We start from the raw sequence: 55,763 nt of genomic DNA on the forward strand, positions 1-55,763 counted from the left end.
AGTCAGACATGTGTAGTAGTTAGATTTTAGATTTACCGTTTTATCTATGGTTTTTGTGCACTATATTTGACTAAAAAGCCTATATACAAGGGACATAGGTTAGTCAAAGACTGGTAACTAAAGTAGTATGTCTGAAGACTTTTATTGGTGGAGAGTTGTCGACTATGATAGAGGTTAAGGGGAGGTTTTTAGAGGTCACTTTCCGGATGTATGACATCATCAATGTTACCACAATAATACGAAATATTCGAGTTTAAACATATTTAAGTCTGCAATTCTAATTTGTATTCAATATTGTGTAGAGAGAGAATATTCTGAGCAAAAATGAAATGTGCAACTGATTAAACTCCACCTAAACCAATGAACTATTGCTATATATATACTCCCAGTCCCATCCTTGTTTCTTGTCTCTTTGCTCCTTTTAAAAGTGGCCGGAGTTTAACCTTTTGGTATATATAGGGCATCGTCCTGATCGGTCAATCAAAAAAGCCACCTCAAAAACTGATTTATACCCTTCTTTTAATGCAATTGCAGAAAAGGGCTCACCTCTCCATCCCAAAAAGCCATCTTCAAAGGTGGTATAGCTTTCTAAGACAAGGGACTAGTCAAAAAAACATGGCTACCCTTTGCTTTCATGCATATATATTTGTATACAGCTCATTTTTAGTCATATATACTATATAGCTCTTCTTCCCATGCATTTTCATGCCCCCCAGTACACTAATTACTGTTTCTGCAAGTTAAAACAACAATGATTCTTGTTATTTATGTCAACTTATAATGAATAGTCTCATTCCATCATATTGCATCTCGTGTACGTTGTAAACCCATATTTTATACTTTATTCTGTTGCAATTAATGCTGGTTTTGGATGTTTCTTGGGGTGTATACATATATTAATACTTTTTTGTGTGTGTTGGGTTAAGAATTTGTCAATATCTGATGGTTGTTTCTTTGGTGCATTTAATGCTGGTTTCAGTGAATTTTCTATTCTAGCTTTAAAGCAACCATTTTATTTAACATGCCTGGAGTTAAATGGCGGGGAGTTTATCTGAAGCAGTTGGAGTTCATGGAAGCAACATCACACAAACGCTACAACAGGTACGTTTGAATCTGATTTCATCTTTATTTCTTCTTGTATTCTTCTGTTTAATTAGTCTTACTTATACTGGCAAATCGTAATAAAAGTTACTTCCTTTGAGATGAAATATTTGCAGCCTGTAACATACAGTTTTTCCCATCGACAGTGATCTATTACAGAAAAAGGTCAAGAAGAACAAGTTAAACACAATCTTTGAAGCTTTTAATCGCCATGTAAGAGTTTCCGTTGTCGTCGTCGTCGTCGTCGTCGTTCTTTTTAAGTGTTACTAGCTTCTAGTCTTTATCTCCTAGTTTGATTGTATGATTTTGTTACACAGAAGGAAATGGGAGAAATAAAGGGTCATGCTGAAGCTAAGACCGAAACTTCGAATTTTGAAGTTCGAAACTCGTTGAAGCAGGAGGTACAAATTCTCGATTTTTACATCTTTGTATGTATACGTGTATATATTCAAAGTTTTGGTTTTCCATTTTCATATTTCTGCAGATTCTACAGCTTGAAGAAAGATTGCAGGACCAGTTTGTGGTTCGGAGTACATTGGAGAAGGAATTAAGTAGGCCTTTTACATATGACGTAGCAGTTGAAAACTTAATCCCCAAAGTAAATTTCATTAGTTTTGTTACTGTCTTTTTTTTATAGTAACTTTTTCCATTAGTTAATTACATTTTACTGGGGTAAAACTCCATTGATTTTTACTTGATTCATGAAATTCCAGGATGCAAAGGAACTTATCAAGGATATTGCAGTTTTAGAACTTGAAGTTGCCCACTTGGAGAAGTATCTTCTCTCACTGTACCGAAATTTTTTTGATAATACATTCTTGTCTTTGAACACCATAGATGAAAATCTGAAAGCAACTTCGATGGCACATAAAGAAATGTTTCAAGAGGTTCAGATGCATGACATCATGTCCGAGAAAGAAAATATTGTGTCCTCTCGAAGTTCAATCGGAAATCCTCCGAAGGAATGCGACAATGTTTGGGGTACTGCGAAACTGTTAGATTCTAGCATTTATCAGAGCCATTCTTCTCTGTCTCAGCGATCGGCATATTCGGTTGATTCTCCTCAACGAACCGTAGCTAAAGCTGTAGAACAATACCATTCTCTGCCATTGTCCATGTTGGAGGTGAACTGAATCAATGCCAACTCCATTTCAAATGCCTTTAGACATCAATGCTTATGATATTTAGAGTTCTGATTTTATTTTCCCTTTCATTTTCCAGCAAACTCGGATGGATACTTCAAGTGGATTCAACTTGGCAGAGCATTTTGGAACTGGCATTAACGATCACGTGACCGAGACACCAAACTGGCTTTCCGAGGAGATGATCAAGAGCATTTCAGCCATATATTGTGAACTTTCAGATCCACCTTTGATTAACCATGATTACTTGTCTTCTCCTCTTTCACATTCATCATATGTTGGTGTTGTTTCGTCAAGAGGCCAAGGCGATACGAATACGTGGAGCCCAAAGTGTGGGAAATTTTCATCCTTCAACTCACATTTTGACAACCCTTTTAGCATCGGGGAACCTAAGGAATACAGTGGACCTTACTGCACAATGGTGAAGGTTCAATGGATCTGCAGAGATAGTAAGAAGTTGCAGGATATTGAACATAAGCTCCAATATTATAGGTGAGCTTCATTTACCAAACCTACATATATTTGATTTCTTGTGTCGACTGGAATAACTAATCTAAATCGATCGTTTTATAGGTCACTTGTCTATCAGCTCGAAGAAGTTGATGTTAGAAGGATGAAACATGAAGAGAAGCTAGCTTTCTGGATTAATGTACACAATTCTCTGGTGATGCATGTAATGTTTCTCCCAAAATAATATTCTTTACATTAAATCTTTGTTATATCTTTTCCCTATAAGTTCCTTGAGCAACTGCAACATGATTTGTTCTTGCAGGCGTTTCTGGTTTATGGCATTCCGAAAAACAATCTGAAAAGATTGTCCTTGTTACTCAAGGTAAGCAAAGCTTTTCTGGTTAATTTAACTAAAGATCATGGAATGGATGTTTACCATTGCATTTACAAATCTATGTATGATCCAGGCTGCCTATGATGTGGGGGGCAGACCATAAGCATAGACACAATACAGAGCTCTATTCTGGGATGTCGGTTGCCTCGTCCCGGACAGGTACTTTACCTTTCCCAGACAGGTACTCGTTTATCACGACACCAAAAGAACTGACAACTTACATCTGCTTGCAGTGGCTACGGATTTTGTTTCCTTCAAAGACGAAATTTAAGGTCGGGGATCCTCGAAGAGCTTATGCAATCAAATCTCCAGAACCTTTTCTGCATTTTGCACTTTGTTCGGGAAGCTATTCGGACCCTGCGGTATGCTGCTGTTTGCCTTGAATTAGTTCATATTACATCCTTCTGTCTGAGATCATATTTAATGCATTGACTTGGATCGACTCTACAGGTCCGTATATACACACCAAAGAAAGTGTTCCAGGAGCTGGAAGTTGCAAAAGAGGAGTACATCAAGGCAAATTGGAGTATCAACAAAGAACAGAAAATCATGTTACCGAAACTCATGGAGTATTTTGCAAAAGATTCAAATGTTTGCTCAGCTGGTTTGCTGCAGATGGTTGAGCAATTTACGCCTGCTTCACTGAGGAAGAATCTTCAGCCATCTTGCAAGAGGAAAACTGGGAAAACCATTGAGTGGATCTCGCACAACTTTGCATTTCGATATCTATTTTCGAAAGAATTAGCTCAGTGATGCCTGAAATGCAAGAGGTGGTGCTCTACAAGGTCGGATTTTCGAATGACAGATGAATCATAACTGCAACTTTCTGAAAACCCTTTGGCTTCAACCTTCAGTTTTTGGTAGATTTATGCACCCAAAGGATCAAATGAGCTGAAGAAACAAGTTTGAGAAGGTTGTGATTTGGCTGTCATTCCTAATCGTGTGTGAAGTTCTTGTATGCATCTAAATGCAAGAATTTATTGTGTATAATATTATATTGTAACTGAAACATCTTGATAAGTTTTATGATTAAAATTGCAGCCTTTCAACATTCCTAATAAGAACAAGGTGGACAAGATCATATATGAGGAACATAAACTAGAACACAATTGACTCATAAAAAAACTGTCTTTAGGTCGGATAATGTAAAACCAATCTACAAATACCATTTACAGAACCATGCAGCAATATCTGATTCAAAGTAAGAGAGAAAATGACTAGTTGTATGATTTCATACAGTGGCAGCATAGGAACCATAGGTGGCAGAGAGAAAGAGCCCACATAATCTTGTTTTCTAAAGCATTGGTTAGAGTTTGTTCTTCCAAATTGCTGTTGGGGCTTTGGGTTTATCAACCCAATTCTTGGCCTTGTGCTCCTGAAAAAGAAAAGAAAAGAAAGGACTTTGTTCACTTTACAAACAAATCCTACTTTCCTCTCCATCTTCTCTTTCGCTTCTTTGTCGTTTAAACAAGAAACCAGGGGGAGTGAAGGATGGAAAGAGATGGAAGAAGAGGGAGTAGGGTTAGCATTATCAAGAGCTACTGAGCTGAGATTGAAAATCAGCAACTGCATCGTAAAAGCCGTCGCCGCCAAGCCTGTTTGCTAACAAAACCATGAAAATGGTAGCATGAATGCAGACAAAGGCCTTAATTCTCATGAAGAAGAAGAAGAAGATGAAGAAACAACCGAGAGGCTTTTGGATAATCGAGAAGCCCTTGAATCCCAACTCCTTGCTTTACAGGTTTGTTACTCTCCCCATTTTGTTAAATATTAGTTTTTTATGTTATAAACCCTAAGCCCATGAAGAAAACCCAGATTTTATTCCCATGTATGGATATGCATGCATGAGCATCTGTGAAACTAAAGAAAATTACCCATGGGATGCAATTTCAAGTCCTGATTTTTATGATATGGAACTTAAGAACAGATCTCTGGGATGAAGCCAAACTTTATATTCTTTCACAAGTCAGAAATGGCTAATGATGATTGTTTGAAATGCATAGAAATTGGTCCAGTATTTAGTCTATTGATGTTGAAAATTCAATATTAACCTAAATAAGTTCACACCTAAATTAATTTGATGTCATTGCTTACATCAATTTAGTTTTGATGTCATTGCTTACATCAATTTAATTAGGTGAAAATTAAGTATTTTTCTCATGTTTTAATTTCAATGGTTTAGATTATTTAGTGCTTATTTTAATGAGTGGTTTAGATTGTTTCTTGTAACCTATAAATACCCTACTTGTATTTGAGTTTTATCATCCAACAATCAAAGCTTAATTATAAGCATTTGAAAGCTTTCTTAAGAGTTCTTCCCTTTTGAAATTTTGTGAGATTATTCTAAAGAGTTTTTCTTCTTCTCAATCAATTAGAGTTTTTACTCTATTTTGATTCTACAATTAGTATCCGAGCCACATTTTTAAGGTCTCTTAAAATTCTGAGTATGCTCTGTGGCTGCAGTTTTTAACTGATATTCCACATCAGAAAATATATATCTTGAGTTATTGTCGGGGTTATTACAAACCTTGTGGAGCTTCTTTGTGTTTAGAGTAATTTAGTACTCTGCACGTTTGTTACTCAAGCCTGTTCGGTGTAGTCAAAGCCTTGCCGTTAAGATAGGTGATCTTCAAGTAGTTGGAGGAATCAAGAAGCTCAACAATAAAAACTACAACACGTGGACAACATGTATGGAGTCATACTTACAAGGTCAAGATCTTTGGGAGGTTGTCGATGGTGGTGAAGTTACACAACCGGCGACAGAAGATGCCAATGGAATCTTGCGAAAGTGGAAAATTAAAGCAGGCAAAACAATGTTTGCTTTAAAGACCACAATTGAAGAATAAATGTTAGAGCACATTCGGGATGCTAAAACACCAAAGGAAGCATGAGACACTTTTGTTACACTCTTTTCGAAGAGGAACGATACAAAATTGCAACTTCTCGATAATGAACTTCTATCAATGACACAACGCGACATGGCGGTTGCCCAATACTTTCACAAGGTGAAGTCAATATGTCGCGAAATTTCAGAATTACATCCGACAGATGCTATTGGGGAAGTCAGGATAAAAAGAATAATTGTCCATGGTTTGAGACTCGAATATCGAGGGTTTGTTGCCGCTGTACAGGGATGGCCGACACAGCCATCGCTTGTTGAGTTCGAAAATTTGCTTGCAGGTCAAGAAGCCATGGCCAAGCAAATGAGAGGAGTCTCGCTGAAGGGTGAAGAGGAAGTGCTCTACACCAGTAAAAGTAGAGGCACTTTTCAGCGGTATATGGCAGTGGATCTAAAAAGGATGGTGACAAGGTGAAAAATTACCAAGAAAGGGAGGCCCTCATTCAGGGGGAGCATCCAAGAATCGCGGTAATAGTAGAAAGTTCGATGGCAAGTGTTATAACTGCGGGAAGATGGGTCATATGGCAAAAGACTGTTGGACCAAGAAAAAACATGTTGAAAGTAATACTGCTACTTCTTGTTCGAAGGAGAATAGTGAATATGGTTGGGATGCTGAAGCGTTATTTGCTATGGAGGAAGAAGAATTAGCTCTCACGGTAACAACACCAGAACGGATTGACTACAAGAATGATTGGATTGTAGATTCTGGCTGCTCAAATCATATGATGGGTGACAAACAGAAGTTGCAAAACCTGTCTGAGTACAATGGAGGTCGTATGGTGGTGACAGCTGACAACTCAAGGTTATAACTCACATCGGTAAGACAATAGTTACGCCTCGATATAATACTAACCAGGTGCAACTTCAAGATGTTTACCATATCTCAGGAATGAAGAAAAATTTGCTATCTGTGGCTCAACTAACATCATCATGCCATTATGTCTTATTTGGTCCCCAAGACGTGAAGGTTTATCGTGACGTCAAAATCTCAGAAACACCAACAATAGAGGGACGACGTTTGGAATCAATTTACGTGATGTCAACAGAGTTTGCATATGTAGACAGGATAAGGAAAAATGAGACATCAGATCTATGGCACATGCGGTTAGATCACGTTAGCTATTCCAAGCTAAGTGTGATGGTGAAAAAGTCGATGCTTAAGGGGCTTCCTCAAATAGACGTGATAACAAACACAGTCTGTGCGGGATGCCAGTATGGTAAAGCACACCAATTACCATATGACGAGTCAAAGTTTAAAGCAAAAGAACAGTTGGAGTTGGTTCACTCTGATGTGTTCGGACCGGTTAAGCAACAATCAATTAGCGGTATGCGGTACATGGTAACATTCATTGATGACTTCTCCAGGTATGTGTGGTTTTCTTTATGAAAGAAAAATCTGATACTTTCTCAAAGTTTAAAGAGTTCAGAGACTCAGCTGAATGAGAAGTGGGAAAGAAGATATATTGCTTGCGTACAGACAACGGAGGAGAATATAGATCAAACGAGTTCTCTCAATACCTAAGGGAATGCCGAATACGCCATCAGTACACTTGTGCCAACACGCCACAACAGAATGGTGTAGCGGAAAGAAAAAGCCGGCATCTTGTAGAAATTTGTCGAAGTATGCTACATGCAAAGAATGTACCTGGAAGGTTTTGGGCTGAAGCAATGAGGACTGCAGCCTTTGTGATCAACAGACTTCCTCAACCAAGCCAGAGAAAGGGGTGGAAATGTTGTGATCCAATTAGTGGAAGATGCTACACGTCACGAAATGTGGTATTTGATGAAGCATCTTCTTGGCGGTCCTCAGAGAAGGAGGTGTTGTCAGATTCGAGAGAATTTGGAGACAAGCTACAACAAAAGATGGGGGAGCATGTTGTTCAACTCCAAACAAGTTCAGATGAATCAGAAGATCCAAATGGCGATGATGTCGAACAAAGAGTGACTCGGAATCCTTGGCAAACTGGCGTGTATCAACAACCAAACGAAGAAGGTGGGCCTCCACAATCTCAACTCCGAAGGTCAACAAGAATACGAAGGCCAAATCCCAAATATGCCAATGCAGCCATAATTGAATAAGCAATGGAGCCTGAGACGTTCGAAGAAGCATCGAAGAGTTCTGAGTGGATGACAGCTATGAAATAAGAGATCGATGCACTTCAGCAAAATCAAACTTGGGATATTGTACCAAAGATAAAAGATTTGAAACCCATATCTTGCAAATAAGGTTTACAAGATAAAGCGTCGTCCATATGGGTCAATCGAGAGGTACAAAGCTCGATTGGTAGCTCGTGGTTTCTCTCAACAGTATGGACTAGACTATGATGAAACATTTAATCCAGTGGCGAAACTTACAACCGTACGAGTCTTACTTGCACTTGCAGCCAACAAAGACTGGAACTTGTGGCAGATGGATGTGAAGAATGCTTTTCTTAATGGAGAACTAGATCGAGAGATCTACATGACCCAACCAATGGGTTTTCAGAGTCAATATCATCCTGAATATGTGTGTAAGCTGCGAAAAGCACTCTACGGATTGAAACAAGTACCTAGGGCGTGGTATGGTAAGATTGCTGAATTTCTAACGAAAAGTGGTTATTCAGTAACACCTGCAGATTCTAGCTTGTTTGTCAAAGCCAATGAAGGTAAGCTAGCTATCGTGCTAGTGTACGTGGATGACTTAATCATAACCGGTGATGATGAGGCAGAAATTCTTCAGACGAAGGAGAATTTATCAGTTCGTTTCCAGATGAAGGAACTTGGACAACTTAAGCACTTCCTTGATCTAGAGGTTGATCGCATACACGAAGGAATATTTCTATGTCAACAGAAATATGCTAAAGATTTGTTAAAGAGGTTTGGAATGCTCGAATGCAAGTCAACTTCAACGCCAATGGAACCAAATATCAAAATGTGTGCACATTAAGGAAAAGATTTGGAAGATGCAACAATGTATCGACAATTGGTAGGTAGTCTAATCTACTTAACCTTGACCCGACCTGACATTTCTTATGCAGTTGGTGTGATGAGTCGGTATATGCAAAGAAGCCTCATTTGGAAGCAGTTCGACGAATACTGAGATATGTGAAGAATACAATTGACTATGGTCTTTTGTACAAGAAATGTGAAGACTTCAAGTTAGTTGGTTATTGTGATGTTGATTATACAGAAGATCATGACACCAGGAGATCAACAACTGGATATGTGTTTAAGCTTGGCTCCGGAACAATTTCTTGGTGTAGCAAAAGACAACCAACGATATCATTGTCAACTACTGAAGTTGAGTATCGAGCAGCAACAATGGCAGCTCAAGAGAGTACATGGTTGATACAGTTGATGAATAATCTACATCAACCAGTAGATTATGCAATTTCGTTGTATTGTGACAAACAATCGGCAATTCGGCTGGCGGAGAATCCTGTCTTTCATGCAAGAACTAAACATGTGGAAATACATTACCACTTTGTTAGGGAAAAAGTTTTGCAAGAAGAGATTGAGATGAGGCAAATCAAGACATATGAGCAAATTGCTGACTTGTTTACAAAAAGCTTGAGTGTTGGAAAGTTTGAACATTTCCGTCGTCAGCATGGCGTGATTCAAAGAATGGAGGCTAACATTGAGGGGGTGTTGAAAATTCAATATTAGCCTAAATAAGTTCACACCTAAATTAATTTGATGTCATTGCTTACATCAATTTAGTTTTGATGTCATTGCTTACATCAATTTAGTTAGGTGAAAATTAAGTATTTTTCTCATGTTTTAATTTCAATGGTTTAGATTATTTAGTGCTTATTTTAATGAGTGATTTAGATTATTTCTTGTAACCTATAAATACCCTACTTGTATTTGAGTTTTATCATCCAACAATCAAAGGTTAATTATAAGCATTTGAAAACTTTCTTAAGAGTTCTTCCCTTTTGCAATTTTGTGAGATTATTCTAAAGAGTTTTTCTTCTTCTCAATCAATTATAGTTTTTACACTATTTTGATTCTACAATTGATTTCACCTTGATTCTTTGTTTAAGTAATACAGAAAAGAAAGAAGTTAGCTGGCTTTTCCTAATCATTCCAATTTCTGAAATTAGCATTTCCCATTTTCAAACATCATCAGCATCATAGCCATAGACATTGACTACTGTGTATCTTCAAGGAAACCCTAAAACTCAGCATTGCAAAAGTGGTTGTTACTGGGTTTCAGCCTTTCTTTAGTAAGTCACTCGGCACTTGACATTTATCGACTATGATTTTGTGACTGGTTGACCTTTTAGGATTCAGGAAATAACATTAAGAAACCAATTGCAATGTGAATAGTAGTATGGAAATCTCAGTGATGATCAAAGGCATTCTGTTTTATCATGGCTGCACCGCACCCACTGATTTGTAAGTGGAGCACTAGGTCATTGTTGAACTCAAGATATGCATAGACATTTCTGTTTGAAGTTACTTGAGGATGAATGAATTCAAAGCATTAGTTGTTAGTCTTTTCGTTTATTGGTCATACATATTGGATATTCCGATTTACCGAACCATGCTCTATATATACCTTTGCATGCATAGAAGGGTATCCCTTGAAATAGAGAGACGTTTGTGTTGATAACTTGTTTTTCTTACAAAAAAAAACGGTTTAGTAGTTTAGTTTTCTTGACTTAACAGAATCTGCAACATCAGCAAAGTTATGAAAAGGAAGTTGCCCTTGCTAAGATCTATTATAGCCGGAGAGTTGTCATGGAGAAGCTCGAAGATTATAAAGGGAAGGACATGGAAGTGATTCTCGAGGCTTCTGCTTTCTTTAGTGAAACGGTGGAGAATAATCGTGACCTCCTCCTTCCCCCATATCTGAGTCGCCCCCCACGATCCTTGGTTCTGGATAACAACTTGTCACACTTACAGTTAACATACAAGTCTTTGCCAAATGGGATTTCCACCGGCGACCCTATGAATGAAGCAAAGAACCCGAAACAACACGGCAAGCAAGACGGGTCCAAAAGCTCGGGGAAAGTATTCGGCCGCTTCATAAGTTCAGCAGTGAAGACCGTGCTTCCCCTTGTTGGTGTAATGTACATATTAAGCCTGTCCAATTTCGTGCAGACCATCGGGAAATGTAATCATGTCAAGATTTTTGGCATGAATCATCAACGTGGAACTGAAAAGAAGAATTCAAATGGTCTGTGTCCACCTGGGAAAGTCCTGGTAATGGAGGACGGAGAAGCTCGATGCTTGGTGAAAGAGAGGATTGAAGTACCATTTGAGTCGATTGTTGCCAAGCCGGATGTAAATTATGGTTGCGGATAATTTGATATACTTCCAAATGTTGTGTATAAAACTACTTGTATTGTCAATTAGTTGCGATGAAGTTTTATTAGTGGTCTTTCATTATCGGGTATTTAAATTGCAGTTGTGTCTACTTTTTTCATTACGTTTATCACACGATATTCCCCTCCGGTTTCACCCCATCCCGCCTTCTCCGCCGTCCAATCAATCCGACCCAATCTCCGCCGTCACTTCCATTCTCACCCATCATCGCTCCAAGTCTCGCTGGTCCACTGTCCTCACTCTATTCCCCTCCGGTTTCACCCCATCCCAGTTCTCCCAAATCACCCTCCAACTCAAAAATAATGCCCCTTTCCCTCCGCTTTTTCCTCTTCACCAAACAAAAATCCCTCTGTCACCACAACCTCCTCTCCTATTCCACCATAATTCACATCCTCTCTCGTACTCGATTCAAAACCCGCGTCCGGGAACTCATCCGACTCGCGATTCGGACCCCAGGTATTGAAAAGAAGCCTACTCATTTTATAATATTTGAATCGTTGTTTAAAACTTATAATGAGTGCGGTTCTGCCCCGTTTGTTTTCGATTTGTTGGTAAAATCTTGTTTGCAAATGAAAAGGCTTGATGGGTCTATTGAGACCGTTAGAATGTTAATGTCTAGAGGGATTAGCCCCCAAGTTAGTACCTGTAATGCTTTGATTTCCGAGTTTTCGAAATTTCATGGAGCAAATAAGGGCTATGAGGTTTATAAAGAGGTTTTTGGAGTCGGTAGTGCTGACAGTGACTGTAATAAGAAAAGGGTTTTTAAGGTCCGGCCAAATGTGCATACTTTTAACGCGTTGATGCTCTGTTTTTTTCACGAAGGGTTGTCGGACAAAGCGAGAGAGGTTTGGTGTGAAATGGAGAGCTTAGGATGTGCCCCAAATAGTTATAGTTATAGCATTTTAATGGAAGCTTTTTGTGAGGAAGGGAAGGTGAGAGAAGCAGAGGGTTTATGGGAGGAAATTTAAGTGAAGGGTGTGGCATACAATACAATGATCGGTGGATTATGTAAAAGTGGAGAGATTACGAGAGCTGAAGAGTTGTTCAGAGAAATGGGATTGAATGGAATAAAGGCAACTTGTGTTACCTACGAGAATCTTATTAATGGATATTGTAAAATTGCAGATATTTATTCAGCTATGTTGATATACAGGGATATGCGTAGGAAAGATTTTAGGCCGCACAGTTTAACTGTCAAACTGTTGATTAGAGGGCTTTGTGGTAAAGGTATGGTACTTAAAGCTTTTGAGATAATGAAGGCGGTGAGAGAATTTGGTGTTTGCCTGACAGGGACAAGTTACGAGCTTTTAGTAAAAGGTTTGCGAGCGGAGGGAAAGATGGAGGAAGTGATAAAGCTTCACGCAGAGATGGCGGGGAAAGGGTTCAAGCCGATTCTGGAGATATATGATGCTTTTATAGATGGTTATTTGAGACAGGGAAATGAGGAAATGGCAGCAATGTTGAGAAAGGAAGCTTTAGAGACTCAAAAAGAGGAAGTAATTAGATGTCTATCATCTTACAAGTGGAAGCAGACCTGTTTGAAAACTTATGGTAAGTTGTTCTTGAGATATGCGCTTCCTTTGTTAGATAATGATTGTCTTAGCTTTGTTGAGATTCATTTTGGATAATTCGGGTCATTTGTCGAGAGAAATTTTGGTTTCATGTAAAAGCGGATATCTTCCTACTTTGATGCTGGCCCTCTGTTATATTCAGTAATACGACAAACTGATGCAACTTGTATGTTAAATTCTTAGCAATGTGGCAATGAAGATGGAAGCAGGTCTGTGCTGCTATCGCGATTGAAGTAATAAGCAGGTATTCGCAGCTTCATGATAGATACATGGTTGTGAGAGCGTGAGGCGTTGGTTTGCATCTCTATTAGTTCTCTGGAAAGTAACATTGATGCTGAGCTTTGTTTTTTACAACAAGAACATAGAAATTTAAGCTCTTGTTTTGTTTCTGAAATTTGAAAAGATTAACTTGGAAGGGTATACAGTCCTATTCTGCCGGAGTTCCAAAGAACCAAGTATGTTCAATGGTTCATTTCCTGACATGGATCCGTAAACCGATTAAATATTCAAGCAGCTCTTTGTGCCTGGTGAAGAGAAAAGGATAGCAAGTTTCTATCTCCAGTAAAGCACTGTAGGTACCATCATTTCTTTTCTCAGTTAAGTTGGATTGAGAATTGGTTAAATATACCATATCTTTACCTGATGTATCGGCTTTTGTGATCCTCAGGGCATCTAAGCTGTAAATGCAGGCAAATCAGAGCATCCCTTCCCTGTTCGTGATGGAAAAGACCAAGCCCTTAAGCACTTCATTTTACGGTCCTAATCCGGCTCGAGTGTTTTTAGTTTTCCATCACAGCTCCACAATCAACTCCATCAAAGGATCAGCATGGTAATCTGCTCTCAAAGCATAGGATATGGTACCAGACAGAATTCTAGATTTCAATATCTTCAATGTCCAAATTGTTCACTTTAGTTTGTGATTGTGTGATTCATTGTACAATAGTGGCTCCAAAAAGCCTCTTAGTAATCTATATTTACCTTGAGATGCTACAATTATAGTGGAAAACAAACAAATTCCCAGACCTAGAGAATTACAAGGAGGGTAGTAACCAAAGATTGAGAAGAGCTGAAGCCAAAGACAGAAACCAAGTGAGAAAAGCCATGACAGCCGAGAGTTGATATCTACTGCAACACTTGGGAGCGCAAAAGGACCAGCCGGAGTTGAAAAGGAGATCCACGACACTAGCCGTGGAACATGCCGCTGCTAGAGTCAGAACCGACAAAACCTGCCATCAAAACGTATTATCAGTTTTCACTCGGTCTAATAGCTTCCAGCAAACATAAGCTTACCCAATCTCCTGCAGCTATTATGACCAATACTCCAGGCTGACGAACAGGACATCTAACCAGAACAGAGTACCCATCCACCAATGCCAATGTAAAACTCCATGGAATAACCAGCCCCATGATTGTTACCAAATAGCTGAAAATGTTAGCAGCAACAACCACCGGAACAAAAGTCCGATCATTGCTCGATCTAAAGCAACAATTACAGCAGAACAGAGTGAAATAAAAAGCAGAGACCTACCAGAAAGCAGTGTAGCTATAGAACTCGACTCCCAAAGACATGAAGAGAAGAGAAGCACAAGAAAAAAGGGTCTGTCCGAATCTCAAAGAACAGCCAACTCTAGTGCCCAAAGATCCAGGTACCCCCTCCATCGCCATTTTGCATCCAATCTGGAAATTCTGTCTCATCTTGGATGTATGGTCATTGTGTGTGTCACAGCATTCTTCCCTTTTCTTAGTTTAAATCGACCAAACCACGAATGTTCCTTCCCTTATAAAGAGAGAACAAGGAAGGTTTTTTTTTAAAGTAACCACCTTGAAGTTTGGATTTACCATACCCTGAGACTGGTACATTGTTTTAGACAAGCATGTATTGTTTGTTTCCACTACCGTTCTTATTCTACGGTCGGCAGGAAAATGGAAGCATCATGAGATGGGGCCTAAAAGCGACCACTTTCCCAACGCCAATAATATTAGGATATCCCAAAGATGGGAAAATTTCCTAATCAAAATAATGTCCATAGGACTGAAGGGACAAGGGTAAGCCAATGCTTTTAAAAGGTCGAGCTGTGGACTTTCCACCTGTAATTGCTTTATAGACTTCCTTACTAGTGGGAACTATGATGCCCATTTGCACACAAAATCAGTGTTAAGGTTAACGTTTAACATCCCCTTCTCTTACCGTTCGATCTAGTTATGTCGTGAGAACCGTTGATGAGAATACATGGATCACAGAAGTTATAGATGATTTTAACGAAAATCGTAATCAATGATAAAAACATTTGTACTAACGTCGAATATAAAGTTATTACAATTATCTGAGATTCTTAATTCATCTTCAAGTTCCCAGTAAAAGAGAAAACTCAATAAAATTTTCTGAACGAGTAAGTGCAGGAAGCATCCAATTTTCATTTGTTAGCATTATCGGTCGCTATGCCTCTATCACTGCAAAACTGACCTAGGTGCTATCACTTCCAATTATAAAACACCAATGGGTAAACTCCACCAAACCCCTTCATTTCTCCCTCTGATTACACTTGAAGCTCAGTCATTTTGGATCCCTCATACACATTCATTCCATCCTGGATTTTTTTCCTCACAGTTTCAAGATGAAAGAAACATAAGATGGTGGCACTTATAATTTATAAATGTGTTTGAATCATTGAGGAGTAGTTTGTAGAAATCGGAAAATTATTGGAGTGGAATGTGATTAAGAATAAAAGAAAGGAGGTGTATGCAATTGACAGACAATAGTAACAGATAAATGAGGGATGAGGACGTAATAGATAGATAGAGTAAGAGCAGATGAGATGGAGCAGGTGCATATGATGTGTTTCAAGTAGCTCACCTGTCATTGTATCTTCTTATTTCGTTTTACTGACGTTATTCACCACTTTTACACTACGCATTTAAAAATGGGCACACTCTTTTTTTCTTCCCTTATTGTTTTTTGAGAGTTGGAAATTGTTTGTGGGTTACAGTTTGTGAAATTCAATTTGGGCATTTAGATTCACAAAAATATGTGAAGGTAGTTATTTTAACTCTTTCGTAGATCACATTAGGTATGTTTTTTGATTTTTTTTTAAAAATGTTCGGAGTTACATATATTCCGATCAATTACGATTTTATGATGGATCACCGACATGTCCACGTAATCAACTCTTAAATATAATCACTATGATCTTAGATTTGATAACATCACCAAAAGATCCATGTATAAACAACAACGCATGGCAAAAAAAAATATGAAATACTTCTTCTTCATTAATCTGTCCTCTGCCCCTAACAAAAGTTTCAAACACCAATCGATTATTAGTTCAGCGATTATAATTCGCCACTTAAATTAAAAAAGATAAACTATCAAGTATGGATATAATACAATTATACACATCAGCATCATGTATTGAGTGAGAATGCATAATAATAAGAGCACTAGCTCAAGTTGTACAATGCCAGAAGAGTCGACATTATTAATCTTTTGTATTTACTACTATAACAATGACACAATAAGTAAATAGAAAGAAAGACGGGTGAGAGTGTGATGCCCAAAATTTAATGTCTGTGAATAAATTCACACAAGCAGATAGAAAATGAGAAGCAAAATGAATTCCCTATTACGATGTTGTCGGTGGGGAGTGCCCAAAACCCAACCCAATGCACTATAAGAACCCTTTGGTTCGGTCTGCATTTAATGGCCACTCCTTTTACCTTCTTTTTCTTCTTCTCCTCAGCCTCCTCCTTCTTCTTCTTCGATCCTCAAGCTCAGAAATTCGTGTCTCGTCAATTTCCTCATTAATTGTCCCCTCCCCACCTTTCATTAATGCCCCCCCCCCAAATTTTCCACTCTCTCCTCCTCTCCATCCAGCCGTCCACGTGTTCTCTGGGTTCTTTTCTTTTTTCTTTTTTATCTTCTGTTGAACCTCTCCGGTGACAGCAGCGCTTCTGGGTCGCCGCAGCGGAGCCGGCTCGACGAGAAAGCCGCCACGCTTGAAGCGGCTGATCTTAAAAACATGGGACTAGCCATTGATTTACTTCTTCTCGACGAGCCCCCGCCGCCGCCGGAGAACCTGACACTGGATTCCGACATTGGAAAGAAGCCTCTCCGACGAAAAAAGGGTGAAGCTTTCATTCCTCTGTAATATCTAAAAGAGAAGACCCTGGGTTTCATCATTAACGAACCAAACGGAGATGCCCTTTTGCTCCAAAGCCCTCTCCTGTACCTCCAAGGCGAAGCTGTGTTGGGCTCCGTTATCATCATCCTCTCCGCCGCTAAACTCCTCTCGAAACCGAATGAATACGACCTTTTCAACACAAAATTAAACCTTTCCTCGCGATTACTGTTCCCGACGTTCGTTCTTCTCGGCGAAGGCTCTTCCGTTATTTCCGTCACGGTGTTGTTCGGAAAAGATTGGAGAGGAGTTTCCGTCAGGGAATCGAGAGTGTTGGTGACGAAAACGGCGTCGTCGAGGCTCGGGCGGATTCTGGCCGCCATTAACGGAGTGAAAGCAGATTCCGTAGCGAAGATTCCAGCTCTACAGAGTGGGCAATTAGCGTGTGATTTCAACCAAACGTCAATGCAATCTACGTGGAAGGCATGCGAGCAAACGGGGAGTGTTCGGACATATTCGTTGTCTTCCAACTCCAACAGACACACGGCGCAGTCTTTGGGGCTATTGTTTGGTCTGGTTTTCAAGGTGTAGAGTGCAAGCGGCAGCGTTTTGATGGCAGAGTCGTCGAGGCCGTAAGGGTAAAGAGGGAGGTCGAACGGATCAGACGGTGGAAGAGAGTCGAGGTCGGTTGTCGTGGATGGTAAGTAACGTCGCCGACGACGACGACGACGACTGAAGAAGTTGAGTAGACGGATAATTAGAGGTACGAGCCGTTTTGAGATCAGACGCGAATACGTAACGATCAGAAATGCTGCGGCGACAACCACCACCATGGCGATCAACGGTGGACTGAAGTCAATCGGAAGCTTTGAAGGAGACGACGGAGAAGGAGATGGGACCCAGGCGGTGAACCCCATAATCAACGGCGGTGGTGGGTGGATTGCTTTTTACTCTCAGAGCAGGCGTTTAAGCTTATGGGGGAAGTGTTTAAAAAAAGGTTTAATCTTGAGGGTTGACTGTTTTATCTGGTCGGGAGATGGCGGGTAGACGAAAACAATTGATGAATTTAAGGCTGTCAGAGAAGTTTTTATTCTCTGCATAAAGACACATCTTGCAACCCAAAAACCATGTGTTATCTAGTCGACACGTAATAATATCTTCGAAACACAGTCAACGGCCATCAATTTAGTGGTTTATGATTATTGGATACTCGGAGATTAGATTGGGGATTTGTAGATTGGAGTATAATTTTAAAACACGACATTTTTATGTTTAATTAACAATCGGATAATCTACGATTATTGGTGGACGAGTACTATTAGCACTAATATGAATATTATTAATTTAATTTATAAAGTTTTAAAAGATTTAATATGTAATTATGAATTAATTAAAAATTTAAAGGTAGTTAAAATAAAATATTAATTATATTATTTTTTTATAATCTTTTTTTGGGTAAATTATAACAGTGACCACTTAACTATTGTTATTTTCATTTTGACCACTATTTTTAAAATTTTATCGATCATATAACTAAGCTATTTAAATGTAATTAATCAAGCCACTTGTCGTTAACAATTAACAGTCGTCATTAATAATTAACGGAAGTGATGATATGAAAAATAATAAAATTTATATAATTACACATTTAATCCTTGTTACTTACACAATCTATCAAATTGGCCTAGAATGAAATGTGGTAATTAGCCTGCAGGAAAAATAAGTTGTGAGACGTCTTGCTTGCATGTATTTATGTCCAAATTATGGCATCTTGTGTAGAGTATTTGGGTAGTAATGTTAGAATTCTCATTTAATTTAGCTTCTTAATATTGTCGGTGAAAATAAAATATTAATAGATTGAATCATTTATTAAATGCATGAAATGATTTTCGGTTAATAGGTACGAGTTCGTCTCATTAACGATGGTACTATTAATTTAATTTATAAAATTTAAAATTTAAAATACTCAGAGTATAATTAAAAGTTAGTTAAATTTTAAAAATAAATTAGTTGAAATAAAATATTAATTATATTATTTTTATAATTTTTTGGATAAATTATAACAAGGACCACCTAACTATGGCCCTTTTTCATTTTGACTACCTTTTTTGAAATTTTGTCAATAAAGTCACTAAACTATTTAAATGCATTTAATCAAGTCAGTTGACGTTAACAATTAAAGGAAGTGTTGATGTGACAGTTAATAAAATTTGTATAACTATACACTTAGTCCTTATTACTTACACAATCTATCAAATTGGTCATATTTTGAAATTAATTCAATAAAACGAATGTAGCCTTTGACATCCATCGTTTAAGGTCATTGAAGTTTATAAGCATATTATTAAGTTAATGTTGGCGATTGAAAACCGTGTTTGTTCATATATATTGTTTAATTATAAAGATTTTACAAGAATGTCAAATGTAAATAAAAAAACATACATACATAGAAACATTTTTAAATTTGTAAATATTTTGTACTTTTAAAATCATATTATTAATTTCATGCTCAAATATATGAACACAAGTAACTTTTATTAAAAATATTATCAGTGTTTGGTTGGAGGAAAATAGATTGATCAATGTAAAACATTTTCCTAATCAACAGAATTTCCTTTGCATTTTCTAGAAAATAACTTACGGTTTAATTTTCCGTAAGTCATTTTCCAAAATTTTCACTTCAAAGCATAAATACTCAAAATAATAGTATTTTATAAATTTAATATTAATATGATATTTTAGTATCATTTTTATAAAAATTACAACATAAAAATATAATATTTAATAATATAATATAATATATATTTATTATTTTAATATACTCAATTTATATAAGAATATAATACTATTATATTTTAATAATATATAATAAATTATTAATAAAGTTATATTATTAATTTCTTAAAAAATATATTATCGAATTATTAATAGTGAATACTTTTATTTATGTATTTAATATTAATATAGTCTAATAATATTATAAAAAAATTCTTAAAATATATTTATTAATAATTTTAAAATATAATATAATATTTTTTTATTTTTATAGATATTCAATATAATTTATCATATTTTTTATTTTAATAGAATATACCAGAGTTAATATTTTTATTTATAAAATTATAGAAATAATATTTTAATAATAATATTGGCATAAATAGTATTTAATAAAATTATTCTAAAATTTTTAAAATACTAATATTAAATTTTTATAATAAATAATATTATTTATTATATTTTATATTTGCAATAAATAATTTCTAAAAAATTTATCAACTAGTGAAAAATGGTTCACGCAACATTTTTCAAACACCATAAAACATTTTCCAGAAAATATAATTCATTTTACGGAAAACATTTTCTGAAAAAATGTAGTATATTTATTGTGTAGTTTATTTTTAATGGTGAAATGATCCGATAGATAAGTGGATTAAATTTTTTAACATATTAGGTTATCTTCAAAGTTATTTTGGAATTTACTATAAATGTTATAATGTAAGGAAACTCGTCACGTCGATATAACAAGTTATAAAAAAATATAATTTTTTATTAGAATTTATTATATCAAAATAAAAAGTTTAAATAAAAAATATTTTTTATTCAAACTTGTACCGTCGACGTGACAAATTTTTCCTGTACTATAACATTTGTCGTAGATCCCTAAATAACTTGTTTGATATTATATTAAGATAAATAATTAGTTTGCCTACGATATTAGGTTAATTTTACCCATTCTTAATAGCTTGGTTCCCAGATATAACACTTCATAGTGTAGTATAAGATTCCAAGTGCATTTTCTTTTTTGGTAGAAAAATATTAAATTTGTTTGGTTGCATAGAAAATATGGACTTTTCTATGCTCCAATTTTTAAATGATATCAAATGTTAATACTAATAAAAAAAATATGTCAAGTGAATTGTCAACACACATTTTTCGTCCTACTAGGATTCAAACTCCTAAAATAGGATAGAATTTTAGGATTCAAACTCCTAAGATATGATAGAATTTTGCTAGGATTCAAAAAATAGGATAGAATTTTATGATTTAAACTCCTAAAGATAGGATCCACAAGCACTATAAATAGCCATTGTAACTCACGATTGACAGACACGATTTACACACAAAACACAGAGGAAAGCACGGAAAATACAAAGGCAAAGTTGTTGTAAACGATTCGAAAAGGAAATAAAATGTAGCATTTTTTTACATTTTTCGTTCATTTCTCGCATGTGCACGTTATTTTCTTGAGATTTGGTTCGAATAACCCAAACGTGGGTTGCGCCGATGACTAAAAAAGGGTGGGATTTCGAAGTTTCGAACCTAGATCCACCCCCGAGGCGTGTTCATTTTTTAAAATATTAATTCTCCCCCTAAATCATTTTTTTCCTACTTTATTATTCTTGTATATATGCATATTACTTTCTATTAATTTTATTATATGTATATAGTTTTTTTATTAGTGTTATTATATATATATATATAATATATATTAATATATTCCTATTTTGCATGTATATATACGTATTTACTTTTGATTTTCTTTTTTTTTATTATTATTTTCTTATATAATATGCTTTTACTTTTTTATTTGTAAATCCGTCAAAGGTAAGTAATTTTGGATCATTATTTTCTTTTAATTTAACTTGTTTTTCTTAATTAAGACAACTGAAAATTACGTATACCGAAAGGGCGGTTCAAGGGTGCTAATCCTTCCTTGACCGTAACCGACTCCCGAGCCCGACATTTCTGGTAAGACGCAGATCAGGTAAGAAATAGGGTATCCGATCAACCCATTTATCTTTAAATAAATGATCGGTGGCGACTCCAATCCATATATTTCAAGTCGAAGCCCAATTCCGGGGCCCAACCGAAAGACGGTTGCGACAGCTTGGCGACTCCGCTGGGGACACAGGTAAGTGAGTCAGTCTAAGGTAATTTCCAATTGTCTTTTTAACGAAAAGGGTAAGTTTAAATTTAAGGTAACATTTCGATCCTTATTGCTTACTTTTGATTATTTTCGAAATAAATAGTTGTACTGACCGTTTTTAATGATTTCAGCCCTTAAAGATTTTTCATCTAAAGGCTCTATACCCGAGCTCCGAACCCTATTTAAGTGGGGGTGAAAGCGACGCCTTCGTGTGAATTTATTCTCCGTATGGGCCTAGCAAGTAACCTTCGGGATTCATATACCTTATGCCTTCGTGTGAATTTATTCTCCGTATGGGCATAAGGGAATGTTTCCTCTCGAGTTTAACTTAGTCCACACAAGCCTGTGATGGGTTTAGGACTAAGGGTCTGGCAAGCCCAAGGGGGCACCAGCAAGGAGAACTCAGGTACCATTTTTTAGCACCTAAACCGGGAGACCGTGGAGAATTAGAGCCCACCCCAAAATCTCATTCCAAACCCTAGGCTGCTTTGTTTCCTGCTTTAGTTTCTGTTCAAAGCATGTGAACTAGACAAATATGCGGTTAGGATTTGTTTGAAAGTAGCATGCGGGATAGAGATCATGTCCGGGTAGGATAATAAGCATGTGGGTAGATATCATGTGGGGTAGGACTTTCATTTTTATGATCTTTTTTATTATTTTTTTCACCTCACTAACTCTTTCATCTTCTTTTATTTTATTTTATTTTATTTTCATCACTTGCATCATAAAAGAGGTCATTGATCCACTAAAACGTGTTTGTTAAAACTCGAATAATCTGAATCCATGGACAAAGGTGTTGTAATACAAGAGATTAAAAACCCCGAGGTACGACTATGGTCCGAGAAGACTCAGAAGGAAAATGGAGATAGTCTTGAAGGAAGCTATGTGTCAGAGCTAGTTAGATACGCCTCTATCAGTTTAAAACAAAATAATGTGCAAGAACTTCGAGAAATATGAGATAGTTGGAAGAATGATCGGAAACAGAAGTTCAATCAACGGTATGGTGACATTGCACTTTTGCTTCATGTTAAGACCAATGAGCCCTTAATCAGAGTCTTGGTTCAATTTTGGAACCTGGATACAGTTGCTTCACTTTTACCAGGAGGACATGGTACCTACCATCGAGGAGTATATACACTATTGCACTGTGAAAGCATTAAACTGGAGCGCCTACATCAAACACATCAAGAGTCAGCCTTTCAAGAACGGACTGGCTAAGATTGCAGGAGTTGATGAAAAATGGGTGACTGACCGACTCCGAAACAAAGGTAACGGGCAAGACTATAGACCTTTTTGCACTAGGTCTGTATGGCTTGATCATCTTTCCGAAGGTTTTAGGATGCATTGACGCAGCCGTGGTGGAACTGTTTGAGCAACTTCCGAAACACCGACCATCTCAGCCGAGACCTTTTGGTCTCTCAACCATTGCCGAAGAGCTGGCGGAGGTAGATTCATTGGATGTGTTCAGTTCCTTCAAGTCTGGATTCACATCCACTTCTAGAAGACTAATGGGGTTGCCTACTGTAGATTTAACTACGTATTCACTTTGAGAGAGTTCATCACCATGACAGGATATGAAGGCGCTTCAAAAGAGAAATGGATGAAAGTCTTCACTCATCTACAGGACCGAGATATTACCTGGAGAGCCCCTGTTCCTCAGTGATGTTCTTTTCAAGTATGGGAATTCTGACACTATGACCCTATTGGACTTTGAGGTGCAGTTGGGTATGCTCCGTTGTTGGCACTTAGACAGTATGGGGGCACATCATTTTGTCCCAGCAACATATGGATTATCTATATCAGAGTTTATGTATCACGGTGACAGTTATAAGAAGATGATCAAAGAAGCAGTCGAGTCATGGAAGAAAGTATCTCGGATGGATGTCTAGAAGATTTAGTCCGAACATACCTTTTATTGTTTTTATGTCTCTTACAGATAAAACATTTTGTCTGAATAAGGATTATTTATGATAATGGACACTTTTCTGGATCAATGCCTCGAACATTTCATGCATTCTTGCATTTTGCATTTTCGCCTTTTTGCATTTTCATCTACATTTTAAGCATTTTCACAACATGAAATTAAGTCGTGAAGGCTCGATGAAGCGAATTTAACCACATGGAAGCAAGATTGTAACAGTAGGAGCCTGATCAGCTGATTGTAGGACAAAGCTTGCCAGGATGATCTAAGAAAAGAATCCCCATATCCTAAGGGCCACGATGTTGAAGCTGCTAGCTGTTACCACGTAAGAAGCCCCAAACATTCCTCTGAAACCTGTAAGGCGCTTGCCGAAGAAGGGGGCATGGCATATACCATTTGCACTTAGAGGATTGTTTTGTTTGAACACGTCTTTGATCTTTCGCTTAATCTGTTAAATGATTGAATTTATGCTACTTTCTAAGGTAGAGCAATTGAACAAATTTTAATCTTTAGTTCTTCGAATATTAATGAATTAAGGATTCTTTTAATTCTTCAAGAATTATAGATTTTTGACATATGACAAGATTAGACCTTTCTTATCATGTCTCAAACCCCAAAATAAAATACCTTGATCATTACCAAAAAGACCAAATTTTGACATACCTTCCCTTTGAAATTCTTGAACATGTCTTTATCTTTTTGATACACCCATACCTTTCTTTGAGTCAAAAAAGTCACACCATTGTCTTTTTAGACTCACATTAACATTTTAATACCCAAGGCATTGAGTTGTTCATTTGAACATGAGCATTCTTCTAAGACACAATTTGGGGCATCTCACCGGGAGCCTGAGCATTGAGATATGTTGGGAGCAAGGAGCAAAAAAAACAATTCATTCGAAATAATTCTATCACACATTAACTACACTGTTTTCATGTGAAGAAAATTAATCCTGAAAATCTATCCCCCTGGGGATACCTCTTCTGTGAGGACTTCCATGTATGAAATGATGAACGGCTTTCTTCTTTATCCCTTTACAACAGGAGAAATATATATCCCTTGTGTCCCCTTTTGAGCCTGTAGTATTTTTCTTCTGATTCAACCCTAACCAAGGATCACCCTCCACATTGGGGGCAAGGTAGAAGAAATCTGCTCACATGAGTGAAGACATCAATCAAAAGGAGACACCAAAAGGTGGACCAAATGGCAAGTGCGAAGATCCAATCAAGAACAAAAAAGAAAAGAAGCAAAAAGCAAAAAAAAAAATAAAGAAAAGAGAAACAAGAACAAAAGGAAAAAAAAGCAAAATCAAAAGAAAAAGGGACAAAAAGCACATGCAAAGATTCCCTAATGACAAATGGCACATCAAGCTTCAAACTATGAGATTGATCAAGAACAATCATTCCCGAATCTCTGAATCACTTCACTCGAAGATCATGAAACATCCAGAGAAAATCCAGAGAAACACATATGAGCAGATCCAAATTGAACAAGACATAATTGAAGGCATCAGAATGAATTGATCCTTGGTTCAACACCCTGAAACACTTGTTTGGGCCTATTATCCTTTCTTTCATAACCATGAGCCTTGGCCTACATTACGTGCCTTAAAAGTCCCTTCTAATCATACATGGATTTCTAAACAGAAGAGACTATCTTCAGATTTCATCCGCCTATCAGGATTAATCTTTGTTTGCAAAAAAAAACAATGTAATTAATGTATGTAGAGAAAAATAACAAAGGGGGTTCAAGACGTAAATCCTGAATAACGTCTTGAAACCAAAGGAGGATTCGAGTTGAAAACCTGAAAAGGCGGCTCGAATATAAAAATTGTGCAACTGAGGCGATCACACAAATTACTTGATAAGGCATCGCACAATCCGAGTGTGACAACGAAGGTTGGGAGTCAGAGAACACTTCCAGTAGAGAAGTATGCAAGCTACCCCATCAATCCTTTGAGCATCAAATACCAACCTTTGAGCATCAAATGCCAAACCTTTGACCAAACACAATGACCTGAAACTTTTTATCCTTTCTTTACTTGACCATCTCTCAAAGATAGCTTTGATCTTGACACTTGTCAAATAGCTATAATTTATTGAAGGATTAACATTGTAATTAATTCTTTGATATCCAATGAACTCTAGTTTTATGATTCGTCTCAATTGTAAAACCGTGAAAGGGGCAATATTTTAAAACTTGGGATTAAAATTTTTTGAAAATTTTAATTGATATTAAAAGAGAAAGAAAAACATTTTTTTTAAACAAGACAGTCTCTCTAGAGTGGATCTGGTAAATGACATGTGACTCTCAAACACAAAGCTCATGCTTAGAATCAATGATGAAGCAAGAAATGAGGAACATTTGGGGCATCTTGAAGATTCAACATGAATATTGGGATTTTTTGGGCATCTTTGGGGATTCAACATCCTAATGCGAATTATCAGGCCTTTTTCAAGAGATAAAATATAACCATTCATGTATATCATCTTATGCATACATTTTAGAGCATCATTTCTTCCCCACATACATAATTTTTGCAGCTTTTAGAGTCAAGTTTCGACTTCAAGATGAAGGATACTCGATTCAAAAGCACCTTTAAAGATTGATGTTGGTTGCTTAACTCAGCAGCAATAAGCTACACTTCAACCAATTTGACATATTAAAAGATCGACAGATCTTAGAATCAACTTCAGATGAGTTCGAGAGATAATTCAGAACCGATCCAGTTCGCATTTTCAAGTTGGATTTCAACTTCACGACGAAGGATATCCAATTCCTGGCTCAACTTCACGACGAAGGGGCCACCCACGATTTCAACTTCACGACGAAGGGAATCGTGCTCACCATTGTCTCTCTTGAGACAGTTTACCTTGAAACAAACTTTGTCTCTGTTGAGACAGTTTCCCTTGAAACAAATTTTTTCTCCCTTGAGACAGTTTCTCTTGAAACATAAACATTGAAAACATTTCCCTTGAAATGAGTTTTGTCTCTCTTGAGATAGTTTCCCTTGAAACAAATTCCGTCTCCATTGAGACAGTTTCTCTTGAAACATAAACATTGAAAACATTTCCCTTGAAATGAATTTTGTCTCTTGAGATAGTTTCCCTTGAAACAAAATTTTGTCTCCCTTGAGACAGTTTCTCTTGAACATAAACATTGAAAACATTTCCCTTGAAATGAATTCCGTCTCTCTTGAGATAGTTTCTCTTGAAACATAAACATTGAAAACATTTCCCTTGAAATGAATTTCGTCTCTCTTGAGACAGTTTCTCTGAAACAAAATTTGTCTCCCTTGAGACAGTTTTCTCTTGAAGCATCATCTTTGAATATGTTTTCCTTGGAACTAATTTCATCTCCCCGTGAGACAATTTCTTTTGGAACTAAGTTTTGTCTCTCTTGAGACAGTTTTTCTTAAAACAAAATTTGTCTCCCTTAAGGCCGTTTCCCTTGAAACAAATATCTTGAGATCGTTTCCCTTGAAACAAGTTCTGTCTCTTTTGAGACAATTTCTCTTGAAGCATCATCTGAACCGTTACACTCAGCTCAGGCACATACTTGAGATGGTCGAGAAGCATTTCTCAAATCAAAAATAGAATGTGCACATCAAATTTGAACATTTGAAGAATTCAAGATCAGGGATCAAAATTTGAAGATTCAAGAATCAAGATTCCAGACAGGCAACTAGAGATCGAGATTTCTCTCCAGAGCCCCAGATAAATATGTTGCATATGCATTTTAGGCACACCTAAGAGCATTGCATCCATAGCATCACATATATGCATAACTTTTTCAGGTTTAGCTAGAGTCAATTTCAACTTCGCGGCGAATGATATTGAACTCAAAGCGACACAATTTGCTCGAGAGTGGATTTCAACTTCACGACGAAGGATATCTAGCTCGAAGCCAAACTTCACAATAAAGGGGTCTCCACGGTTTTAACTTCACGGCGAAGGGAATTGTGTCTACCCGCAACATACAATACTTGGATTTCAACTTCACGACGAAGGATATTCAAGTCAAGGCTCAACTTCACAACGAAGGGGCCATATGCGATTTCAACTCCACGACGGAGGATATCGTGGCACTCGAGACAACACAAGTTCAACTTCACAACGAAGGGACGACTGGTTGTCAACAAACAACTTCTCAATTTCAGAGCCAATTTCAACTTCACAACGAAGAATATTGGACTCCAGACAACGCAAGTTCAACTTCACGCGCGAAGGGACCGCTGCCTGTCAACAACAACTTCTCAATTTCAGAGCCAATTTCAACTTCACAACGAAGGATATTGGACTCCAGACAACGCAAGTTCAACTTCACGACGAAGGGACCGCTGCTTGTCAACAACAACTTCTTAATTTCAGAGCCAATTTCAACTTCACAACAAAGGATATTGGACTTCAGACAACGCAAGTTCAACTTCACGACAAAGGGACCGTTGTTTGTCAACAACAACTTCCCAATCTCAGAGCCAATTTCAACTTCACAACGAAGGATATTGGACTTCATACAATGCAAGTTCAACTTCACGACGAAGGGACCACTGCTTGTCAACAACAACTTCCCAATCTCAGAGCCAATTTCAATTTCACAACGAAGGATATTGGATTCCAGACAACGCAAGTTCAACTTCACGACGAAGGGACCACTGCTTGTCAACAAAATTTCATTCATATTCAATTTTAACTTCACAACGAAGGATATTGGACTCGAGACAACACAAGTTCAACTTCACAACGAAGGGACGACTGGTTGTCAACAAACAATTTCCCGGTTCCAGAGCCAATTTCAACTTCACGACGGAGGATATTAGACTTGGAACAATGCTACTTACTTGGATTTCAACTTCACGACGAAGGATATCCAACTCAAAGAAGGATTATTTGCCATCAAATTGTCGAGTTCGACTCCATTCAGCTCGATGACACATCAATCGCACTACTTCCGGTTGCAGTCGAGGTTTTCAAGTCGAGGAGATGACCTGGGTTAGCCGTGCCTTAGTGACAAGCAACATTTTCAAACAGCATAGCTTAAGTCAGAAAAAGCTATCTGTCAATGAAGATTTTCAGTTCTATTCCGATCCAAGATCTTTAAACCGAAGAAGACCGAAGGGTAACGGGAAGCCACGTGCTGATTCAAATTCCGAACTATGGCTTTAATTCATATCATTTCAAGATGAACTCGACTTCACGATGGAGGAGTCATCCGTAACTCAATTCGACAGGGAGTTATTGAAACATCAGAGTTAATTTTCAACTCCACTGAACGAAAAGTGTGTCTTTTAATCTTTGCCCTATCCCGTACCGACTATGGGCAAAGAGGGGCAGCTGTCAACACACATTTTTCGTCCTACTAGGATTCAAACTCCTAAAAATAGGATAGAATTTTAGGATTCAAACTCCTAAGATATGATAGAATTTTGCTAGGATTCAAAAAATAGGATAGATTTTATGATTTAAACTCCTAAAGATAGGATCCACAAGCACTATAAATAGCCATTGTAACTCACGATTGACAGGCATGATTTACACACAAAACACAGAGGAAAGCACGGAAAATACAAAGGCAAAGTTGTTGTAAAATGATTCGAAAAGGAATAAAGGTAGCATCTTTTTTTACATTGTTTCGTTCATTTCGCATGTGCACGTTATTTTTCTTGAGATTTGGTTCGAATAACCCAAAACGTGGTTGCGCCGATGACTAAAAAGGGTGGGATTTCGAAGTTTCGAACCTAGATCCACCCCGAGGCGTGTTCATTTTTTTAAAATATTTAATTCTCCCCCCTAAATCATTTTTTTTCTACTTATTATTCTTGTTATTATGCATATTACTTTCTATTAATTTTATTATATATTATGTTTTTTTATTAGTGTTATATATATATATATATATATATTTTCTATTTTGCATGTATATATACGTATATTACTTTGATTTTTTTTTTTTTATTATTATTATTTTACTTATATATATATATATATATGCTTTTACTTTTTATATATTTTATCATTTATTTATTTTTATATTTATCATATTTTATGTTTTTATATCTTTACTTGTTTTTTATTTATTTGCATTATCATTTTATTTTTATTTAGTTGTTTGTTGTGCATATATTAGTGTTATGTTTTTTATTTATATATATATTTATCATTTTATATTACTATTTCTTACTTAATCTCCTTATTTTATTTGTTTTACTTTATTTATCATTTATTCATCTCTTCTAACCCATTTTGACTTTAAAATGTATATTGTAAATCCGTCAAATGTAAGTTTTGGATCATTATTTATTTTTAATTTAACTTGTTATTTTTCTTAATTAAGACAACTGGAAATTACGTAGTACCGAAAGGGCGGTTCAAGGGTGCTAATCTTTCCTTGACCGTAACCGACTCCCGAGCCCGACATATTTCTGGTAAGACGCAGATCAGATAAGAAATAGGGTATCCGATCAACCCATTTATCTTTAAATAAATGATCGGTGGCGACTCCAATCCACATTTTTCAAGTCGAAGCCCAATTCCGGGGCCCAACCGAAAGACGGTTGCGACATTAGGCAAAAAGAATCCATCAAACAGCCATGGGGATCGCAATTAATAAGCAGATGTAGTGAACCGGCAAGAAATAAAGATTTATAATCAATAAGGTCATCTTCCTGTCTTGGCCCGTTTCATTCCGGTACTGTTAAAGGGCGACATACTTGGGCTCATTCACGGGCTCTCTTCCCGCAATGTACCGTTGAGTAAAGCCAACTCCCTAAGCTGTTGTTTCTTATAATTATCCAAGGATTCATCCTGAAGATAAAAGGAAGGGTTAGGACGAATAGAAAAAGGGTAACATAAAATAGAACACAAGTTGCTTTTGTTTGTACCACAGGCTTCAGAAGATTTTCCAGTATACACCAACAGCATGGTCCAAGCGAGAATTTATCATATTCTCGGGAAATTCAGCCTCCAGCAACAAGTGCAGTGGCTCGTTAAGATGTTCGTATCCGGGTTTATTTTTCAGTTTCTCTTCCTATAGAAAGGGGACCAACCAGTTGTGAGAATTTTAAATGAAGTAGAAATGAATAACAACTGAAGCAAAGCAACGATGGAAAACTCGATCTCATACTTATTTTGAAAATTTAAAATTCCACTTCAACTTGCAGTTTGCTAAGCTAGTCGTTGCCTATCTTTACTTAGGTTAGAACTTGCTTATGCATGATTGTATATCTACCACGTAACTTTTTTTTGGTAACTAAGCACAATACTGAAGAAACTAGACAACACTTCCATTATAATCAGAATCTGAACAAATGACAGCAAGAAGAAGCTTAAGACTTGGCATACGACCGACTGCACAATGTGTTACCGAAATCACATGTTGGTATTAAAAGAATCCATACCTTCACGGAATCCTTGACGGAACCCTTGCCTCTTATGTACACCCTACAGTCGGTCACGGCTTCAACTCTATTGAGGGAGTTCCCTCGTGGTCCCAAAAATCGGACAACAAAGTTCTACTGAAAAGCCTCAGAGTCAGAACTGTTAACTTAAAAGGAGGTGAGCAAAAAATACCTTTAAAAATAACTCACATTCGGATATTTATCCACAGGTACATCAAGTCTAACAACTCTCTTTACAATTGGTGTTGTAGGGACTCCTGGCAAACCAGGCCAACCCACCGATGCATCTTGAATTGAAGCAACTCGTAGCAGATGCTTGATTTCCTGAAGCAGGAAAAATACATTAAAGAATTTTCATTTTCCTTAGATTCAACATTAATGAGAATGAAATCATTTAAGTTAAGAACAAATTTCAATATAAGAATTAAACGTCATTACCTCTGTTTGCATTACAGACCATCCATCCGTCTCCCATTAGGATGTTGACCCAAATGACCTTAAAGGACAATCATGCTCAAATCTCTCATGATCTGCAAAACCAGGATTAAGACTGGAGACCCTTCTAATCTCTGCAGCAATGTAAGAAAAAAACAAAAGTGACTCGATATGTTGTCCAAATCACATTTGGCGGTAAACGTCATCGTTTGGCTTTACGTTTGATTACATGCTTTAGTAGAACTCTCTAGCGGTAACCTTACGGTTTGCTTACTTTAAAAGCACATAAAGGAGCGTAGAAGTATCTAGCTTAAGAATACTTCAGCTTGTAATCACTTAAAACCAAATGTTATAGACAGGATGACAGCTAGTTCTAGGCTGTTATCTATCTGAAACTTCAGTTCATTTGATGGCAATCGACAAGCAAGCGGATTGTCCTCGGAAGAAAAAAGAATCAACAGAACAACCATGGTAATGAATACATGATAAGAATCTAGCAGATTGAAACTTACATTAACTAGAAGATGATATAAACTGTAAGCTTAAGGCACAAGATTTGACATCCATCAAAAGAGTACATGCAACATGTATCGATAGCATTCGATTAATCACTCAAGAATGATCTTTATTCGACCCCGAAAAGGAAAAGATCACAACCGATTTCTGATGATACAAACGACAAAAGTTAAAGGATCCTACATTAAACAAAAAGGAAATAAACAGATGAATCAATAACCTTGATAAAGAAGCCTGGTGCATAGAGGCAGAATTTGCATAAAAGCCCCCAACTTGTGTTTCTCAGCCAATAATTCAGCTAAATACCTGCCATTGTTACTTAAATTATAAGAAAGATTGAAAAACAATACACAGTAAGCCTATAACCAACTTTGATCATAAACCCAAAAAAACCCATCAATGATTAGACTAAAATTCCCAAAAGCAAAACAAAACATGGGATTCGATTGATTAAAGCAATCCAATTAAAAAGAAGAAGAAAAACCTTTCACGATCTGAAGGAAGAGAAGAAGGCCCGTGAGGAGAAGCATGGAGTCCAGAAGGCGGGTACTGAAAGTAACTTCCCGTTTGAATTCTGTCTCCCATCATATTATACACTCAAAAATCACTTTGATGAGTGCTTAAAGGGAGAGATGGAAGCAAAGACTGCTGCCTCTTTATGTGGAGAAGAAGAGTGTCAATGAAAGATCGAAGCCATACTCCAAGAGGACTCTTCAATTCTTCGGTTTCTTCTATATATATTCCCCTTCTTAAATTTCTTACCATTTTCTCTCCTTTTTCTTTTCCAATTTTCGTGCTATTTATTTATTATGCATACGTTTCAATGATCATTGATTTTTTTTCTAGGCTTAATTCAAAGCTAAGTGTTAAATTATACTTCGAAATATGATTTAATACCTAAAGACAATTTTATTTAATATAAATGTTTAACATTTTTCATTATTGTCTATCGTTATTTTTTTATTTTTAATAATAAAAATATTATTTTCTTAAAAAAGAAAAACAAACCCCGTTCCGCTTGTCCCCCTCCTTCTCGTCATCTCACCTCCAACGGCGAACTGTCACCATCGACCGGGTTTTGTTCAGAAAACAATAAAGAACACAACAATAACGATCGTGTCAATAGTTTGTGGTATTTTTTTTAAGATGATCGGCACAGTTTCATGGTGGATGAGGACTGAATTTTAATCGCAACGAGAGGGTTCTGATGATGTCAATAGTGACAGTTATAGGCCGACGACAAAAAAAATGTAAAAATTTAGATTTTTTCCTTTTTAATTATAATATTATTACTTTTTAAATAAAATGTTTTTTGAAATTTTATATGCGTTTACGTGTCAAATAACGTTGGAAACGTTAGATATTTATTTTTAACGAAAAATTATGTAGGTACCGAATCTTATTTTGATATATAATTTATACATTTATTTTTATATTAAATGATTTTTTATATGTAAAGCAAATTTAATGAGAGATTTAAAATATAATCGATTGATTCAAGGTTAAAAATATTATAATTGATTGTAATCGAAAAGATTTGTTAAGTGTATAATTTTTTAGATTAAAATTAAAAACATTATGTTTTTTATAATAAATTAGGTAAATTATATAATTATTTTGATTATAATTTAAAACATTATTATCAAAAAATTTACGTAATATTCTTGATTATAACAAAAATTATTATAAATTATGTTACTTTTTATAGCAGAAATAATTTTTAAGTTAAAATTTATCCTAATATAATATTTTATTTTATAATTAAAATTATTATCATAAATAAATAGAATAACCTTTTAAGTTAAAATGTGTTGTATATTAACTTTATGTTTTCCCACTGCACAATAAAACTAACGAAATTTAATGGACTATGGTAAAATATATAAATAGTCCATCGACTATAAGATATTAATTTATTAAATCGTTTGACTATTAAAAGTTATAAAATGATCTTTTGACTATAGATTATTGATTCGTTAACTCCCTCAACTATTAAAAGTTACAAAATGGTCATCCGACTATTTATTATGTTCTAAACTCGTCATTTTTCGTAAAAAAATTGACAATTATCTAAGTCGAATGTTAACATGATGATTGAGATATGAATCATTTGAGACTCTGTGATTAGATTTAATTATACAATAAAACTAACGAAATTTAATGGACTATGGTAAAATATATAAATAGTCCATCGACTATAAGATATTAATTTATTAAATCGTTTGACTATTAAAAGTTATAAAATGATCTTTTGACTATAGATTATTGATTCGTTAACTCCCTCAACTATTAAAAGTTACAAAATGGTCATCCGACTATTTATTATGTTCTAAACTCGTCATTTTTCCTAAAAAAATTGACAATTATCTAAGTCGAATGTTAACATGATGATTGAGATATGAATCATTTGAGACTCTGTGATTAGATTTAATTATATCACATCCAACATTTTAACATTCAGCTTAAAATACCGTCAAAATTTTAAAGGAGAAGGACAAATTTAGAATATAATGAATAATTAAGTGATTATTTTATAATTTTTAATATTTGAAGAACTCAATAAAATAAAAGTATAATTGTATAATTTTTAATAGTGGAGTTATTTAATAATTAAAAAGCTTGTTAACGGTAGAGACATTTGGAAGATAACGGACTAACGGCCAAATCAATCCCTTAAACATCTGGGGTGGGAACTGGAATGACGTGGCTAGTTTCTTCAGCAGAAACCATGAACACCATCATCTCCTTTCAATTATCTCATCTCTCACTGCTGATTTCAAGCTACTTTCCACGTCCATGGCATTGGTTCATCAACCTGGCCTTCCTTTGTTCCCAGGCTCCAAATATCCAAACTCCACAAACACCGTTTTGACCCCGAACTCCATTATCGTTCCTCGTTGTTCTTCCAATGCCTCCACCTCCATCTCCGTCAAGCCTCCTACTAAATCTGTCCCAGGTTATCTCTTTCTCTCTATTCAAAACATACCCCCTTAAAATTATAAATCAAGAAAACAGATTATTAACACCCCTTGGTCTATCAATGGTTACACTGAGCTTTTGCTTGGTTGATGGGTTTTGCAGGGAAGGCGGAGGCTGATGTTGTCGTGATCGGGAGTGGTATTGGTGGGCTGTGTTGTGGTGGACTTCTTGCTAGGTACAACCAGGATGTGCTGATCTTGGAAAGTCACGATCTTCCTGGTGGTGCTGCCCATTCTTTTGAGATTAAGGGCTACAAATTTGATTCTGGTCCTTCTTTGTTCTCTGGGTTTCAGTCCAGAGGTCTCCAGGCCAATCCTCTTGCACAGGTCTTCTGTCTATCTGTTTTTCATTTTCAAGGTTTCTCTTCATCCTGATTCATCTGGTCTATTCTTATAAATATCTGTTTGTTGAGTTAAATAAACACGTTCAATAAATGAATGAACACAGATTGGACTTTAAAGTTAAAACTATGAAGTTTAAGGACTAGTGACATAATTTCATCAATTTTCTTTGGCTTGTAAATAAAAGTATAAAAAGAGAGTGTTGGTTGTCAAACATTAAACGCTTTAAATGAGCTTGGGAACAACATTCCTCCATTTTGATTATATGTATATATGTTTGAGTTGCAGGTCCTGGATGCATTGGGTGAGTCAATTCCATGTGCAAAATATGACTCTTGGATGGTTTACATTCCTGAAGGTGAATTCTTGTCACGAATAGGCCCTACTGAGTTTTACAAGGTGAGCTGCCATTGTTAACTTTGTTAGAAGTTTTGCCTTCTTCATATTACTCTGCATCCAAAGAACCATTTAGCATGAACTAGAAGATTACCACATCTAAGTATTCATGCTTCTTATTTGTGTAGCCTTGAAACTTGTCACCAGAATGTTCACTATTTGATGTAATTCCCCGGTATCGTAAGCCGTATAAGTTCTCTTTGAAAATATTTATGACATTGCTTCTTGATGCAATTTTTTGCAATGAAGTTATCCTATGTCCAAAGGAGCATTATGCTGAGTATTTTGTTTTTCCAGGACCTTGAGAAGTATGCTAGTCAGAATGCAGTGCAAGAATGGAAAAAACTTCTTGTGAGTATTGATGATTTTACATATTACTGTCGATGTTAGAATTCAGATCAATTATAGGGAGGTGAAACTGTTGTTTTGATCAGTTCGTTTTCGTTTTAAGACTTGGTAGTGTTTCTCAGATTGAGAATGCAATTTGGCTGCAGGATGCAATACTTCCATTATCAGCAGCTGCAATGGCTCTTCCTCCATTATCAATTCGGGGAGATTTGGGCGTTCTTTCGACAGCTGCCACCAGATATGCGCCTTCTCTGTTGAAATCGTTTATGGGAATGGGACTGCAGGGGGCTCTCGGCGCACCTAAGCTTCTGCGACCCTTCTCGGAAATCATGGATTCTTTGGAGCTGAAAGACCCTTTTATTAGGAATTGGGTTGACCTTCTAGCTTTCTTGCTTGCTGGGGTGAAATCCAATGGCATACTCTCAGCAGAGATGGTAACTATAAGGATATCTGAGATTTTAACTTTCCTTTCTAAAGGTTTCAAGCTGTCTGCTTTAGCATGCAACCGGTTTGAAACGACCATCTCAAATGATGTTTCAAGAATGTCATTGTGAATATTCTTTACTCGAATTACTTTTCTTTTTCATGCTTAAAGAGTGAAATGCTATGAGTGTACATGCATTGTCTATGCAGATTTATATGTTTGCAGAATGGTACAAGCCCGGTTGTACTCTAGAGTATCCACTTAATGGAAGTGGGGCTGTTATTGATGCTCTTGTTCGAGGACTACAAAAGTTTGGAGGTCGGATATCTCTAGGAAGTCATGTGGAAAAGATCATCGTCGAGAATGGAAAAGCTACAGGAGTTAAGCTGAAAGGGGGTCAGGTAAATATAGTTGGAACATAGAGGAAACTAAACCGACTATCGACTTAAGCAAATGTTCTCTGATCAAAATAGTACTGACCGAAAAATGCTGATGCCGCAGTTTATACGTGCTAAAAAGGCCGTTGTCAGCAATGCGTCCATGTGGGACACTTTAAATCTGCTACCTAAGGATCAACTTCCGACATCGTACGTCAATAGAGTTAAGACGACACCACAATGCGAATCGTTCATGCATCTCCATCTAGGCTTTGATGCAGAGGTATGGAAATATTAGTAACTGGCAACTCAGTTTTCTTATCAGCGTTTAACCAGCTTATTCTGAACTTATTTGTGTTCAAATTCAACTCTGCATGATGATTTTGATACATTAGCATCTGTTATTAACCTTTTTAAGCATCATAATGTCCAGGGTCTGCGCGAGGATCTTGGAATTCACCATATCGTTGTTAACGAATGGGAACGAGGAGTCGATGCCGATCAGAATGTCGTTTTAATCTCTGTACCTAGCGTACTTAGTCCGAATCTTGCACCACCGGGGAAGCATGTTCTGCACGCTTATACACCTGGAACTGAACCATTCGAATTGTGGGAAGGACTCGATCGTAGAAGCGAAGAATACAAAAAGCTTAAAGCCGAACGGTCTGAGGTAAACAATATGTGCTTTCCGATGCTAATAAGTTTATAGTTCACTACTTGTTTCTGGCAAAACCATAGCTAAGAGAACTCAAAGCTTAAAACAAGTGAAAAAATGTGCACATTGTTGATGCTTTTTAAACCAGGTAATGTGGAGAGCAGTTGAACGTGCACTTGGCTCGGGCTTCAACCGCGACAAGTGTGAGGTGAAACTGGTCGGAACTCCACTGACACATCAAAGGTTTTTACGAAGGAATAGAGGAACCTACGGACCGGCTATACAAGGCTCGTTTCCGGGACATCCGACACCCATTTCACAGCTTTATTGTTGCGGAGATTCGACTTTTCCCGGCATCGGAGTCCCTGCAGTTGCTGCTAGTGGTGCCATTGTCGCCAACTCGTTAGTATCGGTTTCTCAACACTCCCAACTTCTCGATGCCATCGGAATTTAAACACTCCCAAAATCTTTCCAACTTTCAACTGTTATAGTAGTCTCTTTCTTGTTTTGAGCCTCGATTTTGTTCGAAGTTATAAGTTTCAACTATATCAACAATTTGAATCGATATACATCGAATCAATCATTACAAATCATCGAACATGATCTTCCCAACTACAAGTTTATGATTCAAAGTTATTTCATTTTCCTTAAAATGGACACTTGAGGTGGACATGAAAGATGTTACCTTTCAGTTCGGATGCACTTAAAGACCTAATGCTTCTTTTTTCCTTGTGAAGACGGTAAGAAAATCAATCATTATTATGGGGACTGTACACATAGCTGTTATATATATATATATATATATATTGAAATTGTCCAAATTCAAAATTTGATAATTGAATAAAATTTTTAGTATTTTATGAACAAATCATACAGCTTTGAGTGTTTTTTTTAATTCTTTTAACTTTTTCACTTGGAATTATGCAGGAAAAGAGTGAGGAAGTTAACGTCATGTATGGGTTCCACGTAGTATTGTTATATGAATTATAAACCCAACCCGACACAAAATAATAAAAAAATTATTTTTATTCAATAAAAACATTGACTTAATTGAAGAAAAAAATTATATATAGAGGGGTATTATTATAATTATTCCTAAATATATAAGGTAAAATTATATATTTTTTTCGGGTCGGTCCGGTTTTTTTCACCCTAAACCCGACCCGAATATCACACTTAAAAAAACCCGACCCGAACTAAAGTTTCACCCTACCCGACCCGAATATATGAATTAGAAATCCGACCCAAGCCGACTCGAAATAATAAAAAAATATTTTTATTCAATAAAAATAGTGACTTAATTGAAAAAAAAATATATAGAGGAGTATTATTGTAATTGTTCCTAAATATATAAGGTAAAATTATATATATTTTGGGGTCGGGTATTTTTCACCCTAAACCCGAACTCGACCCGACCCGAATATCACACTTAAAAAAACCGACCCGACCAAAATAAAGTTTCACCCGAACCGACCCGAATATATGAATTAGAAACCCGACCCGAAATAATAAAAAAATATTTTTATTCAATATATGAATAATTTACCAAAAGATTGATGAGGGTAGTATGATCAAATTTCAATTCCCTCCAACAATTTCTCTCATTTAATAGAAAGTTGAAGCCATGAGGGATTCCAATTCATTTGGAAAACTTGAACCAAACATGAGATTCCAATTCCTTTGGAAAACTTGAACCAAACATGGAAAAGTGGTGGAATTAGATTCCAATTCCCCCCAATTCCAAGGGATTCCATCCAACCAAACACCACCTTATAGTCGATGTGATCATTTTTAATTATCCTATCGAATTTATAGATAGTTTTTATATTTTTTTTAGTTCTAAGAATATTATTAATATGACATAAAATAAAATAATTTACTTTAACATTCAAACCATAATTTAAAAAGGAGTTAATTGCGTATCACATGTCCCTAAACTATGACTCTCATTTTAAATTGATCCCTAAACTTTTAAATATTCCAATTTCTTCCCCAAACTATGAATCTCATTTTAAATTAGTTCTAAACTTTTGAACATTCTAATTTTATCCCTAAACTATGACCCTCTTTCTAAATTGGTCCCCAAACTTTTGAATATTCCAATTTCAATCCCAAATTCATCCAAATACGGAATTAGTTTCAACCATAATTCAATCTAAATTTTGTTTTTTCTCTCTCGAACATATAATAATATAACTTGGCCTAACAATTTTATTAACAATGAACGTGATTCGTATATACATGTAGTTTGGGATAAAATTGGAATGTTCAAGAAGTTTGGGGACTAATTTTGAATGAATGTCATAGTTTGGTGATGAAATTGGAATGTTCAAGGAGTTTGGGGACTAATGAATGTCATAATTTGGGGATGAAATTGAAATGTTTAAAAGTTTGAGGATTAATTTAGAATGATAATCATAGTTTAGGGATTAAATTGAAAATTTAAAAGTTTAAGGATCAATTTAAAATAACGGTCATACTTTAAGGACATGTGGTGCAATTAAATCTTTAAAAAATGAATGATGATTTTTATCCCTATAAGAACTAATTTAATTAAACCATTAATTCTTTTAAAATAATTATAATTATAATTTCAAACAATAAATTCACAAAACTAAAATTAAAATAGTTTTGTGTCGTCTTTTCAGACTGCGTATGTAACATCCTCCATGCCGGGTTAGTGATTAATTTGTAAAGTTTTAGCATTTGGTGATTTAAGTAGAATGATGGAAGAGTTCAATGACTTATTTGAGTTATTTTGTGTAGGATTGAATTATAAAGAAGGAAGATTAGAAGGACAAAATGGTCTTTTTATAGTAATATAATTTTGGGGTTAGTATTATATTAACCACGTGGATGTATAGGAAATTATAACAAGCTTCCAGAGTCATCTTCTTCTTTCTTCTTCTTCATACGTGAGACCCAAGCTAAGGTAAGATTTTCTTATTAGTGAATTTCTTGATGAATTTATGGTTGATTCATGACCATTAGGCAATAGTTAAGCTTAAAGGAAGTTTAAATTGTTTTAAAACCTCAAGAGGAGAAGTATATGAAGAATTAAAGAAAGGAAGTAGAAAAGTGAAATCTTAGATTAGAGTTCATAATAAGAATTGGAAGTGAGATTTGACTTGTCATTAAGTTAATTAAGGAATATGAAGTGTTAGAATTGGAATTAGAACACCTTGAAAATTTAGTGTGATTCTTGAATGCCATGTAAATGATGGAATTTTGGGTTTAAAGAAGTGATTATGGAATAGAAATTAGTTTAAATATGTATATGGAAGTTAGGAATATTAAAGGAAGTAAATATGAAGGTTTAAGCTGAAATGAAGTGATTTTTGAGCTCAAAATAGGATTTCTGGGCTAGGGGAATCGATACCATTCAAGGGGAATCGATACCCCCTCAAACGAATATGAATTTCCAGAACGCTAGAGGGGAATCGATACCCCCAGGGGGGAACTGATTCCCCCATAATAAAAAAAAGAGAAAAGAAAGAAGAGAGACTAAACTATCAATTTCTTAAATTGGTAGGCTATTAGAGGTTAATTTCAAGACTTAGGCATCTGATAATCATCTTGAAATTTTGCTTATGTAGATATTGAGCCTAATCGAGTTCCGAACCATCCACAAGTATGATCAATCGAGGGAAAAACAAAGAAATCTAGGTGAGTGCATATGCATAGCATGAATATGTATTTTATTCAGTTCTAGACTTGTGATAAGTCTAGATTCAATATTTTGATACATGATCATAGTTCATATGATGATATATGACATAAATCCATACCATATGCATTATGGGACATGAATATGAAAGAAAAGTTATATGAGTTATATGATAAAGGTATGGAAATAATATGTCTACGTGATATGAATTAGATAAATTGTGAAAGCCCATGTTATGTAAATGAGAACTATAAGTATAGTTGGCATGCCAAGGGTAGAGGGTCTATGTGGTCCTTCGAGACATATATGTATTCTTTGGAACATGTGTGAAGTCTGGTGAGACACATACTTGATCCTTGGCATATGTATATGATTCTTAAGGAATGATATGTGGTCCTTCGGGACATATATGTATTCTTTGGAACATGTGTGAAGTCTGGTGAGACACATACTTGATCCTTGGCATATGTATATGATTCTTAAGGAATGATATGTGGTCCTTCGAGACATATATGTATTCTTTGGAACATGTGTGAAGTCTGGTGAGACACATACTTGATCCTTGGCATATGTATATGATTCTTAAGGAATGATATGTGGTCCTTATGGACATTATTATATGGCACTACGGTGCAATTCTACGCGGCACTCCGGTGCAATTCTACGTGGCACTTAGGTGCAATTATATGAGCTGTGGTGACAACATAGTGCACAACCTTACAATACTCACATACCTTAGGTTCTCTGTATGGTACCATGGGCTAATGAACTTACTAAGGCGAACTTATGAATGTGAATTTGATAAGTATATGTGTAAGAAACATGGTTTTGGTTATTGCATTGTTTACATACATCTTATTACTGCAACCCCTCTCATTTTGGCAATTACTTTATATTTATTGATATTATTATTATATTATTTCCTCACTAAGTCGTTGACTTAGCGTGTGAGTGTTTCACACGTAGAATCCGATAAAGTAGACGATCGAGGTTAAGTAGCTGGACAACATTACTCCTGCAACTATCAGATCAGAAGCAACTTAATCAGTAGGTCATTTTGTTATGAAAATGAATGTTGGCATGCAATTAAAGAGTTAAGTTGTGTATGCTCTGAATATTTTGGTAAACTTATATTACCATATGTATATTATTATATTTTTCGTAATATAAGTTCCAGTATTTTACTATTATTTGTAATGAGTTGTGTTTTAAAAGTCAATGTAATATCTTTGACTCGTATCCGGGTTGGGATACGGGTTGGGGTTGTTACATTTAATGGTATCAGAGTTATGGTTTAGCCGATTCTAGGCATAAACCAGAGTCTATAGAGTCTTTAAATGGAATACATGCCAACAAATAGTGAGAACTTCTGATCTGGTATAGTATGAGTATGCTGTTTTGTTAATAGAACAATGTGTTTATTCTTATTAGATGTCCGGACATAATAGCTCCCGAAGTGAAGCGGGAGAAGATAGGCATGCTGAAAGCAGTAATTCACCTGCCGTGGCCAGGCAAGGTGAAGAACAAGCATCTCAAGGAGTGCCTGTGCAAGATCAAGATATGTTCTTCAGAACGTTAAACGCTATTCTAACGCGTCTTCAACCTCTTGCTCCACCAACTCAAAGGATGAATGTAGCAAAAGAGTTGAGAGGTTTAGGAGCTCCTGAATTTAATGGAGAAATCGAAGAAGGTCCGGTTGCGGCAGATCTTTGGTTAAATGATTTAAAAATCATGTTGGATGGTCTCCACTGTTCTGAAGTGGAGAAGTTAGATGGAGCTGTCTCGTTGTTGAGGGGTCAGGCGAGAATATGGTGGACGAACGTCGCCATGAGGATGTCCAGTGACCAATTAACTTGGTCTTTATTCTTAGATGAATTTAAAAACAAGTACATTGGAGATCAATTTATTCGACAGATGAAGCAGGAGTTTTTGAATTTGAAACAGATGAACCACTCTGTATATGAGTATGAATGTGAGTTCAACAAGTTGAGTAGGTTTGCATCCGATCTTGTGCCTACTGAAAAAGAGGCTTGTGAATGGTTTGTGGAGGGTTTACGCCCTAGATTGAAAGAGATTCTGATAGTATTGAATTTGTCCTCGTTCCAAGAGGTGATCAATCGTGCCAAGGCTCTTGAAAGAGCTCAGAATGAGAGATTCAGGGATTTTAGAGTTCAGACATCAAAGAGAACGAGTGCTTCTTCTAGCTCCGCACCATCAAAAAGGGGAAGAGACTCGGGATTTCGATCACAAGCTAGATCAAAATCAATTGCATCGTCTGCTAGGGGAGCAAATCAGGCAAGACCTAGACAGACGCAGTCAGTGGGATCTGGTGTTGGGAGATCTACTCTGAGTCAAGCGAGATAGTGTCAGCACTGTGGGAAAAACTATTATGGGGCTTGTCGGATGGCTGCTGGGACTTGTTTTCGATGCGGAGATGCCGGACATTTTATCCGGGATTGACCATTGATTGTTGGTGAGCCTGCACCATCTGAAAGAGTTGGTTCTTCCTCACAAAGAGGACGAGGAAGAGGCAGATGAAGGAACCCGTCTGAATTCTCTGCTCAACCTGAAGTTCGATCAACCACACGGGTGTACAATCTAAAGACAAGTGAAGACCATGATGACCCTGATATTATAGCAGGTACTTTTTAGTCGTATGATAAATTAGTATTGGTACTGATTGATCCGAGTTCTAATTATTCTTATATTACAAGTAAGTTAGTAAAGGAATTGAGGATTCCCTTAGAAGCTATGAGTAATGAGATTATAATAACAACTCCGTTAGGCCATAGTGCTCGGGTGAATAAAGTCTGTAAGGGGTGTCCTATAAAGGTTCAGGGAATTGAATTCCCTGCTAATCTGATGGAATTACCCTTTGACGAGTTTGAAGTGATTCTGGGAATGGATTGGTTATTTCGTTACTATGGAGATGTTAATTGCAAATCGAAAAAGATAACCTTGAAAATTCCAGGAAGAACAGAGCTAAGTGTGAGCAGTGAAAAGTTTAATCCCTTAGCAAATGTAATGTCAGTAATGTCAGCTAAGAAGCTATTGCTACAGGGATGTCAAGGATTTCTTACAAATGTGATAGATTTAAGAGCTATAGAGAAAGGGCTAGAGGAGATTCCAATAGTTCAAGAATTCCCTGAAGTTTTCACGGTTGAGTTGCCAGGATTACCTCCAGATAGAGAGGTAGAATTTCAAATTGAGATAATGCCAGGAACCGCTCCAATTGCAATGGCACCTTATCGGATAGCTCCGAAAGAATTTCAAGAGTTGTTAAGAAAAGGATTTATTCGACCAAGTGTGTCACCTTGGGGAGCTCCGGTGTTATTTGTTAAGAAGAAGGATGGATCAATGCGTCTCTGTATTGTTTATCGACAGCTTAATAAGGTGACTATCAAGAACAAGTATCCCCTTCCGCGCATTGATGACTTGTTTGATCAACTAAAAGGAGCTTCGGTATTTTCGAAGATCGATCTACGTTCGGGTTATCATCAATTGAAGATTCAAGAGAAAGATATTCCGAAGACGACTTTCAGAACGAGATATGGTCATTATGAATTCATCGTAATGCCATTCAGAGTAACGAATGCACCATCTGCTTTCATGGATCTCATGAATAGGATTTTTCAGCCCTATTTGGACCAGTTTGTTGTTGTCTTTATTGATGACATACTGGTTTACTCGAAGTCCATTGAAGAGCAGCGCACATCTGAGGCTAGTTTTGCAATTCTCAGGGATAAAATCTCTATAACGAAATTGTCCAATGTGAATTTTGGCTAAACGAATATTTTCTTGGGGCATGTAATCTCGGCAGTTGGGATTAGAGTAGACCCTCAGAAGGTTAAAGCTATAATGGACTGGGAAGTTCCAAAGAATGTATCTGAAGTTCAGAGTTTCCTTGGACTTGACGGTTATTATCGAAGATTCGTTAAGAATTTTTCGATGATAGTGCTGCCTTTAACAAAGATGAGATATACGGATCATAAGAGCTGAAGTACCTGATGACTCAAAAAGAGTTGAATTTGAGGCAACGTAGATGGGTAGAGTTCTTAAAAGATTATGATGTGATAATTGACTATCATCCCGGAAAGGCTAATGTGGTAGTAGATGCTTTGAGTAGAAAGACGTTTGCAGCTTTACGAGCTATGGATGCAATATTATCTAGACGGTGGTCTTTGAGATTAAGTTAGATGGAAATCTATATTGTAAAGGAAGAATTGTAATACCCGACAATGACGACTTGAAGAAAGAAATATTAACAGAGGCTCATTGCAATCCGTTAACGATGCACCCGGGTGGAACCAAGATGTATATGGATTTGAAGGATCGATTTTGGTGGTCAGGGATGAAACGAAGCATCATCGAATTTGTGTCTAAGTGTTTGATATGTCAACAAGTCAAAGCTGAGCATCAAGTTCCGTCAAGATTATTGCAACCGCTTTTCATTCCTCAATGGAAAATGGGAAAATGTTACGATGGAAAAGAGAATCAATCTGGGAAATTGTTGATCGATTAACTAATCAGTCGCATTTCCTTCCGTTAGAACGGATTTCTCTATGGAAAAATATGCAGAGCTGTATATTAGAGAAGTTATTAGATTGCATGGAGTGCCTATTTCCATAGTCTATGATTCTTAAGGAATGATATGTGGTCCTTATGGACATTATTATATGGCACTACGGTGCAATTCTACGCGGTACTCCGGTGCAATTCTATGTGGCACTTAGGTTCAATTATATGAGTTGTGTGACAGCATAGTGCACAACCTCACAATACTCACATACCTTAGGTTCTCTGTATGGTACCATGGGCTAATAAACTTACTAAGGCGAACTTATGAATGTGAATTTGATAAGTATATGTGTAAGAAACATGGTTTTAGTTATTGCATTATTTACATACATCTTATTACTGTAACCCCTCTCATTTTGGAAATTACTTTATATTTATTGATATTATTATTATATTATTGCCTCACTAAGTCGATGACTTAGCGTGTGAGTGTTTCACACGTAGGATCCGATAAAGTAGACGATCGAGGTTAAGCAGCTGGACAACATTACTCCTGCAACTATCAGATCAGAAGCAACTTAATCAGTAGGTCATTTTGTTATGAAAATGGATGTTGGCATGTAATTAAAGAGTTAAGTTGTGTATGCTCTGAATATTTTGGTAAACTTATATTACCATATGTATATTATTGTATTTTTCGTAATATAAGTTAAAGTATTTTACTATTATTTGTAATGAGTTGTGTTTTAAAAGTCAATGTAATATCTCTGACTCGTATCCGGGTTGGGATACGGGTTGGGGGTGTTACAGCGTAGTTTCTCGGTCGGTCTAGAAGGATATGATAAAATAGCTTTCCTTGGTAAATCGTAGCATTCCTTGGCAATGCCCGAGTGAGGGTTATGTCAAAATTAATGTTGATGGAGCGCGATGGACCGAAGATGGGTTTGAGGCGTGTGGGGGTGTGATTCGCGGCCATGAAGAGAGATGCCTTCGGGGCTTCTCGAAACTCATTGGAACATGTTCGGTCCTTGATGCTGAGCTTTGGGGGATGTTCGAGGGACTGTCCTTAGCTTGGAGTATGGGTTTATCTTTGGTACTAGCTTAATCGGATAGCAAAAATGCATTAGCTGAGGTTGTTGTGCAGCAAGGAACATGATTTTCTTCCTCGATGACCTTTCATGTTGCTAATATGGTGCATCGTTTCTTAAATACGCTTTTTATTTTTGTCCCTCGAGAGAGGAACAAGTTGACGGATTGTATGGCTCGATTAGCTTGATCTCTGCCATGTGGTACCCATGTGTTTTATGACCCCCCTTGATTGTGGCCCCAACATATCACGATGACTTGAGGAATCTCTCCTTACAAGCAGTTTGATTTTTAGGATCTGTTTCTCCAGCTCCCTCTCATTAAGAAAAAAATAGTTTTGTGATGGGTTGTTTCAATTGTGGATACTATTATAATAGTCCAAGATGTGATTCACTCAATGAATATCAAGAAATGAATGAAAGATTGGATGGTGATAAAAATAGACCTTGAAAAGTCCTATGATCTGTTCGAGTAGACCTTTATTGAAGACACTCTCATTGATGTAGGTATTCCCAATGCCTTGATCCATATTATTGTGCGGCGTGTCACCTCGGTTTTTACTCGTATCCTTTGGAATGGAAGCATGACTGAATCTTTTAATCCGTCTCGAGGCATCCGACAAGGTGATCCTTTATCACCGTATTTATTTGTGTTTTGCATGGAGCTTTTTGCGCATGTCATTCACATGGAGGTACTTCATGGTAGTTGGAGACCCTTTAAAACATCATCCTCTAGCCCGGATATCTCATATCTTTTGTTTGTCAATGACAATATTAACTCAAGTCTCGGTTATACGGTGGTTACTGATTTGGGGAAATACCTTAGGGTGCCTTTGTTGCATGGGCGTGTCTCCGCAGTTTCTTATCAATATTTAGTGCAAATGGTTCGGGATATATTGAGTGGTCGGAAAATACGATCCCTATCTTTAACAGGTCGAGTTACTCTTATCAAATCGATCCTTGTTGCAATTCATATCTACACTATGCAATCGACGGTACTTCCGAATCAAGTTTATATTTAGATTGAAAGCTTAATTAAACGTTTTATTGGGGTATTGAAGACGATGCCAATGATGATGCATTTTTAATGAAGATTGCCTTTAATTTATTGACTAATACGGATCAATTATGGGTTTCTTCGGTCTAAATACAAGTGCGTGGAATGCATTCCGAACACTATTAGAACTTCTAATTGTTCTAAGCTTTGGTAGGGTTTGGCGTGTATTTAGGAGGATGCCTGGTAGAGGATGCTAATCATGTTTTCAGGTTGTGCTCCATAGCTCTTGTTGCTTGGGTATCATGTGTTAAACATGATAAATTACAAGAGTTTCTTACTATGGATTTTACGGATTGGGTGATTACGAATCTTGGTCAGGCTCATCGGTATGTCAACCGAATCGAGAATTGGGATGCCCTATTTGGTTTCATAATCTGGAACATATAGCTCAATCAAAATTCCATCAGTTTTTAGTCTCCTTTGTCGGATTATTGATCTATTATGGAGAGAAGTAGACAGTTGTCTGACTCGTTTGCCCGAGCCTAGACTCTTCGATCGAGCATCAATTTATGACCTCAAGCGAGAATTGCAATATAACGCCCTGAAACCCGGGTTAATAGTTTCAGGCTATCCCGAGTTGGTCCTTGAATAAATTCCTTAACCTATGAAAAGCCTTGACCCAAATTAAGTAGAGTTAGGCTTGGATTGAGCCCAATAGTTGGTAAAAAAGAGGATTATGAGAGTTGATCAAAAGTAGAGTGACCAAAAGGGTAAATAAATCATTTCTCAAAACAAAACTGAAAACCCTTAATTGTATGGTGATATCACGTTATCCCCTTCATCTCTTCTCTTTTTCATTACTCTTCTTATCTTCTTCTCCTAAAACTCACATCTTCTTATCTTAAAGCTTACATCTTCTTCTCTAGCAAACTAAACAAATGTGTTAGCTTCGTAACCTTGTAACCTTAGTTGAGATTTCTAAAGGTAAGTTTCAGAATCACCACCTTCATACTTCAATTTAAGCCCACAATCTCTTCATTCTACATTGGCTCCCAAAATGTAGGTTTTGTGGAGAGGGGGGTTAGCAACCTTGTGAAATTAGTTGTTTTGGAGGATTTCAAGTCTTAGAAATGGTTTGTAATCTCTTCTAAACTTCTAGATCAAGTTAGTAACACAAGTGTTTGATTCTTGTCTAGCGAGAGTACTGGGAGAGACATCTCAAGCTAAGGGAAATGAAAATTTTACCTTGGATTGAGCCTTGAGCACGTCTAGCAGCTTAGAAATCAAAGGTAACTTACTTTAGACTCAACTATATCATATGTCGTAATTAAATGTGTTTTGTAGGTTGCATGTAACATCCTCAATATCGGTTAGTGACCAAATTGTAAAATTTCAAAATTTGAGGATAAAAGTAGAATAGTTGAATAGTTCAATGATTTATGTGGATATTTCCTGAAATTTGTTAGTAATTATTAAAAGAATGAAAGAGAAAATGGCCATTTGACTTAGAAATGATAAAAAATGATATATATATAGGTGGGGATAAGATGAAGAAGATATTTTATCCAATTCTCTTCTTCATCTTCTTTCTTCTTCCTCCTCCACGTGGGAGCTCAAGCAAAAGGTAAGATTTCTTCGTTGTTGATTATTAGCTGAAATTTAAGTTGAGTTTTGATCCTTAGATAATAATTAAGCGTAAGGAAAGCTTAATTTGTCTTAAAATCAAAAGATGAAGAAGTTATGAAAGATTAAAGAAAATGGGGTTTTAAGTGAAATTTTGAATAAGAAGGTTTAAATGAATTTGGAGGATGAATTTGACTTGTCATCCATGAGAATAAGAAGTTAAAAGTGTTAGAATTACATTTGGATAACATGGAAAATTTGGTATAATTCTTAGTTTTAAGAATTTGGATGAAATATGGAAGATTATAAGGTGTTTGAATGATAGAAATTGGTTAAAGTTGTTATAAATGAATTTAGTAGCATAATAACGATTTTATACATGAAAATTTGGGAGAAGTGTTGATAATTTTCGGATGAAATAATCTATTCTGGGCAGGTGCATCGATGCACTATGATTGTGTACCGATGCACTAAGATAAATTTTGAAGGTTCATCGATACATTAAGGAGTGCATCGATGCATGAGAATTTCGAAGCTATTTTGGGTATCGATGCACCCATAGTGCATCGATACACCTCTAAAGGAAAAATGGAATTTTGGTTCATTAAACTAGCTTAAGTTATTAACATCAAGTTATAAGGTTTAGGCTTCTGATATTATCTCGGAAATTATGTTTATGTAGATATTGAGCCTAAACAAGTTCCGAACAATTAAAGAATTGGGATGGAATCAAAGCAAGGCTAAGGTGAGTGCAATTTAATTTATACTTATGTGTGGAATAAACACTGGCTTGAGATGAGCCAGTGATGGAGTTATTATGGTAAGAAGTAACTCCTAAAATAATATTTGATTAATGATCGATGTGATGAATTGTATGATTATGGGATATGTGTTATAAGGCAATGATCTAAGTGATTACATGTATGTATTATTACATCTTGCTTGTATTATATGTTATGTGACACTGAACTACATGAATATAGGAATATGAAATAAGTTATGTGATAAAGGCATAAGGAATGAAATGAATATAAGAATATGTAAGATAAGTTATATGGGAAATATATGTGAATGAGATATGATATATATGTTTATGTGAAACCATGCAAAGTGATACGAGCTATTTGACATATGAATATGAAATCATATGAAAAGTGACATGAATTACATGAAAGTAAACTACGTGATTATATGCACATGTGATATGTGACAGAAAAGAAGAAATATATGATTATAAGAGCAATGATATGAATTATAATGATAGTGCCCATGTTATGTGATATGAGAGTAGTGGTATAGTTGGTATGCCAAGAGTCGAGGGTTTACCTATGTTCTACGGAACATATGGACAAAATTACCTATGTCTTTCGGGATATATTGACAGTTTACCTAGGTTCTTCGGGACCTATGGATAGTTGCTGAGGTTCTTTATGACCTCTGGATAGTCTTTCGGGACATTTATACGAGTTGTGGTGACAACATAGTGGTGCACAACCTCAATGTACTCACATATCTTAAGTTCTCAAAAGTATACATGGGCTAATACAAGGGCTTTAAAGAGAGTAAATAAATTAATTGGTATGCCACTATGTGTGTTCTGTTGTGAAAGGATATATGTGATCCATGATGTGTATAAAAATGTTTAGTATATGCTTATATGATAAAAAGAATTAGGGACATGTAAAAATGGATTAATAAATAGACAATAACAAATATCATATATGAGATGTATATGCTTGTGGTGATATGAATGTATTATAGGAATTACATGATGTTAGGTGTATTATATGTTTTATATGCCTCACAAAGTCAACGACTTAGCGTGTGATTGTTTCACGCGTAGGTTCCGATAAGAGGAAGATTAATAAAGGTTATGCAAGACAGGTCAGTTCCTCATTTCCAAAGATCATATCAGAAAAGAAATGTATAGTATATATTTTGTAATAAGGATAGTAGTTGACATATAAATAAAGGTTTAAATGCGATATGTTATAATCGGTTTGTAAAATTATATGATAGAGTTTTGTAATGTTTTAAACGTATTTATGTAAATGTAAAGTAATAACGGTTAAATTTTTACGAGTTTTATGAACGTTTTACGAAAGTCACTGTAGCAGTGCATCGATGCACTATAGCAGTTCATCGATGCACAATTTTGCTTCGAAACTTTAGTGTATCGGTGTACTATAGCAATGCATCGATACACTGTAGCACTGTTCATTGTACTGTTCACGGTACTGTTCATAAATACTTTTTTGCCTTAAAATTTTATAATGAAGCATAATTTAGTAGTATTTATTGTATTTTCTTAATATAAGTTCAAATGTTTTGATATTTTATAAGAATACTATTTTAAAACTCAATGTGACATCTCGAACTCGTATCCGGGTCGGGTACGGGTTGAGGTGTTACATTGCATGAGTTAAGTAGCATTTTCATAGTAGAAATCATAAATCAGTGTTTCTAGCATGTTTATAGCTCCTTTATGACCCCTTTAATCATACATAAGACTTTAAAAGGAATTGAGACCCTTAATAGGGCTTTTTAGAATGGAAATGTTACATTTTTCGTGCCCAAACATGGAATTTTCGAGTGATGGTATTGGTACTGGAAGAACAGTACCGATATTGTTCTTAAAACTAATGGTAAATTCAACAGGGAGTATTTGTACTGCAGGGTTGGTCTCGATACCTATGGGGTGGTATTGATATCAAGACCTCTTAGCAAGTTCCAACAGACAATTTTGGTACTGATACCTAAGGGGATATCGATACCGGTATCGATACTCTATATAGAGGTATCGATACCCAGTCAATTATCAAAACATCGAAGCTAAAATTGGTATCGATACCCAGTATTCAGTATCGATACTCAAGGGTTAGTACCGATACTGAAGTATTAGTATTGGCACCCACGGACAGTTTTGGGTAGAAAACCCAAGAATTTAAGGAGTAGGTTATAGGGGTCTCATTTATACCAAAATGTCATGAAATACAACTACAAGTGAGAACATTAAATTAACTCAAAACAATTAAAAACAATAACAAGTAGGATGTAATAAAACTAGCCTTGTTTGAAGCTCGAGACATAGTCAGGACACCCGAGTCACTTTAGTAGGTGCAATCGTACAGTTAGATATCTCAGTCAGTGCCAAGGCACTTATCGCCAGTTGGACGCATATGCCCCAAAACTCGACGGAGTGAGTTGGTCAGGTGTACGTTTCCAATGCAGATTCTATATCTCACCTAGAGTACCTTCGAGTATTCAGAAAGACTAGAGGAGTGCGTGAGCTCCGAGATGCAGAATCTCTCAGCCATACTTATAAACTCTTGATTTAAATTAATATTGTATTATTTTGAATACTTTGGGAGATCCCTCATACTTGCAAACTCATTTGTTTCTAATTTTCATTATTATTATTATGGACAGTTTTATCAAATACTTGACACTCAGTTATTTTAAAAGAACATTTTTGGGTTAGCCATTTAGGTGATCCCGTGTGACATTGTGATCCAATGATCTTCGAGTCGGACTGATTAGGGTGTAACATGTAAGATCCATCTAGTCTCAGCATACTACAGGTTGGTTGAAAGTGAACACAGACAGGGCTCGGTCAATAGGGTCGGGTCAAGCAACGTGTGGAGAGGTCATTCGTAGCGCTGAAAGAGAGTGGCGTTTGGGTTTCACTAAATATATTAACATCTATTCGACCTTAAAGCGGAGGTTTGGAGGATTTATTTAGGGTTGTTATTCGCTTAAAAGTTGGCTGGCAATCAGATTCTGATCGAGGTCGATAGTTTAGAGGTGTTAAGTATAATTGAGGTTCAGCTAGGTTCGGGTGGTTGAGTTCTTGATGTTAGTTTGCAGTTGAGGTGATTAGTTTGTTACTTAGCGTTGTTAGTACAGTTAGCAATAATTAGCTTAACTACTTAGCGTTGTAAGCTATATAAACAGAAGGTGGTGAACTCTTGTAATGGGTGTGTTGTAAATAATCTCAAAAGTTTACAAAGTAGTTAATTTCTCAACATGGTATCAATTGCCAAAGATCTTGGTGGCCTTTCTTGCACTTTTTTTGCTTGATCATGTCGTTTGGTGAAGTTCTTTCCTTCTCCAGCAGAATCAAGATGTTTACAAACAAAAGATTAATGTGATGCTCGATGAAATGAATTTTATACTATGGAAACATTAATTATTACTTACCGTTCGTAGTCATTGTCTTGAACGATTGCTTACTGGTGCGTTGAAGCCTCCACCTGAGTTGGTTGCTGATGAAAATGGTGCAATGATTTCAAATGAAGATTATGAAGACTTTGTGGCACAAGACAGTGCCTTGGCTTCTTGGTTGTTGTCCACTATTAGCAATCACTTATTGTATCAGTTTGTTGGAGCTGAGATTGCTTCTGCAGTCTGGAACACTGTGTTACAGTTCTTTGCTACCAATCGTCGACAACAGTTATGAATTTGCATTGCAAGCTGCAGTCTCTCAAGAAAGGTGAAGCTAGTATGTAGATATATTTGTCTCGCGTTAAAGAAACGTATGATGCCTTGGCATCTTGTGGCAATATTGTTCCCACAATTGGTCAGATAACAAGTATTTTAAAAGGGTTACCTCCAGAGTATCAACCCTTCATGGCAATGATCACTTCCAGTGGAGAATCTTTGTCTTTAGAAAAAGTATGCATGATTCTAATTGATGCTGAAATGCAGTTAGCATGGTTTTCTGCTCAAGAAGAGGTGATATTGGTAAGTGCGAATGTTGCTCGTGGTTTTGAGTCAGCTAAGGATGGCTCGCACTCATACTCACAGTATCATCGATCTCATCAGCCTATGCATTCTGGTGGGAGATCGAGTGGCAGGACTGGTCGTGGACGAGGAAGGTTGCGAGTTTAATGTCAGTTGTGTGGGAAGCCATGTCATCTTGTTGATCGGTGCTGGCATCAGTATGATGAGAATTTTCACATTGTGACTTCCAACACCGGTCAATCTCCATACACGAGTGACTTTGCAAAAGCTAATAATATTTCTTATGATAATACTGACTGTGAATATTGTTCGAATAGTTCTCGATCTCAGTCGGGGACAGAGGGTACTTCTCGTGATCATGTATCTGCTGGACATGTTCAAGATGAATGGGTGGTAGATTCAGGTGCCACGCATCATGTGACACCAAAGTCAGGTAATATTTCTCATTGAGTATAACGTGGTGGCCCAGGTAAGCTTATGGTTGGTGATGGTCTTTATTTACATGTTAATATGATTGGTAGTTCCACCTTAGAAACTTCAACCAGATCGTTGTTGCTAAATAATCTGCTTCATGTGCCTAGAATAACACATAATCTACTCTCGGTGTCCAAGTTTGCTAGGGACAATGGAGTGTACTTTGAGTTCCATGCTCATGGATGATGTGTTCATGATGTTACTACCAAGGATGTTTTACTGCGTGAACGAGTTAAGGGTGGCATGTATGTTTTCTCAGGAGATCCAGTTTCAGGTGCTAGTAGAAGTGCTACTGCTCATTCAGTTGTTGTTGCAAATAGTTTCAGCCTTTGGCATCGTCGATTAGGACACGCAACGTATAACACTGTTGCAAATGTTTGTAAAACACTGGATGTAATGCTTTCTAAGGATATGAATAAGATGTGTGAAGCTTGTTGCATTGGTAAAAGTCATAAATTGTCGTTTGTTGATTCCACTACCGTTTATAATGAGTTGTTTCAGCTTGTGTTCACTAACATTTGGGGACCGACTCATGTAATGTTCAATGGTTATCGCTACTACTTGTCATTTGTATATGCATATTCGAGGCACTCTTGGGTATATTTTCTAACAGATAGATCACAAGTTGTGGCTGTGTTTAAGCAATTTCAGAAAATGGTGTTGACTCAGTTTGGTGTGCCTGTCAAAGCTGTTCAAAGTGATTGGGGTGGTGAGTACAGGAGTCTTTCTTCTGTTTTAGCTAAAGATGGCATCATTCATCGAGTAGCTTGCCCACACACTTCTGAACAGAATGGAGTAGTTGAGAGGAAACACATGCATATTATTGAATTGGCTTTAATGCTCTTGGCTCAAGCTGCAATGCCTCTGCGTTTCTGGTATTATATTGTTGTCACTGCTGTTTACATCATCAATCGATTGCCAACAAAGGTTTTAGATGGGGTGTCTCCTCTTGAGAA

General features: G+C 36.4%; 4 protein-coding genes and 4 pseudogenes across 4 annotated transcripts; 5 read left to right on the forward strand and 3 right to left on the reverse strand.

Moving 5' to 3' along the window:
• Nucleotides 1–818: 818 nt before the first annotated feature.
• LOC120211309 lies at nt 819–1,942 on the forward strand. Its single transcript, XM_039209879.1, has 6 exons — nt 819–1,101; nt 1,248–1,314; nt 1,419–1,502; nt 1,586–1,699; nt 1,815–1,891; nt 1,939–1,942. The coding sequence occupies exons 1-6, from the start codon at nt 1,022–1,024 to the stop codon at nt 1,940–1,942; spliced, it is 426 nt and encodes a 141-aa protein (XP_039065810.1). The 5' UTR covers nt 819–1,021.
• LOC120211438 lies at nt 1,897–3,991 on the forward strand (annotated as a pseudogene).
• Nucleotides 3,992–4,510: 519 nt separating this feature from the next.
• On the forward strand, nt 4,511–11,369 carry LOC120211444 (annotated as a pseudogene).
• LOC120211439 lies at nt 11,286–13,737 on the forward strand (annotated as a pseudogene).
• On the reverse strand, nt 13,657–32,818 carry LOC120211441 (annotated as a pseudogene).
• On the reverse strand, nt 13,774–14,550 carry LOC120211443 (CASP-like protein 5C1). Its single transcript, XM_039209973.1, has 3 exons — nt 14,399–14,550; nt 14,161–14,293; nt 13,774–14,096 (listed from the first exon to the last, which is right to left on the reverse strand). Exons 1-3 carry the CDS (start codon nt 14,533–14,535, stop codon nt 13,902–13,904), a joined length of 465 nt encoding a protein of 154 aa, XP_039065904.1. The 5' UTR covers nt 14,536–14,550; the 3' UTR covers nt 13,774–13,901.
• On the reverse strand, nt 16,391–18,010 carry LOC120211440 (RING-H2 finger protein ATL65-like). The gene has a single exon (XM_039209972.1). It carries the CDS (start codon nt 17,900–17,902, stop codon nt 16,781–16,783), a length of 1,122 nt encoding a protein of 373 aa, XP_039065903.1. The 5' UTR covers nt 17,903–18,010; the 3' UTR covers nt 16,391–16,780.
• Nucleotides 32,819–34,824: 2,006 nt separating the features above from the next.
• Nucleotides 34,825–38,192, forward strand: LOC120211445 (prolycopene isomerase, chloroplastic-like). The gene is made up of 9 exons (XM_039209974.1): nt 34,825–35,136; nt 35,262–35,485; nt 35,789–35,899; nt 36,194–36,247; nt 36,391–36,678; nt 36,878–37,069; nt 37,170–37,328; nt 37,479–37,715; nt 37,849–38,192. Exons 1-9 carry the CDS (start codon nt 34,977–34,979, stop codon nt 38,152–38,154), a joined length of 1,731 nt encoding a protein of 576 aa, XP_039065905.1. The 5' UTR covers nt 34,825–34,976; the 3' UTR covers nt 38,155–38,192.
• The last annotated feature ends 17,571 nt before the right edge of the window (nt 38,193–55,763 follow it).

Source organism: Hibiscus syriacus, unplaced genomic scaffold, assembly GCF_006381635.1.
Source record: "Hibiscus syriacus cultivar Baekdansim isolate YM2019G1 unplaced genomic scaffold, ASM638163v2 tig00109972_pilon, whole genome shotgun sequence".
Classification (NCBI taxonomy): domain Eukaryota; kingdom Viridiplantae; phylum Streptophyta; class Magnoliopsida; order Malvales; family Malvaceae; genus Hibiscus; species Hibiscus syriacus.

What these genes read in the sequence shown, in the direction of transcription:
- LOC120211440 (XM_039209972.1), bottom strand. Translation starts at nt 17,902, where the DNA reads ATGGGGTTCACCGCCTGGGTCCCATCTCCTTCTCCGTCGTCTCCTTCA.
- LOC120211309 (XM_039209879.1), top strand. Translation starts at nt 1,022, where the DNA reads ATGCCTGGAGTTAAATGGCGGGGAGTTTATCTGAAGCAGTTGGAGTTC. An exon ending in GAAACTCGTTGAAGCAGGAG is followed by an intron (nt 1,503 to 1,585) that starts GTACAAATTCTC and finishes ATATTTCTGCAG; the next exon opens with ATTCTACAGCTTGAAGAAAG. An exon ending in TTGAAAACTTAATCCCCAAA is followed by an intron (nt 1,700 to 1,814) that starts GTAAATTTCATT and finishes ATGAAATTCCAG; the next exon opens with GATGCAAAGGAACTTATCAA.
- LOC120211443 (XM_039209973.1), bottom strand. Translation starts at nt 14,535, where the DNA reads ATGGCGATGGAGGGGGTACCTGGATCTTTGGGCACTAGAGTTGGCTGT. An exon ending in TATAGCTACACTGCTTTCTG is followed by an intron (nt 14,294 to 14,398) that starts GTAGGTCTCTGC and finishes TAACATTTTCAG; the next exon opens with CTATTTGGTAACAATCATGG. An exon ending in TAATAGCTGCAGGAGATTGG is followed by an intron (nt 14,097 to 14,160) that starts GTAAGCTTATGT and finishes TTTTGATGGCAG; the next exon opens with GTTTTGTCGGTTCTGACTCT.
- LOC120211445 (XM_039209974.1), top strand. Translation starts at nt 34,977, where the DNA reads ATGGCATTGGTTCATCAACCTGGCCTTCCTTTGTTCCCAGGCTCCAAA. An exon ending in GCCCTACTGAGTTTTACAAG is followed by an intron (nt 35,900 to 36,193) that starts GTGAGCTGCCAT and finishes TTGTTTTTCCAG; the next exon opens with GACCTTGAGAAGTATGCTAG. An exon ending in TTAAGCTGAAAGGGGGTCAG is followed by an intron (nt 37,070 to 37,169) that starts GTAAATATAGTT and finishes CTGATGCCGCAG; the next exon opens with TTTATACGTGCTAAAAAGGC.